This window comes from Antennarius striatus, chromosome 11 (assembly GCF_040054535.1).
Source record: "Antennarius striatus isolate MH-2024 chromosome 11, ASM4005453v1, whole genome shotgun sequence".
NCBI classification, from domain to species: domain Eukaryota; kingdom Metazoa; phylum Chordata; class Actinopteri; order Lophiiformes; family Antennariidae; genus Antennarius; species Antennarius striatus.
In genome coordinates, this window is record NC_090786.1 from 20,051,935 (window position 1) to 20,108,778 (window position 56,844).

At 42.3% G+C, this 56,844-nt stretch overlaps 6 protein-coding genes across 9 annotated transcripts; 1 reads left to right on the top strand and 5 right to left on the bottom strand.

The window, feature by feature from the left end:
• Window positions 1–5,121: 5,121 nt before the first annotated feature.
• pkd2l1 (polycystic kidney disease 2-like 1) lies at window positions 5,122–15,403 on the bottom strand. Its single transcript, XM_068326733.1, has 21 exons — window positions 15,127–15,403; window positions 14,636–14,749; window positions 13,800–13,927; window positions 13,413–13,666; window positions 13,107–13,331; window positions 12,794–13,022; window positions 12,540–12,710; window positions 12,255–12,436; window positions 12,046–12,166; window positions 11,865–11,963; window positions 11,660–11,781; window positions 11,459–11,576; window positions 11,177–11,310; window positions 10,952–11,093; window positions 10,729–10,831; window positions 6,060–6,166; window positions 5,882–5,949; window positions 5,705–5,800; window positions 5,461–5,614; window positions 5,271–5,378; window positions 5,122–5,172 (listed from the first exon to the last, which is right to left on the bottom strand). Exons 1-21 carry the CDS (start codon window positions 15,401–15,403, stop codon window positions 5,122–5,124), a joined length of 3,003 nt encoding a protein of 1,000 aa, XP_068182834.1.
• A 2,141-nt stretch (window positions 15,404–17,544) lies between these two features.
• atoh7 (atonal bHLH transcription factor 7) lies at window positions 17,545–18,423 on the bottom strand. The gene has a single exon (XM_068328155.1). The coding sequence runs from the start codon at window positions 18,374–18,376 to the stop codon at window positions 17,945–17,947; it is 432 nt and encodes a 143-aa protein (XP_068184256.1). The 5' UTR covers window positions 18,377–18,423; the 3' UTR covers window positions 17,545–17,944.
• Window positions 18,424–22,092: 3,669 nt separating this feature from the next.
• Window positions 22,093–39,500, bottom strand: mypn (myopalladin). Of its 3 annotated transcripts, XM_068327665.1 has the most exons (21): window positions 39,215–39,495; window positions 36,690–37,733; window positions 32,670–32,845; window positions 31,835–31,886; window positions 31,388–31,739; window positions 31,223–31,306; window positions 31,011–31,152; window positions 30,605–30,628; window positions 30,162–30,278; window positions 29,346–30,072; window positions 27,593–28,684; window positions 27,387–27,519; window positions 26,866–26,943; window positions 25,592–25,813; window positions 25,366–25,515; window positions 25,198–25,277; window positions 24,374–24,500; window positions 24,081–24,288; window positions 23,821–23,986; window positions 23,415–23,548; window positions 22,093–23,318 (listed from the first exon to the last, which is right to left on the bottom strand). In XM_068327665.1, exons 2-21 carry the CDS (start codon window positions 37,730–37,732, stop codon window positions 23,140–23,142), a joined length of 5,286 nt encoding a protein of 1,761 aa, XP_068183766.1. In that variant the 5' UTR covers window position 37,733; window positions 39,215–39,495; the 3' UTR covers window positions 22,093–23,139. The 3 variants fall into 3 exon arrangements, with proteins under 3 accessions (XP_068183766.1, XP_068183767.1, XP_068183768.1); XM_068327666.1 differs by lacking the exon at window positions 26,866–26,943; XM_068327667.1 differs by lacking the exons at window positions 22,093–23,318; window positions 23,415–23,548; window positions 23,821–23,986 and having other exon boundaries at window positions 24,171–24,305; window positions 39,215–39,500.
• A 1,265-nt stretch (window positions 39,501–40,765) lies between these two features.
• On the bottom strand, window positions 40,766–44,336 carry cacul1 (CDK2 associated cullin domain 1). Its single transcript, XM_068327480.1, has 8 exons — window positions 43,907–44,336; window positions 43,616–43,742; window positions 43,177–43,279; window positions 43,006–43,101; window positions 42,792–42,894; window positions 42,514–42,603; window positions 42,281–42,419; window positions 40,766–42,194 (listed from the first exon to the last, which is right to left on the bottom strand). The coding sequence occupies exons 1-8, from the start codon at window positions 44,205–44,207 to the stop codon at window positions 42,155–42,157; spliced, it is 999 nt and encodes a 332-aa protein (XP_068183581.1). The 5' UTR covers window positions 44,208–44,336; the 3' UTR covers window positions 40,766–42,154.
• Window positions 44,337–44,679: 343 nt separating this feature from the next.
• Window positions 44,680–52,035, bottom strand: sirt1 (sirtuin 1). Of its 2 annotated transcripts, none has more exons than XM_068327133.1 (9): window positions 51,660–52,013; window positions 51,287–51,394; window positions 50,471–50,706; window positions 50,237–50,389; window positions 49,829–49,976; window positions 49,667–49,746; window positions 47,351–47,534; window positions 46,728–47,255; window positions 44,680–46,264 (listed from the first exon to the last, which is right to left on the bottom strand). In XM_068327133.1, the coding sequence occupies exons 1-9, from the start codon at window positions 52,006–52,008 to the stop codon at window positions 45,963–45,965; spliced, it is 2,088 nt and encodes a 695-aa protein (XP_068183234.1). In that variant the 5' UTR covers window positions 52,009–52,013; the 3' UTR covers window positions 44,680–45,962. The 2 variants fall into 2 exon arrangements, with proteins under 2 accessions (XP_068183234.1, XP_068183237.1); XM_068327136.1 differs by having other exon boundaries at window positions 44,681–46,267; window positions 51,660–52,035.
• Window positions 52,036–52,461: 426 nt separating this feature from the next.
• dnajc12 (DnaJ (Hsp40) homolog, subfamily C, member 12) lies at window positions 52,462–56,402 on the top strand. The gene is made up of 5 exons (XM_068327798.1): window positions 52,462–52,774; window positions 54,936–55,014; window positions 55,332–55,471; window positions 55,560–55,704; window positions 55,981–56,402. The coding sequence occupies exons 1-5, from the start codon at window positions 52,697–52,699 to the stop codon at window positions 56,064–56,066; spliced, it is 528 nt and encodes a 175-aa protein (XP_068183899.1). The 5' UTR covers window positions 52,462–52,696; the 3' UTR covers window positions 56,067–56,402.
• Window positions 56,403–56,844: the final 442 nt, after the last annotated feature.

The following is a 56,844-nucleotide window of genomic DNA, read 5'->3' on the forward strand; positions in this document are numbered from 1 at the left end:
ATCAATCAACTTTAATGCTCAACTAGCAGCAAAACTGGAGATAGGCTGAGTGGGGGACAAGTGCTCTTCAGTATTATGTTTCCATGTTGTCGATATGTGTCATGTCAATGTGTGTGATATATAATTTCTTTGTTGCATAAAACGGCTGCTGGGTCGCAAGACAAAGTTCAGCACTACTGACAAATAAAATTCATGTTACGTTATGTTATGTTATGATATGTTATGTTATGTTATGTTAATCCCGCTACCATGTCTTACACAGAGGAAGCAGTGACTGAGGTCTCAGAGGTGGACTCGCCCATCACCCAAGCGGAAGTCACCAAACTCCTTGGTGGCAAAGCACCGGGGGTGTATGGGATTTGCCCTGAGTACGGGGACTATCATGGTCGGGGACAGTGCCTGGACTGGCAGACCAGGGCAGTGGTCCCTCTTTTCAAAAAGGGGAACCGGAGGGTGTTTTCCAACTATAGGGGATCACACTCCTCAGCCTCCCGGGCAAAGTCTATTCCAGGGTACTGGAGTGGATGATTAGACTGATAGTCGAACCACGGATTTAAGAAGAACGATACGGTTTTGTCCCGGTCTCGGAGCACTGGACCAGCTCAACACTTTCCTTCGAGTGTTCAAGGGTTCGTGAGAGTTTGTCCAACCAGTCCACATATGTTTTGTGGATCTGGAGAAGGCATTCAATTGTGTCCCTCGTGGGATCTTGTGGGGATTGCTTCGGGAGTATGGGGTTCAGGGCCCTTTGCTGATGGTTGTCCGAGATCGACAGACAGATTGGTGAAGCTTCCGCACTGATGCAGTTGTTGTATAGGTCTGTTGTGGTGAAGAAGGAGCAAGATGAAGCTCTCAATTTACCGGTCAATCTACGCTCCTACTCTCCCACATAAAAATCGTCATGAATTTAATCAATTACATAAAAATCTGACAAATTCAATATGTGTGCGTTTGTGTGTCAGAAAACCTGGATCAAAAATTCAACCACTCACACAATCAGAGACTGAAAGTTCAACAACAACAAAAAATGTAAAACATCAGAAATGAATGAGACGGCCCTGAAAGCCAGACGGGAATATTCATTCTGAAGCAGCAACTCACAGACCGACAAACCGACAGACTGACAGACCAACAGACCAACAGACCAACAGACCAACAGACTGACAGACCGACAGACTGACAGATTGACAGATCATCAGATTGACAGACCAGCAGACCAACAGACTGAAAGACCAACAGACTGACAGACCGACAGACTGACAGATTGACAAATCATCAGATTGACAGACCAACAGACCAGCAGACTGACAGTCCAACAGATCAATAGACTGACAGACCGACATGTGGCTCTGCGTTGTGCCCAGAGTGTACCCTGCCTCACACCACAAGTCCCCTGGGATAGGCTCTTGCAACTCGGTAACCCGTGACAGCAGAAGACAGAATGAAAGTATGAAAATGCCTTGAATTGAGTTATTTTACTTAAACCAGGTTGAGTTACAGGAATATTTACTAATGTTTGAACCCACCATGGTTACTGTCTGTACCATTGTGAACAGTGTGAACTGATTGTAAATTAGTGTATTGCTAATGCTAACACAAGGCTAACTCAGATATTCCCTTGATATTTGTTTTTGGAGGCGAGAGAAAGCCGGACAACCTGGAATGATATCACAGGCAATGGTGAGATATTTATTACACTCGCCTCTTTGCTGAACTCAAAACATGTTTTAATTCTCAACATTTTCACTTGTCTTTACACATTCATACAAAACCATATTTATCAATATCGATCCTCTTCAACCGCTTGCAGGGCCGGGTCGCGGGGGCAACAGTCTCAGGAGGGATGCCCATACTTCCCTCTCCCCAGACACCTCTTCCAGCTCCTCCGGGGGGGTTCTCAAGGTGTTCCCAGGCCAGCTGAGGGACATAGTCCCTCCAATGCGTGCTAGGTCTTCCCTGAGGACTCCATCCGGTAGAACATGCCTGGAACACCCCCCCAGGGAGGCATCCAGGAGGCATCCGGAACAGATACCCAAACCACTACAGCTGGCTGTGCTCGAGGCAGAGGAGCAGCAGCTCTACTACAAGCTCCTTCTTTGTGACTGAGCTCCTCACCCTATTGCTAAGGGTGCGTCCAGCCACTCTACCGAGGAAACGCAGCCGCTTGTATCCGGGATCAAACCTCATGACCATAGGTGAGGTTTCATGCCTAAAAGAGTACTACAGATGCAGTTTTTGCTTTGAGGATGTTGATAGAGAAGTACAGTAGTACCTCTACTTACGAGTGTTTCTACATACGAAATGTTCTACTTATGAAACGCCTCAGCAGGAAAGTATTGCCTCTAGTTACGAAAGAAATTTCTAGTTACGAAAGGTAAAAATACAGTATGGGCTGCTACTCGCAGCTCCTACAGGTTCCTGAATGCAACATTCTCATAGCTGCTCTGCCATTGGCTATTACCTAGTATCTTTCTGGCATCCCATTGGCTAAGGGGGACCTCTGTGTGTAGCTAGATCGGTGTTTATGCAGCGTCCTCGTCATTCGGCCCTCGACCCGTGAGGTGTTCTGATAGTTTTAAGTAAATATATTAACTTTTAGAGTATTCACTATGCATGTCACGGCTAGAACACGACTGGCAGGGAGAACCCAAAATCACAACAGAGTATCAGGTGGGCAAGGTCTCAAAAAAAAGGTTTAATAATACAGGCAGGGGTCAAGTTCCAAAATAATCAGTCCGATAGGCAGAAGTATCCAAAAAACGACAGGCAAATGGTAGAGTCCGGAATCAGGTAGGGTCAGGCACGAACAATCTACAAACCAGGCAGACGAATCAGATCAGGGGTCGTTGAAAGGCAGGGTCCGGGAAAACAGGCTGGGTCTATCAGAAAAGCAGGCAGGAATCAAAGGCTGGAGAGTCAGGGCGAACACTAAACAATCTGGCAGAGAGCAGAAGGCTGAGCCGGCATATGTAGAGTGGAGACAGATTGGGGAGTGGCTGCAGGTGTGTGGGGAAACGGCAGGTGCAGGGAATGAACTGCTTGAAGATGAGACAGGATCTGGAATGATATGAGATGTTAGCAAGAAAACAAACTAGTAGACCCGAGATGTGACAATGGACCCCAAGAGGGTGACGGAGAAAAGAGGAAAAGATAGAGAAAAGAGTTTTTTTGACCATACAAACAAAGCAAGAGATCATAGAAAAGCATGAAAAAGGGATGCATTTCTTTGATCTCGCCGAAGAATATGGCCGTAATATATCTACAATCACCACGTTATTATAACAAAAGGAAGTTTAAGGAGGAGCAAAAAACAATGAGGACAGCAGTTAAAAGGTAAATGACCAATCATCATTTTTATTCTTTACTCTATTCTTTGTTTTTTACATTATGCACAACTTTCATTTATTGTGTAATAATCTAAATGTAACATGTATTTGTTATATGCTTTATAAAACATTTATGTCTGAATTTTTGGGCGCTTGGAACAAATTAGGACATTTGCATGGAAAACGCGTCTCTACTTACGAAATTTTCTAATTTCGAAATGTCTTCCAGAACTAATTAATTTCGTAAGTAGAGGTACCACTGTATCTCTACAGTGAAGGCCAAACGGAGCTGCATTGTGTTTTTGTAGATCTGGAGAAAGCTGATGACAGGGTGTCCAGAGAGGAACTGTGTTATTGTATGAGGAAGTCTGGAGTGGCAGAGAAGTATGTTAGAGCGGTGCAGGACATGTATGAGGACTGTAAGACAGTGGTGAGGTGTGCTGTAGGTGTGACAGAGGAGTTCAAGGTGGAGGTGGGACTGCATCAGGGATCAGCTCTGAGCCCCTTCTTGTTGCTATGGTGATGGACAGGCTGACAGGCGAGGTTAGACAGGAATCTCCATGGACTATGATGTTTGCAGATGACATTGTGATCTGCAGTGACAGCAGGGAACAGGTGGAGGAGAAGCTAGAGAGGTGGAGGTTTGTCCTGGAAAGGAGAGGAATGAAGGTTAGCCGCAGTAAGACAGAGTACATGTGTGTGAATGAGAGAGACCCAAGTGGAAGAGTGAGGTTACAGGGAGAAGAGATCAAGAAGGTGGAGGATTTGAAGTACTTAGGGTCAACAGTCCAGAGCAATGGAGAGTGTGGAAAAGAGGTGAAGAAGCGTGTCCAGGCAGGATGGAACGGGTGGAGGAAAGTGTCAGGTGTGATGTGTGATAGAAGAGTTTCAGCTAAAATTAAAGGGAAGGTGTACAAAACTGAAAAGACAGGAGACAGAGATGGAGGTAGCAGAGATGAAGATGCTGAGGTTCTCCTCACTATCTTCTCCGGAGGAGAATATAGTGAATATATTGGTACAAGGATGCTGAGTTCTGAACTGCCAGGCAGGAGGCCTAGAGGAAGACCAAAGAGGAGGTTAATGGATGTAGTGAAAGAGGACATGAAGGTAGTTGGTGTGAGAGAAGAGGATGCAGAAGACAGGGTTAGATAGAGGCAACTGATTCGCTGTGGTGACCCCTGAAGGGAAAAGCCGAAAGAAAAGAAGAAGATTTAAAGTTAGAGATAGTTGAGGAGAGTGTGGCATCTTTGCATTCATTCTATTCTTTGCTTCTTTTTGTATGTTTATACATGCCTTTGCTTAATGCAATTTAACCAAGGGTTACCTTTAGGAGTTTGTGAGAGGAAGTGAGAAGAGTGTGGGACCTTTGTGCATTTATTCATACTGGTTTTTTTTTTTTTTTAATGCGTATTCACGCATCAGTTAATTCAGTTACGTTTGGGAGTCTGTGGGAGTTTTGCGGAGGTAAGGAGGCAATCTGGCAGCCCACGGGAATGTTGTGGGATGTTGCAGTCTGTGACTGCATTTGTTCTTTACTATTGTGGGGGTGTTGTCTCAGGGGTCCCTGGTGCTGGACCGCTGTGCTGAGAGGCTAGTGACACTTAAGTCCTCCCTGGATGCGGCGACGCTGGAGCAGCGACGGCGGCTGTGCCATGCTACCCACTGGGAATTCCACACGCTAAAGGCATGGGGGGTAAAATATGCTACCAAATGTGACAATATGACGTAGGACACTTGAGAACATATGTGTCAAAACCAAGGTGAGAAAAGACAGAAGACTGGTCCAGAGCAGGGTTCAATCTCTGCTGTAAGGAGACAAACGTCTGTCTCTCCTCATCTTCTTGCCCTGAACAGAAGCAAACATGAAGTTCATCAGATCTCAGCTGAGACAAACTGTGTGTGGTGATGTTGTAGAGCATGAAAGGGGAGGGGGAGTCTACTCACATAGTTCTGTTTTGCAGACCATTCTGGGTGCTGCTGCATGTGAAGCTCTTTCTCCTTTTCAGCTTCTGCGTAATATCTGCTCTGCTCCCTCACTGACATTGACTTCCACTGCGGACAGAAGACCACACAGTTAGTGGTAACACAAACACACACTGGCAGGACGTCACACACACCACAACTTAAAGTTTACCTGCTGCCCTAGAGCTGCATTCACGGCGCCGCTCCCCTGGAGTTGGATGTTGACGTCCACATGATGCCGTCTGTCCCTCAGGAACAGCATGAAGGCGTTTGGGGGCTTCTTCACATAAGACTGGCGTCCACCTGGATGCCTGTTGCTATGGGTGCTGTGACACAGTTAGCTCAAGTTAGCACACGTAGAGGAGCAGGTCGACATACAACACATGTCAGGAGGAAACTGTCCACAGCAAACCCACCACTTAGACCTTGTTCTAGAGGTTCTAGCTGGAGAAGAATCAGCATTAGTGGGGGGAACTACAGGTGGTGGGGGGGTGTAGACGAGTTCTTCATCCCTTCACAGAAACGAGACTCACATTAGATCACAGAAACACAAAGAGAGCGCCACCGGCTGCTGTCATTCTGGTGTCACTCACTGCAGTCCAGGAAACGGCATGGGCTGCTTCAACCATTCGGGGGTCCTCACCACTGGGGGGTCCTGAACCTGGAGGCACCAGCAGAACAGGTGATGAGCTGAGCTGCAAAGGTGGTACCTGAATCACCCACTCCATCCCTACCCCCACACCAGGAACTGAAGTAAGGAGCTTGGCTCACCGTTTGTGGAGGAGCCTCCAGAGGATTGGTGAACATCGGTGGAACCAGGATGTTCTGTTCTCCCCACTCATCCTGCAGGTACTGGTCAGGGGCAGCAGGGAGGCAAACTGTTGACAGGGGAGTCAAGTGGTTCTCCGCAAACCACTGGTCCATTAGGTCCACTGGTTGACCACCACCTCCTGTTGTCGTTACAACAGGAGGTGTGGGCTGGGGCTCATCCATCAGGTCAAATAGCACCTTTAAGGCTTCCGAAATGGGAACATCCCCCCTCCCCTGGTTTTGTGGCACCGGATTTGCTGACTCGTGTTTTCTGGGATTGTACAGCACTGGACTCCTGCAACACATATCATGTATGAACGTTAGATCTTTTATGAGCGTTAATTAAATCATATTAAAAAGACACGCCTGATGAAGAGTTGTGATGAAGAACCCGCTCAGGTGGACAGAAGGTTTTTGTTGCTCCAAAACAAACTAGAACCAATGCAGTCACAGACTGCAACATCCCACGACACCCCTGAAATCAAAATTTTACCCTGACCTACTGTACTTGCATAGATCAAATATCAAAGGTAGCACTCTGACCTACTTTCATACATCAAAGCACGAGTTTTGATCTATGATCTTACTCACATTGGCCTTCTCCCTCGTCTTTGTATCTTATCCAGTTCCTGAGTGTACAAAAGTTGAATTTTGACCTTAAACTACTTTTCTCAAGGTCAAAGTCATCATCTCATTTTCATCCCCTTTGCTGCCTGAGTAATGTGTTTTGTGTTTCATCTTTCCATCTGCAACGGTTGTGAAGATATTTGGTGGACGTACTAACGGACGGACGGACGGATTACCAAACGGACCAACACTGTGTGTTTGTGTGTGTGTCACAATACATCACCGCTTTGCAGTGACGTGTGGTGAGGTTCATGGCTGGTGAGGCACTGACTTCATCATTATTAGATTTACAAAAATATGAACCTACAGTTTAGCTTATTCACCATTTAATTAGCAACAGGTCATTTTTAAAGTCTCAGTGCAGAATTATTTACACACACAAACTGTAACACAATTAGCACATTTGATTAAAAAAACAATATGCTGTTTCCTACATGCTTATATGTTACATTTACTTACAAAAAAAATCAATGCGCAGCTCCTTCTGAACAAAAGCAGCAAAAAAATTTTTGAGTTGAGATCCTTCAATGTGTAATCCTCCATTTTTATAGTAAGGCAAGGTGAGCGGAAAACTAATGAACGGCTGCACTTGACTGTAGATCACAGTTTACTGTCACTTCTTCTACGGCCGAGGAAGAGGAATCCCCGGCTGAATCCCTGGGATCACCGGCGCCCCCTACCATGAAGCAGGAGAACTTTGTGCCTCACTTCATGCCTTTTCCCAGTCGTTTCAGGACTGCTGAACTCATGAAAGACGTTACACACATGCAGTTGTTGACAGAAAAACACTCTACATTATATACATTAGCTAAATTATGGGAATTTAGTTCATAGAGAAAACGTGTTTGAGCATTTTAATAGCTACTTGTAGAGAGATAGCATTACGGTCTCACTGTACAGCTACCAGCACAGCTATCCGAGTCATTGGTCAATCCATGATGAGGCTCGGCTGGCTGGTGGCTCACCATAGGTCTCTAATCAGTATTTCTGCAATTTTGAGTAAAAATAACCTAAAATTGGTGACGTTAAATGGAAAATAACTTTATATTATACATATATTTATATTATATATATATTTATTATGGATAAATATAACCATTTAATTTATGTCTTCCATTTTTCATTTTTTTCTTTCATGATGGCAGGCGAGGCCGTGCCTCACCTACCTCACCTGACTGCATGTCACTGCCGCTTTGAAGCGGAATGTAATCAGAAGTTCAAACAAGAATGAATGTAAAAACCAAGCATATTCTGTCTGTAGTCGGTCTGACAGGTGTCTGTTGACAGTGATCACTCACCACGCATTCACTGATTCCATTCTGGTGTCTGTGCTGGGATGATATGAACCTACTGGTAAACGCAACAGAACTGAAGTCTGCAGTGGCTTTATAGGCTCTACTTTGAAGTTCAAAGAACGGTTTTACACACACACACACACACACGGAGGGAGCTCATTAATATAATAATATATAAATAATAATATAAAATGTCCAGCTCCTTCAAGTGAAGCGTCCCGATTGAAGCAGATTAGAAGTATCTTCAATCAGAGATATTGAGGACCAGGGATAAGTTTGGGGTAAGACATTAAATTACAGTGTAGTTGGACATTTGGCAGCTGATTGACAACTAAAAAAATATATGATATGGGACCTTTAAAACTGAAGCACTAAAAAGAAATCATAATAAATAGAGAATAGATAAGAGAATAAAAATCTATACGCAGGTATGATGGTTGTAGGGACACACGGTTTTTATTATCTCCTGTCCATACTCATCCATTGTTTCCTACACTGATTTCTGTCCTATTTGCAAACAACGGGACAGAAATTAGGAACTGATTCAAAGTCCGAACCTTGGAGGTTCAGTGGCGAGCTAGCAAGGACGATAGATTACATGGATGTGGCCAGTGGTGGAATCCACTCCACAGAACCCCAACATCATCTCGCCTTACTCTCTGACACAAATAAAAACCACACACAAAATCTACTCAGGTAGTAGTAGCGATCCCACAAACTGAATATCAAACACACACACACACACACACACACACACACACACACACACACACACACACACACACACACACACACACACACACACACTACAAATTTAACTGAACTCTTATTCTCCAATAATGAAGAAGGGACATTTTCTTTTAGATGGATCGATAGATAGATAGATAGATGGTTAGATAGATAGATAGATAGATAGATAGATAGATAGATAGATGCTGTGGGGGTGCTGTGTGACAGCAGTCTGTCGCTGAAGGTGCCCCTCTGCTGGGAGAAGGTGGTGTGCGGGGGGGGGGGGGGGGGGGCTGGTGTTGTTCAGGATGGCCCTGAATTTAGACATGGTCCTGCTCCCTAGAACTGTCTCCACAGAGTCCAGGCTCAGCCCGACCACTGAGTCCGCTCTGCGGATGAGTCTGTTAAGACTTTTGTATTATTTTTCCAACAAAGAGCCCTTTTTTTCATATTTTTTTATTTTTTATACACTTAACCAATCAAACAAATGAGTCAGACAATAAATTGTCAATGTTCAACTTCATGTTCTCTCATGTGTAATGTAGGGGTCCAACTCTGCCGACGGATCCCTCATCTGCGGTTCTCCCAGAGGTTTCTCCTTTTTCCCCCACAAGGTTTCATGGGGTTTTTCCTCACCGGGTTTGGGGGTCTCACGGTTGTGTGTGTTTCATTCTATAGTTTGTAAAGCCTTTAGAATTAAAATTGTCATCTGTGACTTTGGGATATACAAATAAAATCTGATTGTTTGATTGACTGATAGAATTAAACGCAAAACTCCCCTTCTGCTACTTCATGAGACAAATAAACAGTCCCAAACCCAATCCTGTTTTCTGGAATGTTCCTGATGTAGCAACTGAGTGGCGTGCCTATAGCTGCTTCCTCTTTTTTTATTTTAACCAAATGAATATTCCTCTTCCTTTTAGTGGAATGTTTATACCCGTCAACACTGCAGGAATGTGATGATCATGAGGTGAAAGTGAAGCTTTGGAGCAAGACGTTCTGTTACGCTTTCCCCAAGTTGCCAACTTGAAGTTGTTTTTTTTACAAGATAAAAAACATACCCCAAGCAGAGAAACGAGTATTATGCGCTTTTTATCTTGACTTAGTACAGTTTTATTTTTTCACAACAAGACTCGACTACGGATAGTATGAGGATAGGTTTTGCTCTTTATCAGAAAATGGGATATTTTGACGAGTCAGTCGACACATACATGTTCTGTTACCATGTGAAGTCGTGGCAGCTCAGCGGTTAGACAGGTGATTAAAAACTGTGCATAACATGCAAACGCAAAAACAACTGTATTTAGGACTTACTATGTAGATGTGTCTCTACAATCTGCAATAAATCAAGAAGTTGATCACTTTTTAACCCGTGCGCATAAACAGCATAAACATTCACAGATGTTTGAGTGACTAAAGCAATGCAGATGTTTGTGGCATACACAATGGTTAATATTGGATAATTTTATTTTTCTATTCTATTGATTGATTCAGAGTGAGTAAAATTGTTTAATACATTTATATTGCACAAGACAATATTCAGATTTACATTTCTATCTACAAAGAACACCGTATACAGCTTCAACTTAAACTAGTTTTAGCTCTAATGCAGTCACCTAGGAAGAATTTCTTTACATTATTTACATTATTACCATGACTCTTACAAGCAGCTGTCTCTACTCTATTCTGTAGTTTATTTGTTAATCTGACTCTAATTGTCATATTAACAATGAAGACTGAAACACTGGGCTTGTTCCATAGTGCAAATGAGTGATTATTTTGCTTTATCCCCCTAATTTTCATTTGATTAGAATTCATTGATTAAATTTACTGAGTCAGTTAGCAAACTTTTAAATTCAGCTACGACAGCAATTAATTCTATTTGAGTCATATGATTGAATTAACATTCTTCTTGATGGAAAACACTCCAGTTCATCCTTGTGACTGGTTCTCAGAGTTTAATCACATGTGACAGTCACTTGTGGAGTTGCTCTGAACTGCTGATCTCCTGGACAGCCTTTCAGCTGTCATCCCTCTGTCCACACACACCTGGATGCTCCCATGTGAGGCACTGTCATGACTCTGGGAGGGGTGATCAAATTTGTCATGTTCATTGCAGTCCATGCATTATTAGCCAAACAGTACATAGATTCAAATTAAAAGTTTCAATGTATATTTAAGCTGCAGTATTTCCATACTCACATCTTTATTGCTCACAGTCTGTTTCTCTGACGCTCCGTTCCATTTAACTTTGTCTTCTAATTCCAGTTTCTCCATAATCAGCTGGATCCTGGCTGTGATACCTTCCACACAGCTTTCAAGGTGGAGAACTTGTCTGGCTAGTCTGTAATGAGGAGAAAAAGTCAATCCAGTTTTTTATTAGCTACCATTCAAGATATTTTTTAGGTTGTGGAGAAAACTTGCCACCTTAGAAACTGTTCACCGCCCACATGACTATGGATGGAGTTGTTCCTCTGCTCACTGGATGTTGCAGGAGGCTTTCCCAGGAAGTCTTTCCCATAATTTAGTCCAAATTTGTTCAGTTCAACAGAAAGAGCATCCTTACAAAAATGGGATGTCCATGATTAAAAACAGCTTTTACTGGATTCTTTTTATTACCATGCTTTATCATACCAAAGGAAAAATTATGCTTTCTGTAAAAATAGCATGATTTTTTCACGATAAAGTTAAGCCGAAAAATAAACAAACCCTCTTTTCCTCCAGATCAATTTTCATCCTTTGTTGTTCGTCCTTGTCTAGAATTTGGTTCCCATCATGGTCGAACCGTGAGAACGCTGCAGATATTTCATGATCAGCGTGGCCCATCCTACAAGATGAGCAGAGTGTCGTGGGTTAGCTTTGACCCTCATAGTTAGCATATTCTTTTCTATTTGATATTCATTTACTTACTCTTTCAGAGTTTCCCTGAAATCTTTGAATTCTATTTCTCCCGATCCAGATCTTAGAGCTTTCTGAACGTCTGATATTTTCTCTTTTTTAAGTTTCAACTTCACAAATGCCTTCATATAGCTCTAAATAAAAATAAAAAAACTAGAGTTTTTGTCTTTTAAAACCATCATAGACAGATTTGTTTAGTATAAATTTGATCTTTCACCTGTTTGATGATATCAGTAATCTGTAGTTCATCTTTTTGAGATGAGAGTTCATCCTTAACTTCAGAATATGTGTCATTTATGATGGCCAGGAACATGTTCTGAGAGACAGATACACAAAGAGATGATAAGAATGACCATCTAGCTCCTGAATAAATCATCTTTTGCAGTAGAGTGACTTACCAGTAGAACAAAGAAAACAAAGAACACATAGGTGACAAAGTAGATCGGCCCAAGAACTCTGTTCGCACGATCGATGGCGTTGTAATCAAAGTCTCCGAGAATAATCCTAAACTGTGTGAAGCTTTGAGATGAAATGAAAATTAATGATTAATTAATGGTTGCTCAGCCATCATATTTAAATAGTTGTGCATAGAGCCATCGTTTCTTACATGCACTTGACGAAGGTGCTGAAAGACTCAACCTCTGTACCAAAGAGCAAATATCCAAGTTGTGCATAAGCAAAGAACACAATGAAGAACATAATAGCAAAACCCAAGATGTCTTTAGCACATCGACCCAGTGTGGAGGACAGCTGAGTCATGGTTTTGTTAAAACTAATGTACTTGAAAACCTACACAACAAGAAGAAAGCCCATGTTTAGAATGATTTTCAAAGAAGAGTGTTTTACGTCAAATGTTTGAGATGTTTTCGTAAGAAGGATGCCCGTCCTTTACCTTAATCCATGCAAAGAACAAGTTGACTGCATTCATGTTGTTGTACTGTGTTTGCCAGAAGGCCAGAAATTCAAAATCAGCATATATTTCCGGTTGTTCCAGGAGTTTGCCAAGCAACTTGTCCACTTTGACAGTTCGGAAAATATTGAATACAATGGCAACAAGGGCAAGCTATAAAGAAGAATACGTTTACTTCTTCGAGCTTGAATAGAAGAGAACATATTTGATACTAATAAGAACCACGATTTTCTTACCAGTATAACAACAATATCCAATATATTCCAGATGCTTTTGAAGTAGGAGAACTTGTGAATACGCAACTCAAGGATTTCCTCCACGATATAGTAGAGAATGAATACACAGAAGAGCATCTCACAGCCCAGAATGAAGTAATCCCAGTGGGTGATATATCGAATCAGTTTGACTGTTCTGATCTGGTAGGAAGGGATCGCTCCACCGGTGGCCAAAAATTCAACCACTAACCTGAAAGAGGCAAACAAAACTTTGGTCTACCAATGTGTGAGTATCAGTGTGGGTAAGCTTTCTATTGTCAATGGCTGTCTTTACCTGATGACACAGAACATGTTGATGTTTGCATTGTAAGTGGAGAAGTCAATGAAGACGGCTCTGGTCCCTCGGTCAAGCCAAAGGTTGTCCACCAATTCCTGCAGTATGATGGAACTGTCCTCTTTGGTCCGTGCCAAGTCTAGATAGTAACCTGCTCCACTGTACGTGGTCACCAAGCCCCAGTGAGAAGAACCTCTGATCTCTCTCTCTGTGTGATAAGTCCAGCTGTAGAGAAATAAGACCATTTTGCCATAATCTCATCTCACACCAACAGAAACCCAGTAAGGAAAACATTGACCGTCTTACGCAGTGCCATTGATGAGGCCGAAGCTCAATTCATCCTCCTTCTTCTCATTGTAAACATCAAAACATCCCGTGATCTCATCTTTGAAGTCATTGTGGACCTTGCAGGAGTTGTTCAGAACCTTAATCTGCCTCATTCTGGGGACTCCCAGCAACATGTTCTCATAATAGATGAAGGACTGGTCTCCGCTGTCCAGGGACTGGTTATTATACCATTTGGTCCAGTAAAGACCGTCCAGCAATGGGCCCTGGGCATACTGCTCATGCAACGAAAGATTGGAAGCCATTTGAATTGCAGACCGAACAAAACAATTCCATTTGTCTTTGATTTTCTTTTTTTTTTTGAGAACATTTTGAAAATGGAGGGGATGGAAATAGAGGAAGACTCACGGTCCAGAAGTCGGCCATGGTGCCAATGGACTGAAACTTAAGGCCACTTTCACCGGCTGAGTTCACAAACAGGTCCGTCATGGCTTTAGTGTAGTAGTAGGTGCTGGAACTGGTCATACCATATGTCACTGAAAGACAGTGTAGGTAAAGCACAGTCATTGATTCCTATCTGGCTTTACTCAGGCTTAACTCTAAAATGTTGCTCCATTCAAAAGGCGAAGATAAGACAGCTGAGATGCAGACACGAAAGGCCTCAATGAAGATTTTTGTTTGGCTGGGTTTATGCGACGGCAGTGGAATAGAACCAGATTAGAGGCCGTCATTTGTTTGAAGAGAGGACAAGCTGGACTGACGCCAATAGCCTCATCAAACAGTGTAAATCTAAACCAGACAAAGCAACAAAGGCCACGTCCAAATGCTCTTATCGCTAAAAGGCTAAAGATACCTATGTCGCTTTCAGTCCTAATGCTCAGCTACACAATGACTTTCAGGCAGACGGTAAATCAGCTTGTCAAAGGGGCCGTATGCAGTAACACGGTGAGCACATGAACAGGTGGACATCAAAGCTCAATGGAAAGAGTTGTTTCATAAGTTGGTACAAGGTAACATCAATAGTAGCTCAACAAACAAAATACAATGAAACAAAATAAAAGAAATTAATACGCTTATAGTGTGTACACTTGATGCAGGTTTTACAACTTCCCTTTAAATCTTGAAGGTACATAAAACGAAATACTACATGTAAAAGAAGGACCAAGATTTCAATACAAATCCTGCTCAACACAAACTTTTGACTTTAATTCTAAAGCTACTGGTACCAGGAGAGGACAACTTACGGAGGCATATATCCACCAGAAATACCAGATACACCAGCAGCTCTCTTAGCGTGGTTCGGACAAACAGTTCTCTGTTGTTGGAAGTGTTTTCTGTCAGTGTTGTGGCCCACAAGCCTAAAGGAAAAAAATACAAGATACTTTTAAGTTCCAGACCCACTGGTATGAGTATTATGTTCAACACTAGGTTCTAATGAAGAAACACATTATGAATGCTCCATCCACAAAAAGACTAATAAATTTACAATATTATGTGATTTCAACCCAGTTATATAAGTTATATATTCCAAATATAAAGTTATTGATGACACAAAAAGAAATCAACTTTGTATTCTATTATAAATATATTACAAGTAACAGTGCATACAGTTAATGTTTTTCTTCTGTTGTAATATAAAATAGATCCCCTATTTTACCATCATCATTTGGTTATCAATGTTTCCATGGAAGAGCAAACATGAAGTGAGTTGTAAACTCAGCTGAAGGGTTCCTACTTTTGATAAACCAGCAGCAGCTTCTTGGTTTCTTCACCAGGCTTTGGTCGGCGGACGGCGGTTCCGGGAATGAGCCAGGCGCGTCCAGCTTATACACACTATCCATGGAGCCCTGGAAAAGGGGCTGGGGGTTGTAGATGGTGCTGACTGCCCTGGGCAGAGGCGGAGGGGTGCCACAGAAGCCCTGGTTCACCCAGGTCCCGTTGCCCATGCTGTCCAACTCACACTCCACCTGTCCGGTCAGGTGGCTGTCGGCGCGATTGTTCAGACACTTCATGCTGTTGACGTGGGTTTGTCTGCACGAACCGATGCGCTACAGGTCAGAGGAGAGGGAAGAGGAGGAGTGTCACCAGTTTTTGAACACCTGCTGCATGGACAGTTATAAAGACCAGATGACATCACTTTTGTCGAGGGAGGAGCTGCTGGTCCTCCGTCATCTCCAAAGAGATTTAGGTTATGACATGGTTAGCATTGTTCTACTGACTTGTGATCTGATTAACCAAATACTTGACCTTAGGTCAACGATTGATAATCTGTGAGCAGGTAGGTACGGGAAGAAGTTCCACTTTTCTCTCATGTTTTACTCAAGAGGTATTCTATTCTCTCATCAAACTCTGAAGCTGTGTCTCCTGACATCTGTAGTTTTTTTTTTATTCCATGACTACAAGTTGAATTTCTCCTCTTTCTCAGTGTTTTGTCTCCTCGGAGGGTTAACAGTCTCATCTCAAAAACTATTGAATATTTTTCCTCCTACCTTTTTGAATGTACCTCCCATACACTATAGAAAAGTGACTTTTGGTACAATTTATAATATATTAATTCCTTTAGTTTTTTTTCATATTCAACATTGCCTCAAGAATTGCATTTGCAAAAGTGAAATATTCACTTCAGACTTGTACGTTATTGGGATTCAGTGCAGCAGCACATACAGTATCACACAATTAGAATTAGAATTAGAATCACTTAGAATGTCTATTAAAAGAGAACACGTTGGAATGCTGAATTATTTAGCGGCAAAAATACATTTGAATTTGTGTGGCCCTTTCTGACCCTCCTGAGGTAAAGCATGCTATTTCCATTATTGATGACCAGCTCCTACAATAACGTGTAACTATTGGAATCAATTAACTGCCTGATATTTTTTTGTCACCAACTGTTCTGCGGCTGAATTAATAAAGAACATAATTGCAGTGTTACGGCGGGTCTCCCTCTCATTACCATTATGCACTTTGACCTCTGCAATCTATTCATTTTTGACATGCCAACTGTCAGGAAGCAGTTATTGGGTATGCAAACACTCCACACGCCATGGGAATCCTGGTGACCATCTGCATCAGTCCTGAGCACCTCATCCATCAGCAGAGCCTCCTGTAACAGTTAATTCAATTAATAAAATGTTGTTTTTATCCTATGATTTATCATTATAATTTATTTTTGTTTACATGTTTAGGGTATTTAGAGGCATTAAATCAGAAGCACCAAAATATGAGATGAAATAATGATAAAGAGTCACAAATATTACCACCAAATAATCTCTATAATCACTGGTATCAGTCAGATAGAGCCGTGTGTGTTCTCTACGCAGTGCAGACAGACTTTGGGTCCAGCTATAGGCGTTCGTGCTTCAGTGACTCTGAACAGAGTCATTACACACAGCCATTAACACACAATAGAGTTTAATTTCTGCTCCCCCTCTGAAGCCGCGGCAGGATCTGGTACACGGGCTTCCTTAATTCGCTGTGGCTTGTGCCACCGTGCAAACGTTTTAAAATCTAGAACAATCACTGTTCAGTAGCTGATTGCCATTAAATCTGGAGCTGTGGTTCAGATAATGGACCGGCTGGGATTATAAACTCTACCATCCAAGTTTGTGTCTGCATAAGTTTGGACTGTCATGTTGCAAAGTCTTATGTTATTGAACACTAGTAAAATAATGTGATATTTTTAGAGTACATTATTTAAATGTTGGATTCTCACTGACGTAAGAATGTCTTATCTCAGAGCGCAGAGTCTCGGGACAAAGAGATGGTTTATTTCCCGGGGCGCAGAGCAAAGGGCGAGCAGGACATCTTTCATTAATCCACACAGAACATGACACACTTACAAAACAACTGAAGTGCTGTAAATTATCTTTTATTGGCTTGTTATTATCCCACACAAAGAAGAAACAGAGAGCTAATTAGAGTTAAAATGCCAAAAGCATTCTAATTATTAAAGATTTCTTTTTTCTTGAAGAAGCGTTGCACCAATAAATGTTAAAGTGAATTTAAATCCCATTAATTGTTTTAACTCTTCCCAATAAAGAAAATAAATAGAAACAGAAATAATTTTCAGAAAAAATATTTTTTTATTCTTGATCAAAAACTATAATACAACAAAATAGAGGTCTGCATATGAAAAATATTCCCCGTGGTTCATTTTATATTTATTACAAAAGAGTTACACATTAACTTTAAATTAGACCGCCATGATTTTCACAGAATCCTTTGAACATTGCACAACATTTTAGGGTCATATCAAAATAAGTGATAGAAAACACACGTTGTGTGTATGGTAGTCCAGTCTAGTGCTCATTCAGACACTACATGTCTGTCACTGCTACATTATGAACAAGAAAATGCTCAACAGTGTATTTTTCTCTCTAAGCGAACAAAAAGAGACTTCAAACTAAAACAGAATCCATCTGATCAGTCGTAGGAAAATTAAATACGCAAAGAAAATAATGCAATACAAAAGTATTTACTGTCTCCTAGATTAAAGGAAAAATCTTCACATTGTTTGCAACAACATGACTTATTATCTACCACGTGGCGGCGGCTTATGCGTGGAGCTGATGTGCGTCATACTGATAAGAGAACGACGGGTGGAGGAACTCCTGGCCCGCCTCAGACTCGTACCTCATGAGGCACGAATAGTTTTCAGACTGCACACAGTCCAACTGCAGGTCCAGCCACTGCCGGTGAGGGGCGTTGTGTCTCCTGGCGTCGGTCAGGATCCGGTTCAGAGCCATGATGTAGCTCAGGGCCATCTGCAGAGTTTCATACTTGGACAGTTTCTTGTCCTGACCCCACTGGGGCACCACTTTACGCAGGCGATCAAAGGCGGTGTTCAAACCCTGCATCCGCTTCCTCTCCCTGGCGTTGGCCGCCATCCGTCGCCTCGTGGCCGTCTCGTATTTCTCTGGCTTGTTGGAGTCTGGTTCTGACGACTCGGATCCAGAGTCAGTGCAGCTGGGTCGGCGAGACTTCATGGTTTATAAGTGGTGAATCCAACCGGCGTACGTTCTCAGGCAGGAATCGAGATGTAAGTTTCCAGTTTCAGCTTCAGCTTCAGCTTCAGCGTGTTCTCAGAGGTGTCCTGACTGTGGAAGCCGGGCTGACATCTCAGGCCGGTGTCGTCTGCGTAGAAATGTTTGTAACTCCAGATAGTGGAGAGTCAGAGGAGGAAAACGTGTGTGTGCGTGTGTGTGTGTGTGTATGTGTGTGTGTGCGTGCGTGTGTGTGTGTGTGTGTGTGATCCTGCAGGGAAAGAGCAGCTTTTATAGGATGGAGCAGAGGAACAGGTGGCAGCAGGTGGAGTCCCTGCCCCACCCCTACTCCACCCCCATCCTCAGTATTACTATAGATATACACATCATGCAGACTCCCAAACATATATACACACACACACACACACACATACACACACACACACACACACACACAAACAAAACCTTAATGAAATTCCAATTATCCTGGGCTGGCCGATGTGGCTGTGGCTTCACTCACAGCCATGTGTCACAAACACCAAAAGTCCACCATCTGGTCGCACGGCTCAGCCCAGCTGATGACACACACAAACCTTTAAAAGGCTGAGATTATGGATATTTTCCAGTTGATCATATCAATCAAGTACCATCACTTAAAAAAACAACAACAACTAACTAACTAGAACTAAACTCTTAATTCAACTTTAATTTGCCAGAATATTATAATATATTTACTGTCAAGCATAAGAGAAATGTAAAAAATCAAATGTGTTGCTGACATTGTTAGAAAGCACTATTCTATTTTTTTTTTTAACATATTTGATTCCTGCATGCTTTTAATTAAAATATACTTCTATTGGGAAACATACAATCAGACAGTATATCTCATTGTGTTTTTTTAATTCTTAAATAATATTTAATGCATTAAAAAATTTAAAATTCGATTTTTTTAATGCGTTAAATTCTATATGAATATATCTGTGACTCAGTCCTAGGTGTATTTAGCTGTGTGTCTCACTTGTTCCTGAACTGACTACACTGTGTAATGTTTTAAGTACATTAGAGTTTATTAAGTGACATAAGACACAAAGATTTCCCCTTTCACTCTTCATGTAACTGGTCTCCATGTGATGTTAACAATAATCTGAGATTAGCCTGAGGCAACAGAGCTGCAAGTGTGGCCTGTAACCTGGGGGATTTTAACAGAACATCAGGGGATTATGGCTCTCAGACATATTGTCCAAGATGTTTTACAGATTACTTCGACATTTGAAATGTGGAGAGCCTTTTGTGAAGAGAAAAAAATGGAATTCTCCTTTTTTCACTTTGACTTGACAACATGATGTCCAAGGGTGCTGTGGTCTTAATGAATCACAGTATGTGGGATACATTAATGCTCCTTATGTGCTGGGGACCGCATTAGAAATAAATAATTGATCGATTGGTCCAGGAGAAAAGGACAGACAGAATAATTTGTCTGACTGTCCTGCCCATCTGCTGTAATCCAGGAGGATGTTCTTCTGTCACCTTCCCTCTCCAGACACACATTTCATTATCAGAATATGCAAAAACACTTGACAGAACTCGGACCATGCTGTGCTATTGCTCCATTCACTTCAGATAGTGGTCTAATGACTTAGAGTAAATTGTAAGTTTATATGGGATTTGTTTAAGTACAGTAATGCAGTGAGAATTGTAGTTTTTTGTCCTTATAAATATTTTGGCATTTTTCTGTTGGTTGTATTTACTGTGTTATAGTAGCTTAAATCTTTACACTAAAGATAACATGATAGTAAAGTATATTTTGTTTTTAAACTAAACATTAATATACTGTAGAACTTTGATGTATTGTTAATAACATAGAATCTAACATTTTTGCAGTGTAGAAGATGTCATTTTAAATAATGTGTTCTTGTACCCTTGTTCGTTTCAGCTTCTTACCACAACACTTAAAGTTATGATGACTACACGTGTGATATAGAGGAAGATCTGAATATTTCTTCCACTCTGCTGCTTTGTTTTCTGGGGTCAGACCTCCATTTGAAGCGGGGCTCCCGTCCTGAGGATTGACAAACTCAGAAGTTTGGTGTGGAGACAGGTTATGAATGATTAATCACCGTCAGGACCCTGGAATAATGGCTGTCTCTGGGACTGGGTCATGGACACAAGCTGATGCTGTCTGGTCACTTTGGGATGGACTGGTTAGCTGTGCAATTAGGCATATAATCCCATCTACCAGTTGGTTCATTGATTACAGATTGATGTAGTTTGCCAGCTGCTGCTTGTCTGAGGGCCTCGTCTCAGACGTGGCCCCGGCCCTTCGGTGTCTTCCTCCCTGTTTTTTTTTTTTTTTACAACTCGTCACATGATTGGCTTGTCTGAGAGCCGCTAGCTGAGCCATGTTCTCTGTCAAAAGCCATATGTCACAGCTGAGGAGTGACCCGTCTGCTCTGACAGGAACGACAACTCAGTGTTCTGATGGAGAAATGGGGATTAGGCTCTAAGCATATGTTTAGTACAGGAGAAAGTAAGACAGGATCCCCCTAAATGTGATTGAAATCTCATTATCAGCACAGGATCATGAGCAGTAAGCCTACCAGATACACAATTAGGGTTCAAATACATGTAGACGTCTATGGAGAATCGGAACATACTGACACAACAATAATCATGCAGACCATGTAAAACCAAAATTAAAACATCTTGGTAAATAGGATTAAAAATAAAACCACAAAATGAAATAGCCAGAGATAAATGAAACACAACAACTCATTCTAAGTCACACATCCACTGTAAACCCCCCCCCCCCACACACACACACACACTAGCACCAGCAGCTGGTGAAATGAGGGTCGGAGTATAATTAGGTCACGTAAGGTAAATGTAATTTTATGCTCATTTGAACTTTCTTCCCCTCTAATTGGACTGATTAGCAAAACTTAATTGCCTTTGAGTTGTACTCTTTGTTTTGAATGCGGCCCCAGTCTTAGCTAATGGTGCTGTGATTACAGCATCATCAAAACAAGCTCCCAGCAGCCACTGCTCTGCAGAGGAATAAGTTGACTACTTTTGAAATGTGGCTCAGAAGGGGGTCAGGGTTGGGGTGTGTAGTCAGGAAAAATAGGATTTTGTTACAAATATGGAATAAAGTATTTCCTTGCGCTCTTATAAAACAATGCAGTGTGATATGTTTATTGCAAAAATATAGTAAATCTTACATTTTATAACTAAATTTACAACTGTACACATTAGTATCAGAAGTAGCAGAATAAGATGACCATTAAATAGGTTTTAGTACATTCTTCAGGAAACAAGAAGGACTTATATACAGTATTGGACATTGGTTAGTTAGTTTAATGTTTAATTATAAAGTTATTATTATAATATTACCCAAGATCAGAGTCTGACAACCATTATTTTAATTTGCTGGACAGTCAACCGTTTAAACCTGATGGATCCAAACTTTTTCAATTCATGCCTGATGTTTTTGTTGTGGTCCATACATTGTTTCCTCAGAAACAAAAATCTCACAACATTACAGGATGTGAAAGGAAAAAAAAAAATCCTGCATCGGCTACTTCATACAGATCCTCACCAAAATTTAATGAAGTCTCTTCTGGTCCAATTAAACTTCTTCTAACCAGGTTTCATGGAAATTCAACAACAAACCAACCGACAAACACAGATGAATGCACAACGACCAGAAAGGGAACATATCAGCCATTTGAATAAATATAACTTTATTTTGAGAAGAACAAAAGTATTTTACAATGTGCAACTTTATGTCAGTTGAACATGTTCTTTTTTCAACACATGTCAAACTGACTTGAATTTATCAAAATAAAGGCGTGATGAAAACCTCTGCAGGACACCACAAACAAAGACGTGACTTCTGGTACTTTTAATTTCTCATTCTCTCTTTACAACTGCAGATTCAGTTGAGTTTAATCTTTGTCGATACAAAGCTGAATTAAATCACTTGAAAGCAAAGCGTTTGAAAGCAAAGCTGAAAGTTTTCATACTTCAAATAACAACCGTGAATGAGACTCAGCCAACAGCGTGTTAGTTTTTGTGACCGTGAGTCAAACTATATTTCATCTCCATCATCCAGTGGCATGCAAACATGTGGAAAACATGGTGCCAAATTCTGAACCAGTGATGAATGTCAAGAAAGTTTACAGACAAATGAAGAAGAAAAAAAAATCCCACTTTGTTGAAGCCATTTAAATAAAATGTTGTATGTGGCAACATTCAAATGTCTATTAATATACTTTAAAACTATTTCAGATTACTAAAAAAAATCAACAAAAACCACAACTTATAGAAACTTTGAATCAGCTATTACTAACGGTACAGGTAAATGTAATTTTCAATAAAAGTGGAACTGGTACCGCTTTGAGAATAGCACTAATAAAGTAGATACTTACTGTAGAAAACTAGAGTTATTCAGACCAGTCAGAGAACATTCCTCAACCCCACTGTTGGCTCGTGAGCTAAGACTTTTCAATCCTCCTATTATTTTGTCGGTGAAACATTCTTCATATGACTTGAGTCAATAGGAATGGTGACAAACCCACTATCAGTGTTGGTAGCTTCAACACAAGTAATTTCCCATTCTAACATGAATGCATCACTTCAATGGCATTAAACAAAAATCACATGACAATCCACTCGGATCGTCATTCTCCTTTCCGTCCTCCACTGGTTTGACCTCACAAAAGGTCACGGAACATGCTGGCAGGCCCCCTTGAGGGCCACCGTGCCTCTCACAGCTCCTCGCTCTCCAGCATGGCCTCCGGAGGGGAGCTGGAGAAGAGGATGGGGCTGGTCTCTGAAGTGGCAAAAGTTGACTTAATGTCCAGTCCCTGGCCTGCTAGGGCTGCATAGCAGCTGCCTGTGCGCGGAGCCTTCCTCATCGGTGCAGGGATGTTCTGATGCCACTGGGCTAAAGATGCAGCAAATAGCTGGTATTACTACTAGTGACATGCATACAAATATGGCACGTGTCTTAATAAAGTTTACAGTGACACAGAATATTAACCATAGATATCGAGCCTGCAGGTGCAGGATATAATTCCAGCTTCATTTTTTGCTGACACCGTGTACCAGCCAGCATCGTCTCTGGTGGTCGGATGGATGAGGAGGCACACGTACCCTGATGCATCCTGGGTCATGCTGGAAGGAACAGACAATGTAGAATTAACCTCAGATGTTCAGAGATTTAAAACCATCAGGTATTTTCCACACTAAAAGGCGCACTGGACTATAAGGCGCATCTTCGATGAATGACCTACTCTGAAACCATTTTCATATATAAGGCGCACTGGATTACAAGGCGCACTCTCGGTTTTTGAGAAAATTAAAGGCCTTTAGATGCACCTTATATGTAGAAAATACTATATATGAAACAAAAACCTCCTTGTGGGGAGCTCTAAACTCCTACTGACCTAATTCTGTCCTTAGTCTTAGGAATGGTGTCATTGTCTTTCTTCCAGAAGATGGCTGGAGGGGGCATGCCCATCACCCGACACTCCAGCCTGACCGGGGTTCCTTCAGGAATACCCATATTCTGCAGCTTCTCCAAGAACTGGGGAGGGTGCTTCATCTCTTTCTCTAAATAGCATGATTTAGATTACTGGTGTTCCAAGACGTGGTGAGAAAATCACACAAGACTATTAAAGGATTTGTGATGGCGTCCGGTTCTTACCCACAACTTTCAGTTCTAGACTAAAGGAGCTCTGCCCTGCTTTGTTGCTCGCGATGCACGTGTATATCCCAGCATCCCTCTTTGTCAGAGGATCAATGACCAGAGAATGGACTCCATTCTCTCTCACCAACATCTTGTGGTACATGTCTGGATAGATCGGTCTCCCGTTGACCAACCACATCAATTCTGGGTTGGGTAGGCCACTCACCTGCAAAACACAAAAGCCTGAAATTAATGTGAGGCAAAAATGCATTATTTTACCAGCTGTATTACTTACGTGGACGCGAGCGTACCTTACAGTCTAGTCGACAGAGCCTCCCTTCATGAGCGAGCATGTCCCCTGGAGCTTGGAGGAAGTGAGGCTGAAAGAAGCGCTCCTGGGTTTGCTCGCTTTCAACTTCCTGTATGCGGGCTCGGACCCTGGAAACAAGAAGGTACGTAGAACTTTGTTAAGGAATAGTTCTGTTCCATATCTTTCTGTTACAGAGCATGTCAGAGTTCCAGCATAGATGGACACACATTAGGCCAGTGACGTGATGTCAGGGGTTCGGCAGAGGATTCCTCGTCCTCGGCCGTAGAAGAAGTGACAGTAAACTATGAACTACAGTCAAGTGCAGCCATTCATTTATTTTCCGTTCGCCTTGCCTTACTATAAAAATGGAGGATTGCATATCTGAACTCAAATTTTTTTTGCTGCTTTTGTTCAGAAGGAGCTGCGCATGGACGTCATTTATAAGTAAATGTAACAAATAAGCATGTAGGAAACAACATAACTTTTTTTTAATCAAATGTGCTAATTGTTACGGTTTGTACGTGTAAATAAATCTTCTCTGAGCCTTTAAAAATGACCTGTTGCTAATTAAATGGTGAATAAGCTAAACTGTAGGTTCATAGTTATGATGAAATCAGTGCCAAACCAGCCATGAACCTCTCCACACGTCACTGCATTAGTCTCTATCTTCTCTCTGTCTCTGCAAAGTGGTGTTGTTACCAGTGTCCCACCAACGCTGGTTTGCACCCTTGTGTACTTGCATTCATTCATGCATCCTAGTGAGTAAATACTTGCTTGTCTCAGTCAATGACACACTTCACACTCCACACAGACCATCCTGCTCACCGCTGAGAATGAATAGGCGTGAGTCGGTTCCGGGGGGGTCCCGTTTGGATGATCAAATGACCCGAGCAGCTGATTCGCCCCTAAGAATTGTTAAACATCAAATTCGATTCACCATCCTGGGAAAAAAAAATTGCTGATAGCATGAAACGGAACCTGACATTGGACTACCTGTGGATTCGCTGCCATGATGGTGTAGTTGCCATCATCATCATTCGTCGTGGACCCTATATGCAAAGAACAAATCCCATCCCCTTCCCTAATCTTCCTGTAATGGGTGTTCTTTCTCAAGATCTGCTTGCCATCCTTGAACCAGTAAACCTGAAGCGAGATGTGAAGGATAAACGGTTGGGATGAAAGTTAAACATCATGTGAAGCATATTTGTTGACCTCTCACCTTTGGGACAGGGATTCCCACGACTTTACATGAAAGAGTGACAGGCACACCTTCCATGGCCTTGAAGTTCTTTAATTTTTTGTCAAATATAGGCGCGATGCATTTTCCAGTCGGGATATCGTCGTGCTGCACCTCATCATCCGACTCCTCGACTGGCGTTCGCTCCAAACGGAATTCAATCTCGCTCATTAGTCTCTGCTCAAAATTGGACACTTTGTACTCCTGGAAAAAGAAAACGACTACATAAAAGTCATCTCCACAAACGTCTCGCTGCACGCACCACCTTCGTACCTACACCAGAGTGTCCAGGATATTTCCTGGAAACATGCAGGCACACAGCAACAAATGCTCTTGGAGATGTGTGCAGTTATGAGAAGGATGATAAATCTATATTAAAGTACCAAGTTACATCTCAAATTTTAAAACAAGAACGACTAGATGAGGATCATGCAGTGGAATCTGACAAGATGTCTCATGGTTTAGGATAAGAGAGAGAACAATATGAACCACTGGAAATATAATATCTAGATACGTAAATGCTTCAATTTATAGTAAGAACTTTTTCATAGACTTTTCATTTATGGGTTTGTCGCCAGATAAAACTTTATATGGAGGCTTTTGAGTTGAGGTTTTGAGATCTTAGGAAAATTTGAAATGCAAACAGAGCAAGCATGAAATACTCAGGATCCCCCGCCGAGGTTGCATTTCACTGGTTACATGCTGAAAGAAGTTAAGTTGTGTGGTTAATCACAGCTCTTGTTATTTGTTATCCTCAGTACGTCACCACATTCTGTGAAAATATATTGAAGGAACGAACTAATCAGAATTTTTTTTTTTAAAAAGATAACAATAAAAAACTTCACTTTGTGTTATGATAGGTGTGTAAACAGTTTTGTGAAGTAAAACTAACATAAAATATACTTATAATGTAACACAGTTTACTTGTAGTCCACAAATGAAATATTAAGGTTGGGTAGAACTCATCCCACCCCCTTCTTAATTTGTTGCAGGTGGCTGCAAATTTCAGATGGAAAAATATAAAATGATACGGCAACAGTAGAGTTGCTTATTGAATTTTAATCCTACAGTTGTGTTTTTATTACTAGTGCAGATTATTAGTTTAAAAAAAAAAGTTTTAATGCTTGATACTGGTTAATTATGGGGCTTAGGTGAGAATATGAAAAATTATCAAGATTTGGTTATTTAATTCCAGATCGTTTTAATGACCCCGAGAGCGTCGTAGAAAGTAGTGTAAAGTGGGAGGATCCTTGTACCTCATCATAGTTAATGACAGAAGCAGGAATGATTGGTCCGTGGGATGTGCTCGCTGTTTCCCTCACAACACTCAGCTTCTATGAGAGCATAGGGATGGATGATGAACACCAACAGAAGACACACAAACACACACTGATGGAACATGTTATTTGGTACATGGGCAGACAATGATGAATAACCATGAACGACTAAGGATGGAATAATGAATAAGTTCTCCAAGTCATTGTCAGAGATTTTTTTGTTCCTTTAGTTGAACTTTTTCAGTGTTATATTAGTATGAATAGGCAGCCATTAGTTAATAAGCCAAGTAACGCTATCTTAGAAAAGTTGTTTTTTAACTAGATTGCCAGAGTTGGTTAGTTAAAACCGTGATGACTGTGATCGCAAACCTCCATCTCCAAGGCAACATTTATTGACATTCATTTGTGGGCGAAGCTAACTTTCATTTGTTGTGTTGTTTGCTCCACTGCAACCGAATGAGAAGTGAATCATAGCTTTGGAGCATCGAATCACTCGGTACCTGCTGGTGGGCAGAATGTGGAGTGTCTTCCGTAAACCGAAGCTTTTCCTCAATGGCTTGGAACAGACTTTCTTTGGTTTCACGGATGTCGTCGGCTGAGTGGAGGCGCACCTTTGGTACGTTCTTTTTCAGCCTGAAGATTTAGAAGAGAAACATGTGATAGTCCACCAATCAAATCCCTTTACAGAGCATCGGAGAGGACGTACCCCATAGGAGCCCCCCTGGGCAGACCCATTGAGTTGGTGGGCTGACTTAGAGAAAGGGACGGCAGGACGGAGCTGAGGAACGCCACCGGGTTCTGGATGGGGCTGGGGGTCGAGCTGCTGGAGGTGGGAGACGAGGTTTGGGGAGGCGACTGGGCTCGAAGAAACAAGGCGCTGTTGAGGAACGTTCCCAGTCCCATCGTCGGTGAGGACACGAGAGACGGAGGGCTGGTGGGAGATGTGAGTACCCTGGTGGGGAAGAACTTGGGTGGCTGGGAGGAAACTGGGAGAGTTGGGGAGCTGGCAGCAGAAGAGTTGAGCTCGGCTGCCAGCTCATGGAGCAGGGGGACTGGTGACTCCGTGGGGGAGGGACTCCTGACTGGTGACAACGTCTGGGCAGCTATGAACTCCTTCGGCCGGGCGTAATTAAAGGAGTGGGAGGTTGGCGTGAGGTTCATGAGGGAGGCGTGGGTGCTCCGCAGGAGAGGAGCTGGAGATATGATCTGCTGCATGGTCGGCACTGGATCGGCACTAAAGTTGGGCGCTGGAGGTGCGACAGAGTCCTTTATGGGTATACTTCTGGAAAGAACTGCAGCGGACAGATTTATGTGTGAGGCATGGATGGTGTTCATCTGGGTGACCGGTGCTACGCTGAGAGGAGGAAGCGTTGACATCTGTGGGGCACGTTGAGTGGAGGTCACCAGTGGAGGAGGCATCAGCTGAGTCGTGGAAGACGGGTAGCTCAAAGGAGTAGCAGGTGACGTGTTGAGACGGGTCGAAAGGGTGGTGCCGACTGCTGGAGAAGAGCTCAGAAAGGAAGCCGGGATGGCGGTGGTCATTTGGAATACAGGGAGGGGTTTCTGCTGCGGTGACACTGTGGTGTTCAGGAAGGATTGGTGAGATGCTGAAGGGGGTTCCTGATGCATTCTGGGTGACCACAATGGTCCTTTGTGTGAGCTTTGGGCTTCAGACTGAATCGGTATTTGGACAGCAGTGTGAGACTGAGGCTGGACGGGGGTCTGGGTCGGAGGTTCGGTCTCCTGTCGCTGCTCCAGGAGGACCTGGTTGTGCAGAAGCTGGAGCTGAGCCGGATCCCTGTGGATTAAAGCGAAACTGGAGTTACAACCAAAAAAGATGACACTATACATGGTGAGGAGGAGAGAGGCTCAGCGCGCTGCGCTGATGACTTATTTCCTTGCAGTAAACCCCACCAGGAATGAGCCAAAGTCAGGGCGAAGAATGCTCTGCCCTTTTATGGGCTACCAACACGCAGTTTCCAAATAACATACCATTCAAGCTCCAGCTCTATTTACCATCTCACTAATATGAGCAAATTTCAAACCAAACAACACGAAACAAGCTGTTATATTCATCTTTATCTGTGTTTTACGTTTAAGGGGTCACTTACGAAAGCAACCATTATTAAAACACAAGAATCCATCCACAGGTCTATCTCAAACATCAGGTAAATAGAAATACATAAAAGTCAACTTACAAATAGAAAATGCCATCCTTTGTTTTTGAGAGGTGGAAGGTCCACATTTATAGTCTGCATGCATGGATTTATGAAACGTAACTGATGCAGCTCCTAGTTTTCCAAGTGGAAGTGGAACCTCCCACCCCTAAATACAGATCGTGTAACCAGCAAAGATGGTTTACAAAAACACTTTCCCTCCTTCTAACCCTGCTGCAAACCTTTCTGACAGCCATTTGTGGCAATATTCTACTTGTTCCCTTGTTATTTTGCTCTACTTACAGTTTGGGTTTGGCCCGCACTGGTGGGGGTTCTTTGTTGGCTGACATCTGAGTGGCGTCTTCATCAGAATGAGTGGATGCGTCGCTTTGTTCTTCCTCCTCATCCTCAGGCAGTTTGAAGTGCACATGTAGACCGACTCTGGAGCTCGAGCGTGGGTCTTTGTGGTTTGTCAGGGCACCTGACTTTAGGCAGGAGTTCGCAGGGGGGTCAGGGAGGGGCACCACAACAGAACTTCCATTCTGAGGGGCTGTGGTCCCCTTAACTTTGGGACTCGTGTCGGATGAGTTCACTGAAGGTTTGGCCACTTCCTGATCAGGTGAAGTCTCAGGGGAGAAGGGTTTGGGGTACGGAAGCGCCTGTCTGCTGCTCTGTGGTTCTGGACATGCTCTACTGGACTCTTGTGGGTCTACTTTTGGACTGCTGATGCTGGTTGCGTTGAGGCAGAAGCTGCTGCTCAGCGTGGGGGGTTCCAAACGGGATAGACCGGCGCTGAGATGGTCTTGACGAAACACCCCAGAGACGTGGGGGTCCAGGCGGAGGCTGCTTGAGTTTAAAGAATCCAGACGCACGGTGCTCGAGACGAGAGGATCCAGACAAACGGTGCTGGAGTGGGGCTTGATGCTGTTGGTCACAGTAACCTCTAGCTGAGTGTTTACAGTGGGAGCCGATGGGGGGGGTTCTTGGATTAAACTAGTGAAAGGCCTCACATGGTTAGTGTTGCCGTTACCTGGACAGAATGGAAATATTCAATGCACTGAAGTAAGAATACATGATGTAAATGAATATCTGATGACTGGTGCGTTTGTGAAGAATTACCTTTGACCCTCAGTGCAGCAGTGCAGGACACGGTGCCAAACGTGTTGCTCGCTGTGCAAGTAAACATCCCCGAATCCTCAGGAAGGACCTCAGCGATGACCAGAGTGCAAATGTCCTCTAAAGGTAGAAGATGATACCCACGTAATCAAGTTGAATTTCTGTGCTTGCATCATATTCTTTTCTATGTTAGAGAGAATCTTAAAATGCGTTAGCAAAGATGCATGACTCGTATTTAACAGCTGAGGAGTGAAGATCCGCCGTGCCCCTGGGCCTGAGAGTCTATTTGCAGCTAAGGCAGGTTGAAATGATCTGACAGGATGAGAGACGACCTTATATGGTCAGGGAAAAGCAGCTCTCACTATAAACACTTCAGCTGGGTTATAATGTACACCACACAGCATCATTCAGACAGACTAATGATCAACGATCAATGAAATATGTACCTGATTCAGATGGAGATCTGGGCTCTGAAACAGAAACAATAAAGTCATGAGAGCAGAAGATGGATAGATAGATAGATAGATAGATAGATAGATAGATAGATAGATAGATAGATAGATAGATAGATAGATAGATAGATAGATAGATAGATAGATAGGTAGGTAGGTAGGTAGGTAGGTAGGTAGGTAGGTAGGTAGGTAGGTAGGTAGGTAGGTAGGTAGGTAGGTAGGTAGGTAGGTAGGTAGGTAGGTAGGTAGGTAGGTAGGTAGGTAGGTAGGTAGGCTTGCTCTGGAGGGCACGGTTGGGTTTGTCGGTCTGTTAAAGCATTTTGAAATGTCTGCTGATGCGATTAAGCGCTATATAAATAAAAGCTTGATTGATTGATTGATGGATGACAACTAAGCTTACTCTTCTGCAGGATCCTGAAGTCAGGAGAGTCCTCAATCAGTTTTTGGTCTCTGTACCAGTCCACCCGGGGTGACGGCACCCCCTTCACCCGGCACTCTAGCACCACCAGCTGGCCTTCTGATGTCAGGAGGTCCTGCAGGCTCTGTTGGGACCAACACAGCAGTGAACAGATAGTAAAGGGGGGCAGTACACATGGTTTTGAGGATCACTACCTTTGTGAATATCGGGGCAGCCATGATGGCTTGACTGTTCAACCCTTGTAGATAGCTGTGGTTGGAGGTCTGACTCTGAGGACTCTGGAAATAGGACATAGTTGACGTGGTGACAACATGCTAAACTGAGCATCTCAACATGGTGGAAGGCAGTAGCTTTTTAACCTCAGGTGGGGGGGGTTGAATTTGAGGTGACACGACAGGCGGCACAGATGAGACGACTGAGACAGATGTTGAGAGCTCCTGAGTTTCTTGAGCTTGTGTCTGGGACAGAATGGAAAACACGGCGGTCTCCTCCTGATCGGAGCGTGCTACAGGTGCTTCCGGTGCTTCAGAGAGCTCTGGGGCTGGGAGCACAATGTCTGATGTCTGGACCAGTGGCAATGGCTCTGGAATAATTTCTGAAGTCAATGGAGAGGTGAGCGTCTCTGCTGGACCCTCAGAAGGTACTACAGGTTGAGGTGACACTTCTGCAGAGAGAGCTTGGCCTGATCGGGAAGAAGATGTCCTCTGCAGCCTTTGACAATCACAAAACCGATAAAGGAGTTTTGTGATTAAGGTATTTAAAGGTCCACATATATATTTTTTAATGAGAATAGTGCAAATACTCACTGAGCTACATGTTCAACGTGTTGTTCTCCATCAGATTCAGAGGAGGAGGCACCTGTCATTTCACACAAATACACACTCCATGACTAGCAGTGTTTACCACAACTGTACGACCCTACATCTACAAAACGATGGGACAGTGTGAGACAAAACAACAAGGGAAACGGATCCTTGTCAATTTAACTGCAACTGACTACAGATAGTTTCAGTAGGGGACAGGTCTGGCCAGTCGAGTACCAGGGCTCTACTTTATTATCAGGTGGTAGAAAGAAGTGGTATGTCAGGGACACTAACACCTCCCCCATATCATGATGGACGCCGGTCGTTTGTACAGGTAACAGTCAGGATGGACTTCTGGACTCATCAGACCAGAGGACAATGTCTGTTGTCAGTCAGTCCTGAGATGAGACTGGTCCAGACGACTTGTTCATGTTTCTTTGAATTCTTTGTAACTGTGTGTAGAGAAACTGTTCCTCTCTTCATCTTTCCATCTTTGCTTGTGATGACATTCAATCATGATGCTGCCACTCGTTACTGGTGACACCATTACTTGTGGAATGACCCGATTAGATGCTTTTGAGCCCTTCACAACTTCCTTTTTCTATTGCTGTCTCTTTCCCGACTATCATTCAGAATAAAATAATAATTACATTCTTCAACAAAGTTGATAAGATCTACGTTTAGATAAAGTGTGACTGTACTCTCAATTGAATGAAATGTCAAAAAGGATTAGGAAAATAGTCTGTTGTATTGAGGATTCACAGCGTATCCCAACAGTCTCTGAAGCAGTGAACATTCAATACTGCCCAGATGTAGGTAACAAAGGAAGAAACATCACCTTCAACGTAGATCTCAGCTGATGTGGAGTCAGTACCATAGAAGTTGGATGCAAAGCAGGAGTAGCGCCCAGTGTCTTCCTCGAACGCCTCTGTGATGACCAGAGAATGCAGCTCTCCGTCGGTGATGATCTGAATGTCGGGGCTGTTCTCCAACTCCTTACCCTCACAGAACCACCTGGAGACACACGTCACCCCCTGCTCAGTGCATTCGAGCATATGAAATACAGTCTATATGGAAATGGACTGAAGAAGTCCACCTTCTATAAACTGTCCACCTGCTACTATTTTTAAGACAGACAGAAACAAACAACCCTCCACACCTTCAAGTTCCTAGAACCCCAGGTCTCCACGCGGTTTCAAACCCAGAATTTTGTTGTGAACTTTCTTGCTGTGAAAGAATGGGGATATCCCCTACTAATCACATCCTACAGAACTTCATGTATAATAAAAGGAAATGTCTTCGGGTAGCCAAAAGAACACCAAAAAAATAAACAAAATATCAAAGGCCATACTGTTAGATTTTACAGTATTTACCACATGTTCATCACAACAACACTTTAAGTCGCTTAATGCAGTAGATTTTAAGTTTTTTTAATCACAAAAAGTTGTTTTTGCAGACAACTGCAGCTTCAAATCAATACAACCCCCTAAATATTATCTCTTGTAAGAGCAAACATTTGCTAACTAGATGTTTCTAAAGCACTGTCCCAACCTGCGAAGACCTACTTTAGCAGTTGAGTTCCAAAGTTCTACAGTTCTGTTCAAGCATAAATTTATATAAAGCCTCCATGAATGAACTCCCAAGATGTTCACCGCTGCTGAGATAAAATATGATGAAAGTGAACAAAAACAGATTTGACTCAGATGCTGTTCTGTGGAGGCATGAAAAGAAACCGGCTCAAGTGTCAGGAAATCCATTCATTCAATCATAACCTGCAGTTGTCTCATCTTGAGTCACCTAACCGAATCACAGGTCATGTCATTGGATGTTTTGAAGGACAACAATTCCATTCATACCTCCAAGTCTATCCAGGCTTGGTTTCACAAGAAGTCATTCTACAGTGGCCATCTCTCACCTGGCATGAGTTCTCACAGAAAATTTCGAGTGGGATTTGAAAAATGAGGTTGTAACATGAAAACCAGGATGTTTCAGGAGGTTTTTAGTTCCTGAGGAAAGGGCCAAGATTCCTCTGGAACGCTGCAAGAAGCTGAAGTCTTGCAGCAGGTCATTAAGACTACAGTTGTCAGTTAAAGTACCACTTTGTATAAAATCGCAAAAACACTCATTTAATGTTGTGTGGATTATGATAACGGACAAGAACAACTGCGTACTTGGCCTTGATACTTTTAACATTTTAACAGTTCTGGTTTTGCTGTTTGTCATCTCCGCTGAGGTGGATTTTATATTGGACAGCAGGATTATGCAAAATCTAATGAAATTTTCATGTCATTGATAGAAAAACCCTAACCCTAACCCCTCTACAGTGAGGCGAAGGTACCACCATTACTCTTGTGGATACACTCCAGCATTCATTGCTACAGTGAAATAATTTTGCACTGGAATATACTTAATACACTTTTTAAAACACAATATACTGTTACAAAATTGCACATTATACTTGGAACAAAAAGTCTAAAAAGTATGAAAAGTATGAAACACGAAATACTTTAACCGTGTAAAACAAAAAATCCTGTCAGACAGAAAATAATAGAATTTGACTCCACTTTATGATAAAGTTCAGTTTTTCTGTGTGTTAACTGTAAAACTATAACAAACCTGTTCTGACCAGCGACTCATGCGGCAGCCTCTTTGTAAACTACGTCTATTATCTATTTTGAGCAGATGAAGTTTGATGCTTTCTAAATGCAGCTAATAAACAAACAGGAATTAGATGATACATTACTCACTGGCCAGACATCATCACGCACTTGTTTGAATAAATATGCAGCCAATTACCTGAATGTGCATCAAACTCCAGAGCTGAAACAGCAAATCACACCAAAAATATTTAGTAAAGTTTAAATTAAATTCCTGGTAATTTCAAACTACCTGAAACATTAGAGAAGAAATCTTTCGCAGTATTTATTGAGTGAAATCTCAACAGTACACTGAATATCCCTCCCCTGGTGCAACAAAGGCTGGGCTGTACTGCCAATCTTCTGTCTGAGTTGAGCTGAATCATTTCTAATGAGTAAGGGTCTAAACTGAAAGCATGAGTAGAGGGGCTGGATGGTCTGGGAGTGAAATACCCCTCTAGTTGCACCTGTCAGGGCTATTTTCTCTCAGGATTTCAGAACCAGAGAGGAGATTCCCCCTGGAGCCCACAAGCTCTGACTGGCCGACCCAATCACACACGCTAAACACTAAGTATAGTATCTGAATACATATACTGTAATGCTATAAGCTGACCCATCAGAGATAGGAAATGTGAACCTGTTAACTCTACTTTCATGTCTTTATTTCATATCCTTAAGAGTGCTGAGGCAAAGTGTAGCACAAACCCCACTAGATTCAATTGTGAGAACTGTATAGTAACAGAACACACAAAATAAAACACACAATGATAAAAGAAGACACTTCATTTAAGCAAAAACCAAAGACAAAGAGCGCAAATCCTCAGTAAGACCAAAAGTAAACTGCATAACAATATCAGCAGAGCGATAACTTTAGACATTATCTTACCAAAGTTTTCATGCTTCTGTCAAGAGCCCAGCCGGTCCCATTATCAGACAGGACTACAGCCCTCTGTGCCAGTCCAGTCTAAAAATGGCTGAGAGTGGCATTCTCCCCAGATGAGTGTGTGTCAGTGGCTGAACAATACCCAGCAGGACCCACCAGCCAAAGCCCCTTATGGTCCCACAGCCCAGCCTCACTGCTGTCCTCAGATGGTCACTAGGACCCAGCCAGGGACCACCAACAATCCCAACAAAACCACTAGTGAAGAACTCCAGAAGAGCTTTAAGATGTCTGCTGCTAATGTTAACCTAACATCACAAAAGGCCTAAACACTGTTCACACACTCACACCTCACAGAATCAGCTCTTACCTTGTCGTCACGCCGCTCCGGTCTGGAAGTAGCAAGAGAAGCACGTCCTTTTTGAGGACTAAAACTCCCTTCATAATGACAAAGCCAAGTTATTTTATTATTATTATTATTATTATTATTAATAATAATAATAATAATAATAATAATAATAATAATAATAATAATAATAATAATAATAATAATAATAATAATAATAATAATATTGTTGTTGTTATTATCATTATTATTATTATTATCATTATCATTATCATTATCATTATCATTATCATTATCATTATCATTATCATTATCATTATCATTATCATTATCAATATCATTATTATTATTATTATGTAAATTTGTTTTTCAGAAGTTTCACTACTAGTTGCTGCCTTTGTACAAACTACAGTGATTTCAGTCATTTTAGCAGATGTGTGTACATGGACTGTGTGGAAAATGAATGCTGTGTAAATGGAGAACTTAAAGAAAACACTACTGCAAAAATGTGAACAGTAACAACAGTAACAGTACTGCAAAATCAAAATCCTGTCTATTACAGCATTGCATAGTGTAATTAGTATTACAGTGTGTTGATTTATGCATTTCTAAATTATGTGTTATATGAAGTTACTGCATGTTTTTCATGTACAATCGAAAACTGTAAGTAGATAAATCATTCAAATAAATGTAGCAGCAGGAAAAGCTGAAACATGCCAGTATCTTAGCAGAGATACTTCAACAACATAGGAACACTACATGTGGTTAATATTCCAGCTGAGTAGAAGTGACGTGACAGTATTTCCTGCTACACTTTACTGATGACATCCCAGATCCTTCCGTCCGTTGACACAACATCCTTCTCCCACATGCTTTTTAAAGTATTGTATTTTTAGATTGGGTAAAAATAAACGACAGAGCATGAACGAAGGACGACTTCCTGTTTCTGCGAATCAGGAAATCAACTAAAGCGGTGCTGGTTTGGGTTTGCCTTACCGGACTTCGGGTACGGGGAGTCCTCGTACGATGCAGTCCAGCTGGACCTTGCTGCCCTCTGAAACCTCTCTGCTCTTCAGTTTCTGGATGAAATGAGGCGGCTCGCACACGGGCTCAGCTGGGGAGGGGGTTTCCGCTAAGGGACAGCTTTCAGTCTCCTTCTCCACCTCCTGGGAAACAGAATCGAGCTGCTTCTCCTCGGTCAGTCTGCAGTCCTGAATCTCTGCATGCCCCACTCCGGACGCCAGCTGGACCTCTGTCTGGTGGCTAACGGCATGGTTGGGTCTCTCCTTCTCCTCCGTAGTCATGGCGACACGCTCCCTGTCATCTGGACTGGGGGGGTTAACGGTCCCATCACTCGGGCCCTTGCTCTGGCTCCTGCTCCTGTGGGTCTTGCACCCTCTCGGTCGTATCCGTTTGGAGCTGTTGGCCTTGAAGAGAGAGGAGAGCTCCTCGATGAAGTCCGCTGCCTTGTTGAGGAACTCCTTCTTAGACTGAGTCTCTGGACCGTAGTGGACGTTCCTCCCGGACCTGTTTAAGTCCTGAAAGCCTTCCATTGGGTCCCTGTTGCTCCTGATCATGTGTTCTTTCCGTACGGGTGCTTTCTCTTTACTCCTGTCGGATGTGAAGTTCGTTTGTGTTGCTGGTAGGTCTTTATGCTCTAAAGGCGGAGCGAAAGGGGCGTGAGAGGGGCTCACTGAGGGAACCGATGGCGGTTCAGAGGGGACACAGGCTGAGTAGATGTGAGGACTGGATGGTGTGACCTCTGACCTCTCCTCATGAGACTCATGAACGATGGCCTGGCGAGCCAGATTCACACTCTTGTCCAACTCCTCTTGGCTGAGGAAAGCCGAGAGGTCTGGGTGTTGGGGGTCACTGCGCCCCATTGAGTCGTCCACTTTGCCTTTGAGCGACCTGTAGATCTGAAGGCGTGAGGAGGGGGGGTCTGAGCGGCCATGGCGCTGCTGGGCCCTGGCCTCTGCCAGGTAGCTCTCTCTCAAGAGCTGCGACAGTGACTTTGGCTGCTCACTGTTGTCTTGCATGCTGCAGAAATAATCCAAAAGTATTTGATTACATTCCTCAGAAAATCCAGAAGGTGCTCAGTGTTTCTGTTCAGTGATATTTCACAGGCAGCATTTTTTATCCGATAAGCATGCAAGCAAGATTCTTGGTATATCAAATGTTTGGGTTCTTTTATTTCATTTATTTTCACGTTTTGTTTGTAGTTTACTACGATGCAGAAAACAGTAGATCGAGCATAAAAAAGATCTGATCAATCTCAGTTGAAAACAACACCTGGTAAACAGATTATATGAAAATAATGATGTAAGTTTGATCACAGTTTCCTGTATCACCGCATTACTACTAAATAATAATGCGCCATATAAAGTAATTTCCGTACTATAAGGTGCATCTCAAAGCCTTTAATTTGATCAATTTCTTATAATCCAATGTGCCTTATATATGAGAAAAGTTTTAAAATAGACCATTCATTGAAGATGAATTCTCAGATGCGCTTAATAATCCAGTGGGCTTTATGTATGAAACAATTTTTTTAGATAGGCCATTCAGGATGGATGGTTCTCCGGAGGATGCTGGAGAACCCAGAGAGAACCCACGCAGACACGGGGAGAACATGTAAACTCCACACAGAGCGCGACTCAAACCCAGAATTTTGGAGACTGTAAACTAAACCGTTGATCAAACGGTGGTGAAGCTAAACAACAGATAAATGATTAATCAATATCGTATCCCTAAAAAGCAGTAATACTAACTGTTGATATGTTACCGACACCCCAACACACCTTTAATCACTACAGTAAATGTAGGAGAAATAATAGGATCTTGTTTTCAGTACAGTTAATATATGTTACCTTATTATCTTATGTTAAAACAATCATTTGTGAAATGTTTGTTGTATAGATAGAACTTGAATTCAGAGACTGGAGTTAAAAACAGGCGAAATAAAGTATAAATAACTTTTATCGAGCCTAATGTCAGCCTGGACAGGGTATCAGGTTCGTCACTGATACCAGACCTGTCGGGCTCAGGCTGTTCCGCTCTCCCCACTCAGACCAACGCACGTATGATTGGTGTTTTTACAACTTTTAATTGAATATAAATGCTAGCTAGGTGACGCATATGCTACTGACACTCAAATATCGCAATTAAGACAGGCAGTAACGCTCTTCCAACGGATCTGAGGCTGCAGCTGTTGTGTACATTAATCCTTTGCAAACAGGCTCCAAGCCCACCGAGTCACATCTAATAATAGCAAGGGGTCAGTTTACATGAAGAAAATCAACACAAAAATCAGTCCCTCTGGTCCAGCGTGGCCCTTGTTCTGATTTTAATCAGCCAGGAATCAGTTTAAACAAACAGAATTAGAATCCACAGAAACGGGAGGCTGTGGATGAAGGGTCTCCGGTTCAACGCCACACTCCCAAGCAGATCAAGAGGATTCATTTCAGGCTCAATGTCGTGTTTGGATGATGCCAAAATACAACCAACAACAATAGTTTTACCTTCAGGATCAGCCCAGCCGGCCCCTTCGGAGCCTGGTGAGTCCTACTCAGAGTCCACCTGTGCCCACAGAGGGAGATTCCGTCTTCTGCTTGTTACCACCTGGGGCAACTGTGGACGCCGGCAGCTGCCCAGCCTTCCTTCTTTTATCACAGTTCACCTCAACGTTTACAGAAAAATACAGACGCGAGTAGCTAAGGGTAAACTTGTCACCCGTACAAGTCTCAACATTTGTCAGCACACTAGTCGTAGGTTATTTTAGGGAGGCCAGGCCCATGTGCCTGGGTGGCGCCCCACTCACTGACCGGGGAGGGGGTGGGGGGGCAGGGGGTTGTAAAGGGATTCCACCTCCTGTCATCCGTCCCACACCTTCATCCAACAGAATTAGAATCTCCTCATTGACCCTTTTACACGATAATGTTAATACAGGACGTTATCAACAAGAACTCATTATTGCTTGCAAGACTGGAAAACAGTTCAATAGAACTTGACACCCCACCACCACCACCATCCTTCAAATCATTGTTAGGCCTTGAAGATCTGTGCAAAGAAGAATAGAAAAATATGAAGAAGCACAAATACAGATCACAAATGTATGTGTCGTTTGGTGAGGCTGGTTTGGACATTAAAACGAATACAGACCTACTGCTGGCTGTTTGCTCATTTTTAGGTAGTAAAACAGATGTGAGTGCTGTAAAATTAAATTTTCAGATTTACACTAGGAAAAGATATTTATGAAACAATAAGTCAAATGGAATTTTATTCATTATATTTACTTACTCATTTTGGCATGTTACTGTAAGAAAAGCTGTGGAAATGGGAAAATACACGCTTCTTCTTTTCCTTTCAGCTTTTCCCTTCAGGGGTCGCCACAGCGAATCAGTGTCCTCCATCTAAACCCTGTCTTCTGCATCCTCTTCTCTCACACCAACTACCTTCATGTCCTCTTTCACTACATCCATAAACCTCCTCTTTGGTCTTCCTCTAGGCCTCCTGCCTGGCAGTTCAGAACTCAGCATCCTTCTACCAATATATCCACTATCTCTCCTCTGGACATGTCCAAACCACCTCAGTCTGGCCTCTCTGACTTTATCTCCAGAACCTCTAACATGTGCTGTCCCTCTGATGTACTCATTCCTGATCCTATCCATCCTGGTCACTCCCAGAGAGAACCTCAGCATCTTCATCTCTGCTACCTCCAGCTCTGTCTCCTGTCTTTTCCTCAGGGACACTGTCTCTAGACCAAACAACATCGCTGGTCTCACCAGTTTTGTACACCTTTCCTTTCATTTTAGCTGAAACTCTTCTATCACACATCACACCTGACACTTTCCTCCACCCGTTCCATCCTGCCTGTACACGCTTCTTCACCTCTTTTCCAGATCTACCAAAACACAATGCAGCTCCCTCTGGCCTTCTCTGTACTTCTCTATCAACATCCTCAAAGCAAATACTGCATCTGTAGTACTCTTGAAATGAGAAAATACACACATAACAACATAACACAGATTTCAGTTCTTATAGTGAATATCAAAAATCACCTGTGACTCATGGATATTGGAATTTTTTATTTAAAAAAAAGAATAAAAACATTTCCAAGAACCACAGATGGAAGCAAAATGCAACAAGGAGCATGTGTTCACACTTAAAACAGCGTATGGCCTTGTATCAAATATCTTTATTCATTTAGCTAATGTATCTGTGACAAAAGCAAGTGTACCCCTCCCCAAACATCATCATCCCACCATACGTGTAAACGCGCAAGTACACCAGACTCAAGCCAAGACACTTGCATATCACTTGTTTCATAAAATACCAAACGCATTACATTGGATTTATCTACACTTTAGAGAAGATTAAGCTAAATCGTCAAAAAAAACCTGAAACTATGTTAGAAAAATTACATTAGAAAAAGGTGAAAAACCTTTGCGTGGTTGTCTAAACTTTCCAACAGTCCTACAAGGCAATCCCAGCTAATCCCAGATTAAATCAGAAAACACAAGTGATGTCTAGTCGGGAAATTTGACTCAGGTCCAACAGACCAAGCTTAAAACATGTTAGTAAAATAAAAACTAAAATGGCTCAGTGATTCAGACAGCATACATTATCAGCAACAACCGTAATCAAAAGTATTCAGGGTCACCGGGGGGCGAGAGCTGATCCCAGCTGACGTGAGGCCAGACGTAGAGCACCGTCGGCTGCTTCCTGCTCATTTACACCTGTGACACATTTAGCCAGCAGTTCACAGTGTGTATCCAAGTGTGTATCCAAGTGTTTGGGGTGTGGAAGGAACCGGAGGAATCAAGAGGGAACACACACACAGTGGGAACATGCAAACTCCAGACCACCATCGCTGTGCTACTGTGTCAACGTGAATGCAAAAACAAAAAGGACAAGAACTGTGTGTCATCTTTGGCATATTGGAAGAAATACAATCTGGTTTATCAACACCAAAAAGGCAGCGTGAAGATTTCCTACTTAAAGTTGGTGACTTAATTCCAGTGGGTTTGTTTTCTTGGTGCATGGGTGAGTTGACGAAGAAATATTATAGCAGCAAGAGTCTTGTTGGGCCAGTATATCAAAAAAGGACACTTATGTTTTTAAAGTTTAAAAAAAGAAATCCTCAGCAGCCCATCTGCTGTCAGGATGTTCAAAAGAACTGTCACTACAGGCACTCTTCAAACGAGACGATGAAGGAGACCGTCTCAGCAGAGTCCCAGAAATACTGAAGGATCATGAAAGCAGAGGGAAGCACCATAATGGACGACGGTGTGTCTTTTATCTAGAGCATTGAGATCAAGCTTATTCCATCAGGCTCTCTTTGTTGTTCAGAGTTTTGCGACATGAAACCGACACCGTCAGCGTCGTACCGGTGCAGTTCGCCAGCTTGTAACAGACATCAACGTTTCCCTGCAACAGGTGCGGAGGCGGCGGCGCCATCATCAGGAGTCTTCGCTGGCGCGTTTACGAGACTGGTCCCCTCTAGAACGCAAGAAGATTTTTAGATACGGTTTGTTTGTTTTTTCCAGTATTTTCATTCAGACTGTGGAGAATCTTGGAAGTCTGACCGTGGGAAGCCATTCATGGAGAGTTCCATCTGCAACTTCTGGTCGTGAGCGGCGTAGTCCGGCAGCAGGGACTCCACAGCAGGAGGGTTGATTTGGGGGATAAAGGCTGAAAAGAGAGCTGGCGCTAACTGAGCCCACTCTGAAAAAATAGAAATCGAAGTCTAAGAAACATCCAGAATGCTGTTCAAGAACATACCAGCAAAATCCAGTCAGAACACAGCAGCACAGCTCACCCGGTCTGAGGCTGTAGAGGCCTTTCACCACATTGGCCATGGTAGATGGTTGCACTTGAAAAGGCATGGTATGAGCCTTGATAAGAAGAGCTGAAAACGCACACACACAAGTACAATTGGTACAACTTAAAAACACGCTGTGCTTTACAGGAACGAGACGGCGGAAAAACAAATCTACCCTGAATTCAAACAAGATGGATTTTCTAAACCTTCGTTTCAACTTCACAACTACCGAGTTTAAACGTCATCCCCCACATTCAGACCTTCAATGCACTCACTTATCAGCGTGTTCACTTGCTTTTCAGCAACGTGATCAGCAAACAGCTTCATCAGATCGTCTCGCAGGTCTCTGTTCAATTTTGACTCGATGTAAAACTTATTCTGAAAACAGCAAAAAAAAAGACAAGAAAAAGTGAATCAAAACTGAACACAAGTGAGATTTGATTCCAAATTTCAATTAATAGTCCTTACAAAGAGTATTTAAATGCCTACCAAGTACATAAATACAGGCACAATGCATTGAAGCGATGATGTGTATTGTGTCAGCGCAAAATTGAAGTGTTCGATGATGTTCTCTGGTGAGCAGGCCTGGAAGACACGACGCATCTGTCAGCTTCATCATTTCACGTGTCAGCATCTCTCTTCAGACGTGGATGTGCTCACCTGTAGACGGACGGCGACCTGCTCCAGATGATTTGTTATTTTCAACATCAGATCGTTGTAGAGCAGCTCGGAGTGCTGCTGACAAACACACTTATAGACGTAGCTGGAACAAAAAAAAACAACAACAGAAGAGAAAGAATTAACAGCTACTTCCACACATGGAAACTTTACCTCCTCTGGGCAAAAGTAAACCTCATCCAGCTGGACACGAAACGCTTCGTACGACCATAGATCAAACCTAGTGCTTTGATCTATGAAAGTAGGTCAGAGCACTAGCTTTGATCTTTGACCTATGCGAGTAGGTCAGGGTAAAATTTTGAATTCAGGGGTGTGGCATGATGGGTTAGGGTTAGTCTGTGACTGCCTTGGTTCTAGTTCCAACTGCACTGTAGCAAAGACAATCAGCCCAACCTACAGACAGCTGTCTGTCGTGTCCTACCTGTATATCTGCGCGTAGGACACGGAGATGTGGTCCGTGGGGTTCTGGATCAACAGGCGGTCGATCGCCTTCTCCAGGTCCGGCCAGTGGTTTTTCCGGTAGTCTTCTTCAGCCATGGCATTCAGAACTGATTGGAAAGGGGAAAAGCGTCAGTTTTAAACCCAAAGCAGCTGTTTCCGTTAACAACATTAACCAGCACCGGTTCCCGTTGGAGCGTGCATCAGCGGGCTCACGGCCGCAGGCCGAGCCGCTGCCTGACAGCTGAGCTCGGGCCCTTTTCCTCGGACTTACGGAACTTGGACGTGGAGTCGAGGGTAAATTTGCCCTCGGACATGACTGCAGGAGCCGAACCGTCACTCTCGCTGCTCTCACTGCCGGAATCCGAGTCCACGAACTTTGACCGTCCGGAGGTGCCGGACCGCGCTCTGCCGCGGTGGAAGCCCGGGTCTCCGCGGGGCACCGGCGGACAGGCGGGCTGCGGGACCGACGCGGCTCCCTGGTCGGTCGGGACTTTGCTGCCGCCGCTGCTCGCTCGGTAGTTGTGGTTGAGGTCGTCTTTAATGTTCGGACCGTCATCTTCCATCGCCTCCATCCTCTCAACTTTATGTCAACGCGTGACGTCACTGCGCGAACATTTTCTCTGATTAAAGACAGAAAACGTTAAACGTCTTTTGCAGCCCCATCACTGCTTTACGACGTGTCGCACTGCCGGACTTGTCGAAAAGACTGACGGGAACTGTAGTTCCAAACGACATTTTTTCTTTTCCTTTTTTTCTAAAAAAAAGCGACTTATTTTAATTTAATTCACCATGACCAGAGAAAAGTACATGAAGTCTGACAGATTTAATCAAACTGATTGTTTCTGATTAGCTTTGCAGCTAACAAAACAAAAAGCCCATACGCATGCGCAGATTAGGACTACAACCATGACGTCACTTCTGTGACGTTTCCTTATACAGGTTCCTTTGGGTAACTGCCTATCTGAAATAATACAAAATAAAATGCCTCCGATTTTAAAATACTGGTGTGTTAATAAAGGTTCCTAATATAAAAGCTGATCTGCAACCTTCAATACAAACCAATGGCCTTTATGAGAATTAGCTGAATTTAAATTTATAACCATGGAGAAATACAATACTGAAGTTCCAAATTGTCAACAGATGTGATATTTGGGAATTTTTTATGTTATCTGGAGAAAAAAATACTCCAATGACTGGAGAAATGAAGCATGAGGAACAGGATCCATTGTCTGACCTCGTACTGACTTTGCTCTAAGACAGGGATAGTTATAGTAAGAATGAGTGGTCAGTGTTACTAGTTTTCTTTTTTACTGAGAAAACAAAAAAACAATTATACTGATGTAATAAAAACATTTTCTTGAACTGTAAACACCTTAGAAAATGCATTCTAACACGTTGCTATGGACTTGATCATTTTGTCTCACTTAAACTTCACAGGCTGCAGACTCCTCCGTAGAATAAAAGAATCTGTTTTAACGTTATATATTCTCAGAAGTGTCATGAGCAATGAAACAAAGATTATCTGATAGGGAAAGTGCCATTTTCAAGTGACCTCATATTTCTACAGATTAATATGACAACACAGTATAAATTTGTACAGACAAAAACAACCTTTTCCTATTTGACGAGTTATGACGGTATAAAAATAAGAGGCTTGACCCCGAAAGTAGCTGCCAGATATCAGAGGGCACACCTTGTCAACAGATACATTTTTTTCAAGGATTTATAGACAGGTAAAACAAAGCTTATGACGCCATAGGAGCATGCTGACAACGTGTTCTTTGGTCTAAAATTAAAGAGGCCAGTTCATTATTTCTAGCACTTACCCTCATGGAACGACCGTGGTGAACTTCTTATCTTACAGGACAATGTGTTCAAGTAAACTATGTAAATGTACTGCATGTCTGAACCTCACAGTGTCCGATGTGGAGCAGGCAGCAGGTTTCCACACGGTAACGTGAACAAACTCTAAACACATCAGATATGATCCTAAGACCTTTGTCTGTAATTTGTTAATTAGCGTCAAATCTACTGTTTGTGGATTATCACAGTAGACGAGATCTGAGGCTACATTTCTCACAATGTGGATGCAAACTGAGATGAGCACATGGAAAGAAATAATAAAAACGACCGGATGCTCTTCAGTAAGTAGTATGCAGCTTTCAGACACAAAGTGACCACAAAAAAAAAGGCTGTATAATCAAATAAAATGATCGAGTTTCACCTTACTGAAAGATAATGCACGATTGATGAGTCAAAAATGTAATAAACACATTTTATATATATATATATAAAAGACAGTGCTTTGTCAGCTGGGAGCTTTACATTTAAAGGTGTGTGGCGTTGTGAGTCTTCTCAGACGTACTGTCTGTCTGTACACTCAAAGTCGTCTCACTGCTTAGAGTGTGTTGTGTTTTGTCTCTTAGGATCGTGTCATCATCTGCTGCTAACGCGCCGGCTTCCTCCGGTTCGCTGTCGTCGTCATCGTCCATCCCGTCTGCGCTGCATTCGGAGTCGTCGCTGTCGCTTTCGCTGCCGCTGCAGGAGCTCGACGTGTCGTCTTCAGAGTCGGAGTAAACCTCAGCTCCGTGGAAGATGTAGTGATTCGGTGCTTGGAACAGGTACTGAGCTGCTGTGGGAAAGAATACAGAATGTTTACGCGCGTTTGCTTTGGATTTGGTTACTGTCTATGAATGCAATCACTAGTGGGTTTGGTGCAGTGATTCTCAAACTAGTGGGGTGCGCCCTTCAAGGGGGGGCACGATAGGTGTCTGGGGGCACATGCACAGCAAATTACCATTTGCTTTTTCATTGATGCATCAGCATAAGGTGTGATTGCACATCCAGTACAGTAGGTGGCAGTGATGCTTTAATGTCTACATGTAACCTGCAGTAGTTAATGGAGCGTGTGCAGGGAGTATTTGGCGCTGCTTTTTTCACGGAGCACACCAAAGCTTGTGTGTTTGAAAGGGTGCAAAATGTTTTCTTCTTCCTGGAGGGGGCGGGGTGCTTAACAGAACAGAACTGACAAAAACATCAACCTCTGTTCTGTCAGTTGTGCTGCAGTGACCTGTTTTAGGATCCAGACTCACCATCGAGGCGTTTGCTGATTGGACTCCTGTTGATTCGACTCAACCAGCATCTTCTCCGGAGCTCAAAGTTGGAGGTTTGGCTCTTTTCTTCAGTGGCTTCGTCTTTCGGTGCTCCCTCTGGAGATAACTGGAGAGGCTCTGTTGTCTCTTCACTGGGACACAGAGCACTGGGACGAGGCTCTGGTGATGGAACTTTATTCCCAGAAGTCTCTGTGACATTCGAGCTATCCGTCTCCTCAAGAGACTTTGTTACTGAGTCTGTACAGTGCTGCTTGTGCTCCTCCTGAGCCGCGTCGCTGGAAAAAAGCAAGGCCTCGCTTGGTGACTGTTCTGGTAACCGCGGGGGTTTCTCTGTGATCTCAGTGAGTCTTACAGTGTTGAAACAGAGCTGCTCAAAGTCTCCACCCAGTCGATGGCAGAGCTCATTGACAATAACGTCACAGTCTCCGAGTAGCTCCACGTCAAAGTTGAGGTGAGGAAGCTGCTCCCTATTGATCAGAACCTGAGGCACTTCATGAGGAATGGAATCTGGATGGGATCAAAGCAACAGGTTTGAGTATTTGCATCACATCCTGATTAACGAAAGTCTTTCAAAGAAAAAAAATAAATATATATATATATACTTGGGATGAGGGCAACCGGTCGGACTTTAAGCGATGAGCCAATGACGATCAAGAGGTCCACTTCATCTTTATCCTGCTTCATGGCTCTATGGAACATTTCTGGAAGATTCTCCCCAAAGAAGACGATGTCAGGTTTCATGATGGCCAGGGGAATGTCTGGACAGCGTGGACACTGAGGAACAACCTGCAGGCCGGATTTATACATTCAGCATTAAACACTATATTGTATTGAGAATGGACAGAGTGTCTGTACCAAAACTTAAAGACTTCCAGTCACTATAAATCCAGAGTTTCAGATTTATGGAGAGATATTTATAATCATATTTCACTGATGTTAACTGACATGAAAACAAGAACAGTGTATTATTTTTGTAAATCATTTTATATATACAGAAAGGCTACCCTTCATTTGTCGTAGTTATAGAACGGGGAGATTGTCAAGAATGGTGTTCACTGGTAACACCTCATCCACACCTCTAGATGGCGCTACATCATACTTACTGAACATATTGGAATTTATGCTTCTGTAAAATATACTGTAGTATTTATAAGGAATCAAGTCACATATGTGCGTGTGGCTATAGAAGTGTAAAACTTTTTAAAAACTAAATCCAGTGATTTTTTTTTTTATTCTGGTGTTTTATAGAGTCTGGACAATTATAGTGATAATAACCAAGTAACATTAGGTTATATATCCAGGACAACAGATCTTAAAGTTTTATTCCTTTCACATTTAAAACAAAATGTGGTTTTTACTGACAACTAGTCTCCACATTATTGAAGCAACTGGACGTCACCCCTGCTGTAGAAAATATTTGACGTGATTTGAAGGAGGTGGCAGCTGCACGTAAACACAGGGACACAACTAGAACTCCTTTAATCAGGGGCGAGTGAATCAATGTGTAGTCAACATCAGGAGATGCCATGCAGTCGTGTGGTGTCATTTTCTTTGCTGTTAAACAACCTCCCTTGTCAATAAAACATTTATGTAACGCGATCAAACACAAATGTTCATACATGAGGTATTGAATTAAAATTATCATCAGATTTACTTCTTCATTCATAAGTCAGGAAACTTGACTGAGACCTTTTGTCTGTCGTGTTGATTTAGCCAAATTAATTCTCATCTGTATTTTGAAAAATTATTTATTAGCAAAATTTAAAGACAATTTTCATAACAGAGATTTCACTGAGAAGGAAAATTTTAGATGAAGCTCATAACAAACAGCAACTCCATTCATTTAGTAATGCTACACAACACACAAATCAGATTACCAGGTGTCAAAAAATTAAAAATGTACTGCAAAATGTCCAATTCTTACTGGAAGCCTCTTCAAACTTGGTATCAGAAAATATCCTCAGTTGTGTACTTAATGCCCACTTCCTCACTTTACATGCAAATAAATATGAACACAATTTGGCCAAACAGACAAACAAATAACCTGTATAATATTTGTAGAACACTGCCTTTCACATCAACGGTGTTCATTTTGTTTCTCCTCCACCAATAACTCACAGCAAAGGGATTTTCAAGGGATCCTAGAGCTGTTCCCTACGGGCACTCAATTTGTGGCTGCTATAGTTATAAACAGTTGTCATCCATATAGATAAATACATATTTAAAGAGCAAAATCCTTAGAAAAGGCTTTTCAAACAGCTGAGTAATGTTTGCAGGTAAAACACTGTAGATACACAGCGGTGCTGCATGACAAACCTTCACAAGAAACACACAAAATTTTTTGAATTACAGAATTTACAAGACGTCACAATCTATCTGTTGATTTATGTTTATTATGTTTCTCGTGGGTCACATTAAAGGACTGTCTGTTCAACTGACTCAGCATCACGACACTTTAACAGACAATGGATTACACAGTCTGATTTCCAGTTGGTTCACGGTAATATAAATGAAGTGTTGGGACACAGATACACCATCTGATTCCACTCATTTCACCACAGAATTTAAAACCATACATACTTCCAACACCCTTAAACCAGGCTGTTCTTTGAGTTGGTGAGTTTACTGACGGCTAAACTTGGTGACATTTTCTCCAGCGTTCGAATCCTGTTGTATTTGGCCAATGTTATCCTGTACATTAATCATTTATGTGTAAAAGTTGTGTGTTTTTGTCTGAGTAACATACAGGTTCATCTGCATGTGAAGTGAGGAAGTGCGATCTGACCACCAGTGGTCACCTGAGACCAGTCACACTGCTGGGAGACCCCAGCATGACTGTGTGCTTACTGGCACTGGCTAAGGTGAAACCAGTTTATACCAGCAAGCTCATCCTGGTTAAGTTAGATATTAATAAATACCTGGTTAAAGATGTCTTCCCTCACAGCCTCACAATCCACTTTGTGTTTACAGACGAGACAGGACGCAGTTGCAAATGAACCTGAAATAAAAAGTTATTGATGACACTGGAAAGAACAATATGGAAAAATAAGCCAGGTCCATCTGAAGGCCAAACAACTGACCATGACACTGGATAATCCGCTGCACTCCGGCCACTTGTTCGAGCGTGTCAATGTTTTGTGTGTAATTGCGCAGCAGCTTCCCCTGCTTATCCAGCATGGAGATGAACCTGTGACAGGGTGAAGGCTGGAACTGACCAGGGTAGATCTCCTGAAACACAGTACGTTGGAATCATCATTCCTGTTTGGGCTTCTCCAACCCTTCTCCTAAATTCTTCCTGTAAATAACTTTGGTAACATGTAAAGCCTAGAAAAAATGGTGCAAATGTGAATATTTGACTGAAAATTTAGCATGCTAACACAACGTTACTTCAACCTGAGCACATCGTACACTCAACTGGAGGGTTATCAAACAATGCACTTCTATTAACTTTGAATTTGTTCAAAAGTAAAAAGACACAAGTAACAAACCTTAGCAAACTTGAAAAAGGGTCTTGGGTCGCGTCTGAAGTATTCAATGTCAAACATAGCCTGGGGGTCTGGAAGATCAGGAAAATCCACAGCCAGCCGCGCATAGATCCCGTCTCTGGAGCGGAAGTCTGGTATTCCACATGAAACTGACACCTGCAGACCAAAGCATACAAGCTTCATGTCTCATGAATGTACACACTCCAACACATGACAATTCAAATTGCACAAGCATACCCCAGCACCGGTCAGCACAAGGATCCTTTTGCTTTCTTTAAGTAGCCGGACCACATCTTCTAATGTGTTAATATCTTTCCGCTTCTTTCTTTTTGGAGGTTCTGAGATATTGATGATGATCTGCCACAGCGTCATGTCATCTAAATCTGGCGGGAGAACGGTCTCAGGCAGCAAATCCCTCAGAATGGTCCTGGGATCAGTCTCTCTGATGTGCTGCTGGATGAAGCTGTAGGAACCTATCCGAGAACAAACAAATCTCAGCCTGACTTCCATTCCAGCAAACACACAGAGGCAAATGTTTCATGTTTTACAATATTTATCATTTGCTTGCAACAATTAAATCAAGCCAAGACACTTAAATAGCTGATCCAAAGGCCTGCAATGTCACACTTTTATTTCACGGCTCTGCAGCATCCCTACACTTTCACTTTCTATAGGTTTTGAGCAAACGGAGCAAACTCTCTTTGTGCTTTACATCAGCAGCAGAGAACTTGTTGGAATTCATGTACGTTTATAACTGTAAACCTAACAGAACAATCTTTCAGACTCTAGTAATAAAGCAGGACTATGAAGGTTGGTGCAACATGTGATTTCTGAGTGTATTCTGTAAAATAAATCTAAAAACTGTTCTCATGCAATCTGGTTACTTGAACGAACTGATAAAAAGTCGCTTTTTCCAATGGCGCTCATGTAAATTTGGATAATAGTTATTTTCTTCCACTCTGTTCGAATGCATGCAGATGAAATTATTTGCAGCTCAATAAATACTTTGAATAAGTAAACTAATGAAATCTGTGCAGGCAGCTGGATGGTCACCTATCTGCGGCTGGGGGGTCCAGTCGCTGGAGCTCGCGTGTGAGGACCTGTCATCTTCTTCATTGAGGCGGTCCGGAGTGGCAGCCAGCCCGTTGGAAGGGAGACCATCTGAGCACAGAGACGGAGTCAGTTTGGTGCCGTGAAGGGATAAATCTACCCGCTTCTCGCTAGCATTTCAGCGGGAAATAAAGAAGGTGGAAGTTATAGTTCAGAAAAGAGCACACATGTCAGAAAGCGCAAACCCTCTAATTAAAGCTCACGTTATCTAACTGGCGCGCATTACGAAACCGATGTTTAAACCTCGCCGGTGAAGTCGATAAAACAAGCGCTCCCCACTGACTGAGCAACGTTCAATGCCCGCCTCTTTTCATACCAGCTCCCTCTTCCTCAGTTGTCCCGAGCACAGCGCTGTCGTCTAGTTTCACAACTGGTTTGTGCGGCTCGCAAACCAGCGTTCCCAGTCCATTGTTGTCTCCGCCTCGCGCAGCTGGGGCCTGTTCTACCGCCATCACCGGCTTCGCTTCCTTCTCCGCTGGCTGCACACAATTCACCGCCGCCTCCCAGCTCCCAGTAACCCCCGGGAGGCACGATAATTGGTCCGCTTTTGTCATTTTGAATCCATAATTATTAAACGGAGAAATTTTCGACCTTTTCACAGCAGGTTCTTCCATTTCGGAGGCGCCTGAAAGGGCCATTCCAAGACTGCTCTCTCCGTCCGCCATCTTCAGCTCGCAGAGCTGCTGAGCAGATCCTTCCTCTCAGACAGCTGGCTCATTTGCATAAAGCACGTGACTCCCTCTCCACCAATAGCCACCACCGTAATGTTCCCTTCAAGTCCGTCGCGAAAAACCAGAACAAAATAATGCCGCTGGCAATTTAGTAATTCACACCACAGATGAACACTCTTTATACAGTTATGAGTGAGACGTTAGCTTATAGTATTCAAGGCCCGGCAATCAATGTGTAGTTATTGTCTTATCTGTAAAAGTGAATATTTTGATTATAATCGCCTGGAAAAAAATTTGGCCAATTTAAAAGGAAAAATTTAATAAAAGACAACCATGAAAAGTATTTTTCATTAAAAGCTCATGATCTGCTTCTTTTTCATGCTTGTAAATTTTGAAAATTACGATCTTTGTTTGACCCATGAATGCAGCACCTGTCTAGCGCTGAAAACGGACAGCTGACCACTAACCCCGTCACAACAGAGATCTTCACCGATGAAATAACTGCCCCCTGGTCTCTCAGTTGATTCCCCAGAGCTGGTAAACCTAATTACCCCAGGAAAACGTATCACCGAGACCCTAAAGAAAGCAGCGAGCTCTCAAGCAACACACGAACCGAACAGCTGCGATCCAGATCGGCAGATATTCTGGATCCCACGTCATAAAACAACATCTTGTAATTTTCATGGAGGCTGTTCTGACGTGCGACCCGGAGGACCTGGAGGATTACTACGGGTTACTGGGATGCGACGAGCTGTCGTCGGTAAGTTCTGTCCAGCGGGACTCTGTTTGCATTGTGAACTATGAATGTATTATAATAAACATACGGTTTAAAGTGTTATGGAAGTCATTGATCTGCAACTGGTTACGATCCATCCCAAAGAGTCGGATTGTGTTCCAGATGTTAGTCTGATCCGGAACAGACCTGCTGACAGCTGCAGAGGGTCAGAGAGAGACTGGTCCGACTGATCCAGTCTGAATGTGGAAGTATTTGTCCTGAAAAAATAACACTTTTTTATGTTGATGTCTCCAACTTCAATTCATCAGAGTAATTAATTTTAATGTGACTGGAATCCGCAAAGGTTAGTAATTTGAAGGTCAAAAAATGTGATGAACAAGATAGCTGGAGGCAAGAAATACTCAAGTTTTCGCTTTTTTAAAAATTTTACCCTGACCTACTTGCATAGGTCAAAGATCAAAGCTAGTGTTCTGACCTACTTTCGTAGATCAAAGCTAGGGTTTTGATCTATGATCTTACTCACACTGGCTTTCTCCCTCGCCTTTCTATCTTATCCAGTTCCTGAGTGTACAAAAGTTAAAATGTGACCTTGATCTAGTTTTCTCAAGGTCAAGGTCATCATCTCATTTTCATCCCCTTTGCTGCCTGAGTAATGTGCTTTTTGTTTCGTCTTTCTATCTGCAACGGTTGCAAAGATATTTTGTGGACAAATGGACAAACACACGACACACACACAGCTGTGTTTCTGGGGGGGTTACTGAGGTTATGAGTGGAGGTGGATCAGGGTGTTTGTCTCCTGTTGCAAGACTACCGGACACTGACCCCATGCACGCCTGACCGGGACCCCTGGTGATCTCCAGGGTAAAGGCGTTACAATAGTCCAAACAGCTCGAGATAAAAGCGTGGAGCACTGGCTCAAAGTCCTTAAAAGAAAAAACTACAAAAGCCTCAAATGGTTTTTAAAAAAATGGACATTTCTATAGAATTGATTAGGTTAACAAAGACAAAATCAGTGATAAGGCCGAGGTCTGTGACTGTGTTCTATTCAGGGCTGCAGTGAACCAATGTCCATAGAAGGGACGTCACAGGTTATTGGGTCCAAACACCTTACTTCAGTTAAACCTTCATTCAGACGCGGGAAATTTAAAACTATGCACGCCTTGATGCCCTTTAAACATTCCAGCAGAGGCATCAGGGAGATGTGGTTTCTTTTGGTTGGAATAAGGAATCGTCTGCGTAAAACGTGTAGGAGATGTCATGTTTTGAAAAAAGTAATCAGTTATGGGGAACATATACTGTTTATGAGCTGATTAACCAAACACCATAATAATGTAAAAAGAGTAATATATATTACAAGTGTTATTTCTAAATGATAGCACATTCTGTGTCTAAAATATAATTATACTTTTACTGACTGCTTTCTCTAAATAATCCAACCCTTTCGAGACCCTTTAGCTGTGACCTTTTGCAAATGATGATGTAAAGCAGAATGCTAGCCTCACCCCTGACAGGGTTCCTGGAGACTCTCATCCCATTCCTCAAGGAAAAATGCGTCTAATTCCAGAATATTCATGGTTTTTTTGTGCTTGTAACAGTTTCCTTCAGTCGCTCTAGAATCATCTACTGACACCTCGGTAGAATTACAGAGCAACTATGTAAATTTAGTCCTGAAGTCAAAACACATTACAGCTGTACTGTCCAAGCATGTTTGTGAAGATTGGTGCAGTGTTTCGACAACATTAGGTCTGATCTAGTGTCTTATAAGGAGTGATATTCAGTGTCTGGATAGGTTTGAGACTGCAGGAGTCATGAAAACTAAAAGTAGTACAAGTGTCAACCTTTCTTTTGTGATCTGGTTTTTGCATACAAGTGATCATGTAATATTTTGCCAATAAACTTAATATTAAGTCAAGTTTAATCCATTTGATTGTAATATATGAATAACTGAGTAATGTAATTATAAAAACACATCTTACTAAATGTGAAGGTTCTCATTCATCCAGGTTTTTATGGTTCCCCTCTCATCCAAGATTCCTTTTCAGTTCAGTCGAAGCCTCTTGGATGAGAGGAGAAACGTTTTCAAGACATTTTCTCCAAGTCCAGTGGATTGATTTAAACGCCTTTGGAAAACTGATCAGTGAATACTTGAAGAAAAGTGATCTGTTTTTAATGTGTTATGTTGCAGACTGAACAGATTCTCAATGAATACAAGATCCGAGCGCTGGCGTGTCACCCAGACAAACACCTGGACGAGCCAGAAGCAGGTATGTGTGTGTGTACCGTCACACACCTGTCTGACATTCAGATGGGATATATATACTGGTAGTATGGATAGGATTAGTAGGTAAGGTGGATAAAAACAGATATTTACTTTATTTATCCCACACTGAGAAATTAGGGTTTATTTATTTATCTACTTATTTACTTATTTATTTTTTCAATATTCCTGTGGTTCCCTCCAACCGTCACACCTCATCCTGATCTATTAACTTCAAAGTAAACAGAGTTGCTTAAAATTTAATGCAAATTAGAGGATATGTATTTCTTCTAACACAGTGAACTTTTCTTTTCTTTTTGACAGTAACAAATTTCCAAAAGTTGCAGGAAGCCAAAGAAGTGTTGTGTGATGAAACTAAAAGAAAAAGCTACGACCTGTGGAGAAGAAGTGGCATTTCCATTCCATTTCATGACTGGCAAGCCTTAAAGGACTCTGTAAAAACTGTATGTAATGCATTTATTTTTGTGTCCCTTTTTCATCATTCTAACCATGATCACTTGTTAAATGCAGTATTTGTCCCTTTGATTGCAGTCCATGCACTGGGCCATGAGAAATAAGAAAGAACCGATGTTGGAAGCCCCCGAGGAGGAAACTCCTGCCACTCCCCCCACAGCTGACCGTCATTCTGAGCAGGAATCGGCAAGAATCTCTTCCCATGATGCCATGCCATCCTCAAGTAAGCTAAATGTCTAAATGCTAACAAGGCAGTGAAAGCATGGAGACCCGACTCTTGTAGTATTTTGCACTTGAAGAACAAAACACATCTCTGACATCTTGAAACCCATTTTCTTTCGTGGCATTTCTGTGTTTCTTGCTCACGAAAGTGATTCAGCAGATCCTAATATTTAGATCAACATCTCACGACACACTCACACATATCCTTGTCTATCTGGTACTACTAAGGAACTAATTACATGATATAAATTAACTGGCTGTTTATTGTCATTTTTAGGTGCTTACTGCCCCCCTGCACATTTCCGTTTTGCTGCTGACTCATCATCTACTCTACTGCAGAAGTTTAGAAATTATGAAATATAATTAAATAACACACAATGTACGTATGTGTTGACTTAACACCTGACAGCTGTTTTTTCATCTATTGCTATTATTATTGTCTGGCTCTTCCTCTTTGAATGAACTGGTGGTGTAATCATAATCAAGCAACGCACACTAAACTCATAGTATAAGAGTAATTTATTTGGCTTTGATCTGTTCATTTATTCATTGTTTTCATCATGACAGACATTTTAACATGTCTGCTGCTGCTGCTGTTGTTTTGTTACGGTCAAGTTCATAATGTTGTAAACTGAAACATGTCGTGTTGGTTATTATTTACTGTCTTTACTGCTAAAATAAAACCTTCACTCTGCTGGTGTTTGTGGTGCAGCGTTATGCCTACAGGGATTTTTTTTTTGTACTGTATGTTGAGTCTTTTGTCTTAAGGAGAGGGTTTCTAATGTTGTAATAAGCAAAGAAATCTGTCCAAAGAGACTTTAATTAGAATACTATGTCAGGATTTGAGGTGATTTGATACTAACCATCATCATGATAACCCCTAAGGTAAAAATGAAAAATCAAATAGAGGTAGATGTTTACCTTGTACGGTAAACATCACCAGATTGTCTTAGTAAATGTAGATTTCTCTTCTGTACTGTTTCGTATTAAAAAAAACAAAACAGATCCATAGTAACCATGTATTATTGAAAATGCATTAATAAATAAGGTACAGTACAGAACAGCAAATACAAAAGCTCAGAAGAGACTGGTTGTGGGTGTTTGTGGAATAAAATCAAATGAATACTGACTTCCAGATATT

Bases quoted from the DNA above. Each gene is read 5' to 3' on its own strand.
- sirt1 (XM_068327136.1), bottom strand. From the start codon at position 52,008: ATGGCGGACGGAGAGAGCAGTCTTGGAATGGCCCTTTCAGGCGCCTCC. The intron at 51,395-51,659 runs GTATGAAAAGAG...CTCTGTGCTCAG, and splicing joins AACTGAGGAAGAGGGAGCTG to ATGGTCTCCCTTCCAACGGG. The intron at 50,707-51,286 runs GTGACCATCCAG...GTTCTCGGATAG, and splicing joins GACCCCCCAGCCGCAGATAG to GTTCCTACAGCTTCATCCAG.
- pkd2l1 (XM_068326733.1), bottom strand. From the start codon at position 15,403: ATGAAGTGTCTGAACAATCGCGCCGACAGCCACCTGACCGGACAGGTG. The intron at 5,615-5,704 runs GTGGGTTTGCTG...ACTGTGTCACAG, and splicing joins TCTAGAACAAGGTCTAAGTG to CACCCATAGCAACAGGCATC. The intron at 5,173-5,270 runs GTGAGTAGACTC...GCTTCTGTTCAG, and splicing joins GGTCTGCAAAACAGAACTAT to GGCAAGAAGATGAGGAGAGA.
- cacul1 (XM_068327480.1), bottom strand. From the start codon at position 44,207: ATGGAGGCGATGGAAGATGACGGTCCGAACATTAAAGACGACCTCAAC. The intron at 43,743-43,906 runs GTAAGTCCGAGG...CTTTCCAATCAG, and splicing joins CGACTCCACGTCCAAGTTCC to TTCTGAATGCCATGGCTGAA. The intron at 43,102-43,176 runs GTGAGCACATCC...CGTGTCTTCCAG, and splicing joins AGGTCGCCGTCCGTCTACAG to GCCTGCTCACCAGAGAACAT.
- mypn (XM_068327665.1), bottom strand. From the start codon at position 37,732: ATGCAAGACAACAGTGAGCAGCCAAAGTCACTGTCGCAGCTCTTGAGA. The intron at 27,520-27,592 runs GTACGTCCTCTC...CTAAATCTTCAG, and splicing joins CCCAGGGGGGCTCCTATGGG to GCTGAAAAAGAACGTACCAA. The intron at 24,289-24,373 runs GTACGCTCGCGT...TGTGTTTTGCAG, and splicing joins TCTGTCGACTAGACTGTAAG to GTGAGTGGCCTACCCAACCC.
- atoh7 (XM_068328155.1), bottom strand. From the start codon at position 18,376: ATGAAGTCTCGCCGACCCAGCTGCACTGACTCTGGATCCGAGTCGTCA.
- dnajc12 (XM_068327798.1), top strand. From the start codon at position 52,697: ATGGAGGCTGTTCTGACGTGCGACCCGGAGGACCTGGAGGATTACTAC. The intron at 55,015-55,331 runs GTATGTGTGTGT...TCTTTTTGACAG, and splicing joins CCTGGACGAGCCAGAAGCAG to TAACAAATTTCCAAAAGTTG. The intron at 55,472-55,559 runs GTATGTAATGCA...CTTTGATTGCAG, and splicing joins TAAAGGACTCTGTAAAAACT to TCCATGCACTGGGCCATGAG.